This window comes from Balaenoptera musculus, chromosome 14 (assembly GCF_009873245.2).
Source record: "Balaenoptera musculus isolate JJ_BM4_2016_0621 chromosome 14, mBalMus1.pri.v3, whole genome shotgun sequence".
Lineage (NCBI taxonomy): Eukaryota > Metazoa > Chordata > Mammalia > Artiodactyla > Balaenopteridae > Balaenoptera > Balaenoptera musculus.
Window position 1 is genome coordinate 70,135,812 of NC_045798.1, and position 56,873 is coordinate 70,192,684.

The following is a 56,873-nucleotide window of genomic DNA, read 5'->3' on the forward strand; positions in this document are numbered from 1 at the left end:
GTCTCCTACCACTAAGATCTGACTAGACGCATTTTACCAGACAAGGTCAGTTCTTTCAACTGTCAGCTGTAGTTTTAGTTAACTGTAGGCTGCCTAAAATCCATGATACAATTTTCCAAACACAGTGTATTCCTTGGTCTGTGCCTCCTATGGGACAAAGGCTTCCTCTCCTGGACTGGGGTCAGGAAAGAGCTAAATCTAAACGTCCTAAAGTGTTAGGTTTCTCAGGGGTTTTCCCCCCGAATCTTACTGAGGTACAATTGAAATGTACCAAACCACACACATCTGGAGAGTACAATTTGATGCATCTTAACATATGCACACACCACAGTCAAGAAAATGAATCCTTCCATCAGCTTCAAAAGTTTCCTTTGAAAAAAAAAAAGTTTCCTTTGCCTTTTTGTAATCCTTCCCTGCCTCCACCCCCTCCCCCAGAGAACCAGTACTCTGCTTTCTGTTATCACAGATTAATTAACATTTTCTGAAATTAAATGGTATCATCCACTATGTCTTCTCCTTTTGCCTGGCTTCTTTCACTCAGCTAACTCATTTTCAGATTCTTCCTTGTGGTGAACATCAACTGTCCATTCCTTTTTATTGCTGAGTGTATGGATATACCACATTTGTTTATCCATTCAATATTTTTTTCTTTTTTTAATTTTTATTTTATTTTATTTTTTTATTTTTTAGGGGATATATATATATATATTTTAACATCTTTATTGGAGTATAATTGCTTTACAATGGTGTGTTAGTTTCTGCTTTATAACAAAGTGAGTCAGCTATACATATACATACATCCCCATATCTCCTCCCTCTTGCGTCTCCCTCCCACCCTCCCTATCCCACCCCTCTAGGTGGTCACAAAGCACCGAGCTGATCTCCCTGTGCTATGCGGCTGCTTCCCACTAGCTATCTATTTTACATTTGGTAGTATACATAAGTCCATGCCACTCTCTCACTTCATCCCAGCTTACCCTTCCCGCTCCCCGTGTCCTCAAGTCCATTCTCTACGTCTGCGTCTTTATTCCTGTCCTGCCCCTAGGTTCTTCAGAACCATTTATTTTTCTAGATTCCATATGTATGTGTTAGCATATGGTATTTGTTTTTCTCTTTCTGACTTACTTCACTCTGTATGACAGACTCTAGGTCCATCCACCTCACTGCAAATAACTCAATTTCGTTTCTTTTTATGGCTGAGTAATATTCCATTGTATATATGTGCCACATCTTCTTTATCCATTCATCTGCTGTTGGACACTTAGGTTGCTTCAATGTCTCAGCTATTGTAAATGGTGCTGCAATGAACATTGTGGTACATGACTCTTTTGAATTATGGATTTCTCAGGGTAAATGCCCAGTAGTGGGATTGCTGGGTCATATGGTAGTTCTATTTTTAGTTTTTTAAGGAACCTCCATACTGTTCTCCATAGTGGCTGTATCAATTTACATTCCCACCAACAGTGCAAGAGGGTGCCCTTTTCTCCACACCCTCCCCAGCATCTATTCTTGGTAGACTTTTTGATGATGGCCATTCTGATATCCATTCAATATTGATGGACATTTGGGTTGTTTCCAGTTTTGGACTATTACAAATAAACCTGATATGAACTTTCACGTACAGGTCTTTATGTGGGCATATGTTTTAATTTCTCTAGGGCATATAGCTAGGAATGGAATTGGCATATGGTAGGTGTTATGTTTAACTTTTTAAGAAACTGCTACATTGCTTTCCAAAGTCAGTGCACCAGTTTGCATTCCCATGAAAAATGTATGAGACTTCTAGTCGCTCTATAGCCTCATCCACACTTGGTACAGTTTTTAGAAGATTAGTCTTTCTAATGGGTGTGTAGTGGTCTTAAGTTACATTTCCCCAATGACTAATGATGTTAAGGATCTTTTTGTGTGAAGTGTTCAAAGCTTTTGCCCATTTTCTTACTGGGTTGTCCAATGTGTTTTTAATGAGTGTGTCTGGGAAAGGTTTGGCATTCAAATAATCCATTTCCTCATGTTGAACATTTTGGCTCAGAAAATGATAAGCTAACCACTTTGATCTCTACCAAACTTGAGGGGACTTATTCTTTCCTCTCTGTATAATAAGAATCTGTTCTGGACTGCTCAATCTGATCACCTAGTATGTTAGGTGTCCCCTATCTCTATAGTTATATCTTTCCTGCCAGGGCATGTGCTGCTTGTTACAATTTGGTGCCCTCTTTATTCACATACCTTGTGGTAGATATTAGTATTGGAGACATGAGCACTAGAATTAGTGCAGGGGCTGTTGAAAGCCTCCTTGCAATCAATGTAGAATGGAAGAAAGTTTTTTTGTGTGTGTTTTTGTTTTTATGGTTATCCTTCTAGGGAGAGAATGTCAACTTAAACAGAAAATTTTCTCTAACTGTATCAATTAGTAAATGAGATATTGCCAGTAGAAATCTAGGGGATACTTTTTAAATAACTCATATTTACCCTTAGACTTAGAATTATTTATTTAAAACGAGAGAGGCAAATTGAAAAACAATTAAGCTCTCGTTGCTCTCTCCCATCCTCAGGGTAGATTCTTTGGACTGTATAGACGGTGTTGTATCTCCTTACTCTAAATCTTGAATAGCTGTCTCTGAGCTGAGTGGTGTGCATACTTAGACTTTGAAATCTGTACTACCTGATAAAACAAAATACAGATTAAAATGATGGAGTCCCGGGCTTCCCTGGTGGCGCAGTGGTTGAGAATCTGCCTGCCAATGCAGGGGACATGGGTTCGAGCCCTGGTCTGGGAAGATCCCACATGCCACGGAGCAACTAGGCCCGTGAGCCACACCTACTGAGCCTGCGTGTCTGGAGCCTGTGCTCCGCAACAAGAGAGGCCGCGACAGTGAGAGGCCCGCGTACCGCGATGAAGAGTGGCCCCCGCTCGCCGTAACTAGAGAAAGCCCTCGCACAGAAACGAAGACCCAACACAGCCAAAAATAAATAAATAAATATATAGAGTGGCTAATAGAATTTCTAAAAAAAAAAAAAAAAAAAGATGGAGTCCTATCCAAAATAATAGCGGTGATCTATTTTTCACACTATTGCAGATGTGTGTATGGGGGGTGTTAAAGATTTGCTCTTAACATTTTAATAATGAAGAGGACTTCTGCTCTGCTCTCCCAGAGGCGGTGTATTTACTCTCTTTTACTTTCTTCATCCTCTCTTTTGTCTTTCCCCAGGCAAGAACAGTTATTTATTTAATTAGTGGGGAGAGCCTGACAATCCTAAAGCCAGGTGGGCTCAGCCTTTAGAATCCTTCCTGGACCGCCTCCCCCGAGGCATTGTGGGCTCACTGTGCTTCCAGGTTCTAATCAGTAAGTTGGCAGGTGTGTTTAGCCTCCCGCAGGCCCTAACAGGCCTCTGTTCCCTCAGAACCAGCTTCCTACCCTGTTCCTGGGTGGAAAAATCAGCGCGGCTGTTCACATTTGGTTGTTTATCTTCAATTCGTGGTGGGTAGGGCAATATGGGAGGTAGGGGAGGGACCTCAGAAAAAAGTTTTTTACTTCGAACCTAGTTTTACTGCTAATAAAATTTTGAATCAAAATGTCTTCCATCTCCTTGGGGCTGTGTTTGAGTTAGCAGAATGTGGAGGGGATTTGAGCTATGGCCTTTGAGATTCAAAAAAAGACCTTGCATTGACTTATGTGAATGTGTGGTTCCATTCTATTCCCTTCATGGAAGTATGGCCCAGTTCAGAGGTTCATGGCCAGCTCTGTTTTTTGCCCCACCCTCTCTGACATGCCTTCAAAACCAGACTCCCTCTTCTCTCCCCTAATACTTGAATATTGAGATACCTTGTAAAAAGTCTGGGTGTTACCCAAGCATTTGCTGAGACTTGTAAAAAACAAAGGAAAGCATAAGAAAAAAAAAAAAAACCAGTAAATTTTAAGGTAGAGAGGGATGATTCGAAAGCATTAAGTAGCTATAGTCTGATAACATGCTGTTAACTTGTGTATCTACCTCAGCAATTTTTCCTGAATAATGGATAAAGGCGACTCAGGAAAAGGGTGACTTACTGGAGCAGATATTTAATGCCAACAAATCTGGTTTCTTTCTAAAGCAGACGCCTTCTGCTTTTATTTACTGAGTTAAAAACACGTATCACATTTTTATGACGTGCATTTTTCTCCTCACACTGTATATTTTTTGTGTTTAGGATCATAACCACAGTGGTTTTGCCAACCACAGTACTTTTTAGGAGTTTAACCTCCATAATTGATAAAGGATTGCCATATTGCTTTTATATTGGGGGAGGGGAGGGAGTTATTAAATTAAAAAACGAAAACTTAAATGACCTGGTTGAAAAGCATGGGCTTTCAGATTCTATTATTTATTGAAATTTCCCTCAGATCTCAAAAAGCGGATCAATAACAACCTACAACTGACTTTATCCTTCTCAGGTTTAAACTTCCATGATTAGTGAGTCAGAGGCACAATCTGGATGAGGCTATTTGAGAACTCAGTGATTTTCAATCTTATTATAAATGTACTATCTGTAAAAATACGTGTAAAATCTTGGGTCTTCATATTCAAACCTTCGCTGAGAACAGTAGAATAACTCTGATATGTGAGATTTTAGAAGCCCGAGCCCTGACAGAAATTTTGGAGGCCTTTTTCAGCTCTAACATCCTAAGACAATTGCTCTGAACTTTGCAGACTGCAGCCTTTTCTCTTGAAACCTAGGAATAACTCTTCATATATTTCACTGGAATAAAAAGTTTGACTTAAATAGGGTACACAGTGAAGACTTTTGCTATCAAAACAGTTCAAAAATCTTCTTAGGTTTGTGAGCTTCAAACCTTGTCTCCCTTTATACCTTAGTAAAAATTCTATTAGTGGGATTCTGTTTGAACGGACACAGAAGAGATTCAACCCAATGTCCAGGAGGATATTCTTCCAACACTCAGCACTATAAACAAATGAATCTGTTGCCTATTTTATCTAAAATGTATGCTAGTAGCCTCTTCAATAATTGAGTCTCAATTTTTAGAACAATATTGAATTGAGCTTTAGGCAGAATATGCCACTGTTAACCTGTTATACTGTGTTTGCATGCTTGTAATAAAATCAGTTGACAAATGAGGATTATTGACAGCTCATATTGGACATTTATTGACCTTGAACTGAGGGCTAATCTGTTCAAGCTTTACATAGATCCTATTTGTTGATGCTTTTACAAAGCCTGAACCTCAGTGAGCAAGAATGATTTAACAGATATTTCAAATAATGTCAAATAAAATTCTGTCACCTATAATCCTTGTGCATTTTCTTTAAATTGTCTCTCTCTTTCTAAACTTGTATTTTTTTTAATATTCTGCACAATTAGCACTTTAAAATTTTTTAGCACTTGGGGTTGTGTTCTTTACAACCTCAAAGCATAAGCTTGAGCAACCTGAGAGGTAGACTCTGTCTAGGAAGATAGTTTGCTGAGATTAAAAACCACTGGTTTAGGAATTAAGAAGCCTGGCTCTGCCAAACAGCTCAATGACTGTGAACAAGTTATTTAATCTTTCTGATCGTTCATTTCCTCATCTGTAAAATGACCCAGTCATTTTAGTCTCTATGATCCTTTCCAATTCAGAATATTTGAATATATACTGTTTTTAAATACCGTGGCATTTCTCATAAAGCCCTTTCACGTACATGTCATTTCATCCTCAAAAGAATCATTAAATTCGATAAGGCTGGTCTTTGCAGAACAGATAGAGAAGTTGGGTAACATTTTAACTGTGGTAACGAAGATTGTGGGAAATTAGGTGATTGGCAAAGATTACCTATCTGATAAATGGCAGAACTGGAACAAGAACTCTGGTCTTTCGACTCCAGCAAATGCCTGTGTAGGCCACAAAAAGATGCAAGAGAAAGCATGACTGTTTGTTTGGAATCGTTAATTGTGTGCATGAATTTCTTCTCCTGGTGATATGCCCTTGAGCTACTACTTAAACCACACTAAACTCAAAGTAAGTAACAGAAATAAAAGTAACAAAATGACCAGTGCTTTACTGTGATATGAATATGGGGTAATTACGAGGGATTGAAAGATAACAGCTGAGCTCTGGGTGGGTAAATTTGAGGCTGCAATGTGGAGCAACGTTATGATTCAGTATGGCCACTCCTTACCAGAAATGTAGAGATAAGGTACAGGTGGTAGGGGAGCAAAGTCATGAGGAAACACAAGGAACTGGGAAATTCTCACAACTTAGCTAGGTAAAGTAGAAGAACACATAGACTAAAAATATTTGAAAAACAATGGCACACGAAAATCACAAGTATGTATCATGTTGGAATGAACTAAGACTAGGAAAGGATGTAAACTTGATGGTTAGATTGCAATAAAAAAATGTTTGTGACTGTAAAATCATATGCCAAAATGTGATAGGATTTAGGAAATGCGCACTGAAAAACTAAGGGGTAAAGGGAATGATGTATGGACCCTACTCCCAAATAGTTCAGAAAAAAAATGTATGGGTGTAGATCGAACCAGAAAACTTTCTGCTTTCTGTTGCTCTCTGACACAATTATTCCTGTGGGTGGAATAAAACTCCACCCAGTTCCATAAGGATACGGGAGATAGGCAAAGGTTATAGACGGAAGGTATTAGCGATGTTTACGTCCTGGTACGTGGCCCCATTCTTGAGAGGGATATGCTAAACTCCTGTCTTGCTCAAGGTTTCCCTGAAGATCAACTGAGCTAATGAAGGAGAAAGTACTTGATAATGACAATGGAATAATAAAAATGAAAGCGTTCCTGAACTGTGGCAATATAACTATAATGTATACACAGTTGTTACTATTAAGCTAAAAGAAAGCCAAGGTTAGCATTGGAAAAAAAATCATCAGATTGGTAGACTTGTTTTTTTATTACTATAAACGCATAATAGACAATGTAGTTGCCCTAATCCTGATAGACACAAATCCACTGCTCTTTTCTTTTCCCAATGACTCATGAAGCATATTAGTTTGCCAGGGTTGCTGTAACAAAGCATCACAAACTGGGTGGCTTACACAATAGAAATGTAATGTCTCACATTTCTTAAAGTTGGAAGCCCAAAATCAAAGTGTCAGCAGGGTTAGTTCCTTCTGTGAGGGAAGGATCTGTTCTAGGCCTTTCTCCTTGACTTGTGGATGCCTGTTTTCTCCTATGTCTCTTCACCTAGTATTTTTCTACAAGTGTCTGTGCCCAAATTCCCTCTTCTTATAAGGACACCAGTCATATTGGACTAAGGTCCACTCTAGTGACCTCATTTTAACTTGATCACTTCTGTAAAGACCTACTCTCCAAATAAGGCCACATCTGAGGTACTGGGGGTTTGGACTTCAACATATGAAATTTGGGGCAAAAGAATTCAACCCATAGCATGAAGAATGGTTTCTTTTGTGAATGTAGGTCCTTTTCTTAAAGACCGAATTCTTTGATGATCCTGTGCATTCAGTGAGAGATGGTTCTCCCTTCTTTACTTTCTTAGTTTCAAGGCATGTCTCATTTCCACTGCTGAATCTGTCTCATTGAAATGGGGAAGAAGAGATAGGCTTGCCCTCCACAATAGTGCAAAGGATTGGCAGTGAATTCAAAGACCTACCAGGTGGTATTCCAGGCATAGCCAATGGGGTGTTCCAGTCTTTCAGTATACAGATCTTTCCCCAAGAATTTAGTAATAATAGGTGAGAACCCACCTTACTACTTTCTGCAAGAATGTACAAAAAAATATTTTTATAATGAACACATCAGTGACAGAACACTTACAAATACCAGATATCAATACGTTCTGTCGGAGAGCACACTTTTTAAGACACATGAGGCATTGAAAAAGCCTTTTTTGTGTGTGTGGCCAGAATATCTATAAATCTGAGAATTATCCTATTCATTTATTTTTAACCATTAAACTAATTTTTTTTGCTGTTTTAATAAAAGCATTTCATCTAGAATATTCATTGCAGCAGCCAGCCTTTTCCCTTGTTCCCTGAGTGCACCCCCAAAGTTTAAAATATAGTCCTCATTTTCGTTTGTCATGTACTAACACGTGCTCTACACCTTAACTGCAGGCAATTACTGAAAATGTCCTTGATACAGTAAGACAAGTTGTACCTAATTCTCCTCTTCTGACTCTGCAGAGTTCAAAGATAAACTCTGGAAGTAAAAGGGGAAAAAAAAGGAAACCCCCAATCCTTTTTATGAAACCTTCCCTCAATTTTTATTCAAACAGTGACCAGTTGACTTCTCCTGCTACCAACAATTGCTAAATAGTGGTGAAAGCTGTGTAAGAAACTATCAGTGAAGCACACGTAAGAAGCTCTGAAATAATCCCTAGAAAAGACTGGAAAATGTGCTGTAGGCTTCGTGTGCAGCAGTGTGTGAGAGTAGAGGCCTGAAACTGAAATCCTCAGTTACCTTTTGCAGTAGCCCGATGTCCAGCCCATGCACTTGTTTATTTTTGAATGCCTTTCCACTGTGTAAGAGCTGAAAGTGTACCTGATGGGCTTAAACCAACAGTAAGCAATGGTGGTGACAATCACTGAACCCCAGCTGAGCTGAATTATTGGTACAACGAATATAATGAGAAGGAAAGAATCTAGCATTTCCTGAACCCTTACTAGGTGACGAGGTCAGCGCTTGGCCAACTTTAATGTGTGTATGAATCACCCAGGGCATCTTCTTAACAAACATATTCAGATTCAGCAGGTCTGGGGCAGGGCCTGAGATTCTGCATTTTTAACAAATTCTCGGTGACTACTAGCTTCTGGTCCCCAGACCACAGTTTGTGTAGCAAAAGCCTAGATCCTTCATATTTAATACAATAAATTTGAGAGATAGATATTATTATTTTTTAAAAAGCAGACGTTGAAGGAGAGATTAAAAAATTCATAAGTGAGAAAAACTGTAATTTGACGTATAGCAAAGTTCCTATTCTTTCCAGTACTCTAATAGCATCCGGTAAGAGCAACAAATGCTTTATTTTATTTTTAAAAGTTTGTGTCTCAAGTATGCCTGGTCACCTGTAACATTTGTCTAAATTTCCGATCCTCAGGCCCCACCCCAATCTATTAAATTGAAGTAGCTAGATGGCGTGCCTAGGAAACGGTATTTTAAACTGGTACCTAGCTGATTCTTGTGATCAGGAAAGTTTAGGAAACAATGATTACCTAGGTGATACTGTAGTTTTGGAACTGAAGTGAGGAACTTTGGTGTTCTAGCTTTATTCGAGAGTTTGAGCAGAACATTATCTGCTCAGAACCTTTAATGCATTTCAACTTCACTGAGAAGGGCTGCTGGGGCACCGGAATGAAACTTGTCAGTTTCATGACGTAAGGGATAGGTTTAAACCTGTATCTTATAACAGGGTGCTAAAGTATAGTATCTAATTATGCCACTCTTAATTGTAAGGTGAAAACAACAACAGCCACAAAGTTTTCTTTCCCTCTTTATCAGGTAAATGATCTTCGCTACCAATCCAGTTACAATCGGTATTCTAGAAGAGAAGCTCATCGGAATAATTTTTCCCATGTCCAAACTACATAATTAACTTTTTTAGTAGAAACTCTCAATGCGATTAAAGTAAGGTTGGTTATTTATCTCTGCTTTGAAAAGTTTACTTTGCACCAAGGAGATTACCCATAAATTTTTCACTATAGTTCTGAACAGGAAATGAAGGGCCAAAGTAGACTTTTTAAAGTAAACATTGAGTTACTTCTTTTAGATCACTGATATTTTTTTCTGGCTTTTAAAAAACACGCTTAATGTACTGCAATACTGTATGTGCTTAAAAGGCACTTTAGGATCTTGGTATAGTTAAGTTAATGTACTTAACAAATATAATTTATTAGCTTGATACATTCTGTTATTAATGGAACCTAATAACTTAATAACTGGAAGACCTTGAATTTTCTTATATATTTCTATATTTTTAAGAAAATCTAATTATATATGACCAATTTTCAAATGAAATATCACATTTCCTTTTAAAATTAACAGGATATTTCAAATATGTCAAAAGACTTGTATACTGAAATCTCACTATGACACAATTCACTAAGGGTGGAATTTGCTGCAGGGAAGTTCAACCCATATAAATATTAGTCATTTGGAGACGCTCAACTTGAACTTCAAACCTAGATTGGGCCAGTTAAGTAGCTTTTCTGAGCCTCCATTTCCTCATCTGTAAAATAGGGACATTTCCTTGCTGAGTTATGTATTAGACTAGCGGTAGATGAATGGGCAAGCATGTGGTAGGTGATTAACGAATGGTAATAATAAAACAGAGCATCATTGCTGAACTGCTGAAAGGACTTCTTTTTACTGATTATCACTTTTATAGTAATCTCAGAGAATGAATTCCATCATCACCGGTTTAGCAAAGTTCTTGCGTATGTACTTCCTCCATTGGATTACAGTGAAGTTACATGATATCTACATTTTACCTATTCAAATTCAACTACATGCACTTAACATGAAAGAGAAAACATGGAAAGAGGGGGAAAATCCCCCAATTTATAATTGTCTAGGCAATTCAACCCAATATTCTGCTCAATGAGCATAAATATTCTGGTGTAAATATAAGATGAGAAATGTGACTCTTTCTCTCCATTGGTCTTGCTTCCATTGGTTCATGCCTCTCAAAGCGTGAACACTTCACTGTCCAAAGTATAACTCTAGGAACTTGACATATACATTTCTGTACAAAATATTCCTAAAGTGCAGGCCAGCAACTGCACTTTATCTGCTGCTAACTGAAGAAAGAATGCTCTCTGTTTCAAAGCTGGAGGGAAAACTGGCTGTATTGGAACTATTGAGAAATACTGTGTCTCTCTTTGAAGTAACAACTTCCTGAGGAGCTTTCCAATGCAATGTTTAAAAATCTCTTATTTTGAAATAATTTTAGACACAGAAGTTACAAAAATAGTTCAGAAAGTTATTGTCTATCCTTCACCCAGTTTCTCTGTGTTAACAACTTTCATCACCGTAGTCTAATTATCAAAAGCAGGAGATAAAAGCCTCATACTACTGAAAATGGACACTGTTGTTCATGGTGTCCATAAATTGTTAATGTGGCTACATTGAGAACACAGGTTTTGCTTCCATCACTGTAATTTTATTGCAGTGGTGACAATGAGAACTGCAACATTTTTTTTTTTTTTTTTGGCTAGGCTCATGAGTAAAAATTGGATATAACAAGGCTTTTCAGTACTAGAAAAGATGAAGGAGTAAATAGCAATGTACTTGCTATATTTAACTTCTAGGGTCCTAAAGTAAATTGCTCGAGGAAATTGGATCCCAAAGATTACAGGTGGGGAATTTTGAAGTGTGTCCATATTCCACTGGAGATCAAAGAAGCCCAACTAAAAGAATTGTGGGCTGACTCACATGACAGCTTCTTCTTTGAAAGGGCTATTTTATCTTGAAGATTATGAGCTTGGAGGAACTAAGGTGACTGGCAGTGGAAAGAATCAGAACATGTGAAATTCCTTAAAAACTTATTGACTTAATTTTGTCTATGTTACACATAATTTAAAAAAAAAAAAAAAACCTTTACACTTTGTGCGGGAAAAAAAAAAATCAGGAGATAAACGTGTATAAAACTCTTAACCAAACTACAAAGCTTATTCGAACTTTGCCACATTTTCTCCAATGTCACTTTTCTGTCCCAGAATCTGATCCAGGCTCCTACCCTTCATTTATTTGTTCCATTTTCTTAGTCTCCTCCAAACTGTGACGATTCCTCATTTTTCTTACCTTTCATGACTTTCATCTGACTCCAGGAAGATAAAGAAAAGTAAATCAAGTCATTTTTAAGAATGTCTGAAGTAGGTATTGATTTCTTAGCTAAAAAATCTTGTGTAAATCCCAAACCAGGATATTTTCTACAGGGGATTATTTATCAGTTTGTTACTACACAAGTGAATGTACCAGGTGCCATTTACTGGAATGAATATAACTACCTGAGTGACAACAAAAGTAACAAACTGTTCTTGCTTTTGGATAGTGACTATTTTAGAGTCGGAGCCATTTCAGGCACTGGTGGAAGAATCTGTTGATGGGTCTCCATTTCTAACCCCTCAGATGGATTGGAGATTCAGCAATCTTGACTTCAGGTGCTCATTACCCTTGATTTCTCAATAATCTTTCTGGGGCTTCCCTGGTGGCACAGTGGTTAAGAATCCACCTGCCATAGCCTAAGAAGCACTTATGCCGAGTGCTCATTTAAATGGAGAAATATACATGTTAAGAAAGAAGCACACACGCAGCTGCTTAATCATTGTGGAGTCACTTATCTGACAATTTTAACCATTTGAAGTTTCAATAAATGCTGGAAAAGAAAAAAAAAGAAAAGAATCCACCTGCCAATGCAGGGGACATGGGTTCGATCCCTGGTCTGGGAAGATCCCACATGCCGCGGAGCAACTAAGCCCGCGAGCCACAACTACCGAGCCCGTGAGTGCGCCTAGAGCCCGTGCTCTGCAACAAGAGAAGCCACCGCAATGAAAAGCCCGTGCACCGCAAGGAAGAGCAGCCCCTGCTGGCTGCAGCTAGAGAAAGACCGCGCGCATCAACGAAGACCCAACGCAGCCAAAATTAAATAAAAATAAAATAAATAAATTTATTAAAAAAATAATCTTTCTGGCTTTATTTAAAAGAAAAATGAGATAAAATGTATAGATAAGTAAGAATCATCTCATGCAGAAACTTACTTAGCAGTGATCATTTTAACAGCAGTAATTATCTGTTTGGTGCCAGTATATGCAAAAATATCCTTCAATTATAAACATTAAATGGGCATGAGAGCATCTTTTAGGGAATCTAAAGTATGGTAATAGAAATGGAAAATAATGATTGAGACCTCAGAGGTTTAAAAATTTTGTAAACAGAATTCAAAGGATAGTAGTCATCGATCTATATATATATTAACTAATAAAAAGATAGATTTTTCATTGCACTTTTGAATATCAGTAGCAACATATAAGATTTTTTTCCTCAACCTTAGTGAGGTATAATTGCAAATAAAAGCTGTATATATTTAGGTTGTAAAACGTGATAATTTAATAAACACACACATTGTAAAATGATTACCACAACCAAGTTAATTAACACATCTATCACCTCACAGAGTTTGTGTATGTGTGTGTGTGTGTGTGTGTGTGTGTGTGTGTGTGTGATGAGTCTGGAGGACTTTCTGTTTTCAGTTTTTTGTTCTTTTATGTCTAAGATTTGAAAGAATATTGTGGTTTGTTTAGAGTCTGGTTTGTGATTACCTATTTTTTTAAGTAAACTTTTTATTTTAGAATACATTTTTTAAAAATTATTTGTTTATATAACATTTTATTTATTTATTTATTTATGGCTGTGTTGGGTCTTCATTTCTGTGCGAGGGCTTTCTCTAGTTGCGGCAAGTGGGGCCACTCTTCATCGCGGTGCGCGGGCCTCTCATTATCGCGGCCTCTCTTGTTGCGGAGCACAGGCTCCAGACGCGCAGGCTCAGTAGTTGTGGCTCACGGGCCCAGCTGCTCCGCGGCATGTGGGATCTTCCCAGACCAGGGCTCGAACCCGTGTCCCCTGCATTGGCAGGCAGATTCTCAACCACTGCGCCACCAGGGAAGCCCTAGAATACATTTTTGTTTACAGAAACATTGCAAAGATAATCAAGAGAGTTCTTATTACATAACCCTTGCCAGTTTCTGCTGTTGTTAACATCTAACCCTACCATGGTACTTTGCTTAAAACTAAGAAACAGAACATAGGCACATTTCTTAAACTTGAGATTTTATTTAGATTTCCCCAGTTTTCCCATTAATATCCTCTTTCTGTTCTGGAATTCAATCCAGGGGGCCACCTTGCATTTAGTTGTCACGTTTTCTTAGTCTTTGCCAACCGGTGACACTTCCTTTTATCTTGTCTTTAGTGATCTTGACACTTCTGATAGAAACTGGTTAACTGTTCTGTAAAACACCCCCCAGTTTGGGTTTGTCTGAGGTTTCCTTATGATTACATTGAGGTTACACATTTTTTGGCAAGAATTCCACAGAAGTGATGCCGTGCCTTTCTGAACGCATCCTATCAGGGATGTATGATCTCCACATGATAGTTTGGTTAAGTAGTGACTGCCAGGTGTCTCCACTGTAAGTTTACTATCCCTCCCTTTCCATCTTCTATTCTTTGGAAGCAAGTCACTGTCTAGCCCACCTGCAAGAGGGAGAAGAATAAGCTCCACCTCCTGGAGGGGGGCTTATCTCCATATATTATTTGGAATTCTTCTACAAGGAAGATTTGTCTACACAGGACTTCTAAAATCTAATGTTACTAAATTATCCAACTGATGTTGAAATAATGCTATTCATTTACTGCACACATGTTTTGGGTAGATACCAATAAAGTACAAGGCATGCTAGGCCCCTAACCTAATATATCCTAGTAGGAGAGAGAGGTTAAAAACAAGTAAACAGCAAATGAAAAAATTACACATCGGGATAAGTGTTATAAATGATACTCAGTATGTCGCGAGAGAATGTGGTAATTCTGAGGTACGTCACCTGAGAGAGTGCCGTTTGGAAAAGTCAGAGGTGTTGACATTTGAATTGAGAACTGGAGAAAGAGAACAAGCCAATTCTACAAAACCTTTCAAATGATAGGATGGCCTGGAGGCAGGAAATTGTCCTATGACGTTTCATTTCACGTGTCAACTTGATTGGGCCACAGGGTGCCTGGGTATTTGGTTAAATACTATTCTGAGTCTGCCTTTGAGGATGTGTCTGCATGAGATTTACATTCCAATGGGTAGACTGAGTAAACCAGATGTGGATGAGCCTTATCCAATCTGTTGAAGGCCTGAACAGAAGCAAAAGGCTGAATAAGAGAGAATTTGCTCTCTCTGTCTGACTGTGTTAGAGCTGGGACATTGGTCTTCTCTTGTTTTCAGACGAGGACTTGAACTGGAATTTACACCCTTGGCTCTCCCGGTTCTTGGGCCCTGGGGCTTAGACTGGAACCATATCATCAGTTCTCCTGGGTCTCCAGCTTGCTGACTTCAGACTAACATATGCCCCCAGAACAGAAAGGAGGCTGGGGTGGCCCAAGTACAAGAGAAAAACATAAACTGCTATGAGAAGAAGCAGGGGCAGGAAGGAAGAATGATAAACTGCTATGAAGCCTGCCCCAGTGCCGTCTTGAGGACCATGTGAGAAAGGGGTTTGAATTTTGCTCTAAAGGTTGTGGGAAGCCTTTCAAAGATTCTCAGCAGGAAACTTAAATTACATATTACATTATTTAAAGATCATTCTAGGGCCCACAGACGGTAAAGGCCAGACGCTCTGAGGCCAGCGCTGTAGGCTGAGCTGGAGATGTCTGTGTGTGGCCTGCTCTGTGTCAGCCTGGATGCAGAGAATTGAAGGGGTTCCAGAGAATGTCTGGAGGTAGAACTGACAGGTCCCCTGTATCATGGTGCTCTCTCAAGTGGTTTTTATTAATTTTAAAAAGATAAAGATAACATTCTTACAGAATTTTAGGAGGTTAGATTTGTCCTAGGGAAGGGTGGGATCAAATTCCTGAGGGAGAGCACAAAGATATACGTACAAGGATGTTCACTGCAGCAAAAAATCAGAAAGAAGTGTCCATAAATATGGAATTGGTAAAACAGAACATCCGTTAAAAAAGAACACAGTAGATTTTTGTGCATGGAAAAGAAATGATGTTCAAGAGATACTAAGTGAAAAAGCGTGGTACAGAAGAGTCTGCATAATACGATCCCACTGATGTGAATTAGAAGTGATTATCACTATGTCTACTCTATATTAAATATTATAAGAAAAAGTCTGATGAAGTGTATCAATATATGTTAACAATGGTTAACTCTGCTGACAGTGGTCACGTCACGGTGCAGTGGAGATTATGAGGGATTTTTACATTATGCCTTATACCTTTCTGTCTTACTAGAATATCTTAAAAAATGGATGAGAAAAAAAAATTTTTTTTTTATTTAGACGTGGAATTTTCCTTCCTTTCCATATAACATATCTAATTAAAATATTCATCTTGGTAGTTACCACAAAAAAGTAACATAGAAAATTTTATTTACATTTTGGGACCAAAATACAAATGAAGAGCAAGGTAATACCTTGCTCCTTTCCCTCCCACTTCCCGGAAAGAAAGAAAAAGCCCCAAAGAAACTGCTCATTACACCAAGGATCACAAAGGGTTAATTTGTAATTTAGTGATTTGTATGTAGTGTAGCACAGAAAAAAAAAAAATTGCACAAGTTTTCACAAATGAGACCGAAGGTTCAGCATCATCCTGTGTCTGCTCTGCAGCCATTTCACTAACCCAGGAGAGGCGGTCGTTTAGAAACTCAGTTTTTCCTCTTCCCTCTTCTCACCAAGTCACATCCCTGATGCAGACACTCTTGGAGGGGAAAGGGGAAAAAAATTTTTTTAAACCAGAGACACAAGCAGTACTTTTAGGATTAATAGGAACTTTAATGAAGTCTTTGAATCAACTTTAAGAAATAAGTCCTATAAATATAATTTTCCTTTATAAAGAGTATGGATTATACTCAAACCAGGAAAATGGAGAATATTATTAATTAAGTTGAAATTATTAATATTTCCAAAATGATGTTGAAAACATATTTATTCATTTCCTTCAAGTAACATCAAAAACAAATAGTGTACAAAGATTTTCCTATGTCATTTATTTAGGCAATGGTTTTTGGGGTTTAGTAAAGAAAGAGAAACAGAAGTTTATTTGTGAAATAAAACGAAAGCTTTCTTTTTAAGTTGTGCTTTATGAAAAGACTATTAATGCTTGGTTATCTCTGAGCACCAGATTATGGATTATTATGAATGACTACCATTTTCTTTTTACCTCCTTTCTATATTTTCCAAATTCTCCATAATAATCACAAATCACTTTTGCAATTAAAAAAATTGGTCCATTAAAGTTAGCTGTCTATAAATGTAACACAGTGTATCTGATCAATGTCAATCTGCTTACACTTTCTATATGGCATCAAGTAGTTCTCTTTTTCTCAATGACGGAAGTTTGCAGACTTTATTTACAAACTGGGACCAAATGACTTTTATCGTGATCCCATTGGTCCCTACCTCTCTCTATCCAAAATGACAAGGCAATATCTATTGAGCACACCCTGACAAGCAACTTTTTAAAGGTCATTACTAAAATGACTATGCAGGCCTTTCATCGAATTCTACAGAACCACAAAGAAAGGTCAAAGCAAAGAGAAGCTGACTGTTAGAAAAACTCCAGCCTCTTACACCTTCTCTTAGCCACAATCACATGGTATGCAGCAAATATTTTTAGGTTACACTGAGAAAGCTTGAAACTGCAGCTTTGGTGTGCAATGTGCAAAAAAAAAAAAAAGAGAGAGAGAGAAGACGGTTTTTTCATGACAATTGAAAATTTTATGCAAAGGGTGTGAGATCCTTGGATGAGCGTTATTTAGTAAATACTGCACGATATGCACATTGTACAACTGCGTAAAATAATTCTAGTTTGCTTTCAACCACCTGAAGCCTTTCTGTGCTTTCTGGTTTCAGCTTCTAAGCCGTGTAAATCATTTCTGACTCATTAGCCTTTCACCCTGGGGGCAACTCACAAGCTTCATAAAAAGTGTGAATATGCTTCTGAAATCTCTTTTCCAGCCAATGCATTCATTTGCTTTTTAGCCTCAGAATGTAAATCCCCATGGTGAAAAGCAACTGAATAATACTTGTCTCCCTCTCTTATATCTTCCCTTCTCTAAAACTGTCCTATTTATAATTAAAAGCACATAACCAAAGACCAATTCTACATTATTAGTTTACAGCTGGGGACCATAAGCTGAGGAGGGAGTTGGGAGCAGGATGATATAAACACTACGAGGCCAGAGTTCCTCAAGCTTGGCCCAACTGACACTTTAGACTGATAATTCTTTATTGTAAAGGGCTGTCCTGTGTATTGTAGCATGTTCAACAATATCCCTGGCCTCTACCCAATAGATGCCAGTAATCAGAGCTGCAACTCCCCAGATGTGAACACCAAGAGTGTCTCCAAAATATTGCCAAATATCTTCTAGGGGACAAAATCATGGTCCGCAACTGAGAACCACTGTACTAGATCAAAGACTACAGAAAGACTACAACAGGGCCTCTGTTCTCACCAATACAAATTGTTCCTTTGATCCCACGGCCAACCTCTATTTACCTAGCCACCACCAACATAAAATACAGATACCCATAAACGCCCTCACACTCTTCATCTCAAAGCCCTTGAAGAACGCCATCTAAAGTTCTTCTGCTGAACAATATGTGGCCAATTTGTCTAGGAGGAGATAAGCAGATGCTGGTAACTTTCCCAGGCTTCCCTGACATGGCCGGTCATGCTTGTCACTTTTTTTTTTTTTAATTTATTTATTTTTGGCTGTGTTGGGTCTTCGTTGCTGCGGGCGGGCTGTCTCTAGTTGTGGTGAGCAGGGGCTACTCTTAGTTGCAGTGCGTGGCCTTCTCATCGCGGTGGCTCCTCTTGTTGGGGAGCACAGGCTCTAGGCACGCGGGCTTCAGTAGTTGTGGCACACAGGCTCAGTAGTTGTGGCTCGTGGGCTCTAGAGCGCAGGCTCAGTAGTTGTGGTGCACGGGCTTAGTTGCTCCACGGCATGTGGGAATCTTCCCAGACCAGGGCTTGAACCCGTGTCCCCTGCATTGGCAGGCGGATTCTTAACCACTGCACCACCAGGGAAGTCCTGTTTGTCACTTTTCAGGTATGTAAGTTCATAACGTCTTGACTTCTGAAGCTCATGAATGCCCCCAGTTTCTTTATCCATTACCTACACTGCAAACCCATGCTCCCCCATGAATATTGTTTCAACCATAATTTCCTTTAATTAAATGTTTATTCTGCCTTGCAATTGTTCTTCTCATTTGGCACTTAAATACGCAATTATGATGCAGGCTCAAAATATTTATTTCCTGAAATTATCCTAGGTTTAGAGCCAATTAATTAAAACTGGGGGATGGGATTTATAGATTAAAAGAAAAACACTTTCCCTAATTCATCCCACTACAAAGCAACACATATTAGCTCAAATAAATTTTATTTTTATGCCTCCTAATATATCCAAGTTGTCGTGTTTTTTTTTTTAATGAGGCAGATGATTCAAAATTCTTTTACTGATAATGAATTGATATGAAACTGAATTTCAATTTACTTAGTTGCAACTTCACTTCTCACTTTAAACAACTCTTTCTCAGTGATTGTCAGTACACAAAAAGCCCCTTTGCTTATAAACAACGCAGCTCTAATACATAGCAGGGCCTTGCTTATTCTTACTTGATGCCACGCTTTTGCACATACATGAATAACACTAAAAATATATTTACGCACTTAGTGGAAACAGCCATACAAGAGTAACTGTAGGATTCCCTTTATATGAAATTCTAGAAAATGCAAACTACAATGTCTACCTGAAGATGGCAAGTTGGGTAGGGTTGGAAGAGAGATAATATAAACGGGCCAAGGAAGCACCAAGGAAAATGGGCAGAGGGAGTGGTTTCCTCTATGGAAGAAACATTTTTTTTTTTTAACATCTTTATTGGAGTATAATTGCTTTTAATTGCTGTATAACAAAGTGAATCAGCTATACGTATACTTACATCCCCACATTCCCTCCCTCTTGCGTCTCCCTCCCACCCTCCCTATCCCACCCCTCTAGGTGGTCACAAAGCACTGAGCTCATCTCCCTGTGCTATGCGGCAGCTTCCCACTAGCTATTTTACATTTGGTAGGGTATATATGTCAATGCCACTCTCTCACTTCATCCCAGCTTACCCTTCCCCCTCCCCATGTCCTTAAGTCCATTCTCTATGTCTCTGTCTTTATTCCTGTCCTGCCCCTAGGTTCTTCAGAACCTTTTTTTTTTTAGATTCCATATATATGTGTTAGCATATGGTATTTGTTTTTCTCTTTCTGACTTACTTCACTCTGTATGACGGATTCTAGGTCCATCCACCGCAGTACAAATAATTTAATTTTGTTTCTTTTTATGGCTGAGTAATATTCCATTGTATGTATGTGCCACATCTTCTTTATCCATTCATCTGTCGATAGACACTTAGGTTGTTTCCATGTCCTGGCTATTGTAAATAGTGCTGCAATGAACATTGTGGTACATGATTCTTTTTGAGTTATGGTTTTCTCAGGGTATATGCCCAGTAGTGGGATTGCTGGGTCATATGGTAGTTCTATTTTTAGTTTTTTAAGGAACCTCCATATTGTTCTCCATAGTGGCTGTATCAATTTACATTCCCACCAACAGTGTAGGAGGGTTCCCTTTTCTTGTGGAAGAAACATTCTTAATGAATTCTTCTCTATGGAAAACTCTGGAAAGTAGATTTACCATTACTAGATTCATAATCTTGAGTAAGCGTCTTAGTCTCTGCTGGCCTGTTTCATCTTTGGTAAAATAAGAATGATGATACCTACCCTCTAAGGCATATTGAATGACATAATCTGTTTTAAGCTCTTAGGACTGTGCCTGACATACAGGTGTTTTGTAAGTGTTCTTTTCTATGCCACTTCCCTCCTCTGTTCCCAGCACTGGCTAATAATTTGTGAGGTCCAGTGCAACATGGAAATGAGGGCTCCCTTGTTCAAAAATTATTAAGAATTTCAAGACAGCAACAGGAGAACATTAAATCAAGTGAGGGGCCCTTCTAAGTGCGGAACTCTGTGTTATTTCATAGGTTGTACACTCACAAAGCCAGCCTGGCTCGCTCCCCTATGGTTGCAAGGTTCCATTTGTCTATTCTTCTACTAAATTTAAAGTCACTCTTCAGTTTGACAATTGACAGGGAAATAAATTCAACTAAAGAGGGCTTGATTATGTGTGTTGTTTTTCAATGCTGGTTCACTTTTAGTCAAGCTGTTGAATGTTAGTGACACTAGGGCTCTTATAAAGGAACTGTTTTAATCTGCCATAGTACTTCCCTGGTTTGTATCATTCTCAACATGGAGGAATTGAAACAAAATACCTTAGTTGTCTACAAGTAATTGGACCCTTGATGATAGCCAAAGAGGCACTTAATTCAAAAGTACTTTATCTAGACTTATCAAATAGCAATTGCAAAGAAGGCAGGATAGCTTTAAATTGGTGTCTTAGATCCCATACTGGAGACTTTGAAGGAACTGGTCCAGATGTCTAAGTGTAAAATACCCAAAGAGGAAGACCTGGTCTCCAAACCACCGAGCCCCAGCTCTGCCTCTCATTCCTTCTTTATGGATGCATCAGCATGTCCTTTAATGGGTTTCTCAAAGTTTTCACAACCTATTTATGAAAGAATCCTGTAAAAAAATCAAAATAATTGTGTGAATATATATATATATTCATTCACACACACGCGCACAGTAATTTCCAAATTTTCTCTGTTGGAAGAAACACACACACACAGAGGCACAAAAGGCATCTCAACAGAAAGCAAAGAGAATGAACATTTATTGAGCACCTTCTAACCTTCCATGTCCCAGGTGTTTTATATTCATTGGAATATTAAAGCGTACGTTAGTTTTCATTCGTTCATTTAATCCCAGTACACTCAAGACCTTTTTTTTTTTTTTTAAACAGTGGAGAAACAGGCCCAGAGCAGTTATTTAACCTGCCCAAAGTCACAGTTAGCAAGTTGGAGGGTCTGGATTGAGAACTTTACCCGACTCCAAAGCTCATGTATCAAAATCCTATTCAGTTTAAATGATTAAAAATTCAGGGGTCCAATCTGTCACAGTATCTTTGAATCAAACACCAAACAAACAAAATGCAAACTTTAACATACTTGCTAATCATATTCGTTTACATGGTCGCCTTGCTGTCACCATAATTTCCATCCTTTCCCCCAACTCCATCAGCATAAATCATTCAGCGTCTAAGGGTTAGCAATTCTGCTAACAGTTGATCAGGAGAACAGGCTGGCTTCTAAGTAAAGATAAACAGTTAAAATTTGTGGTGTGGGACTCACCCCGAAGACCTTAAGAGAAAAATGAGCTGTTTGGTACGACAATCTCTCATTCACGGCTGGGCGGGAGGGAACCCCCACACGCTGGTCTGGAGGATTCCCAGCCGGCGCGTCCTTCGGAGCAGCCCGCGGGTCGGCGCAGACCGCGCAGGCGCCAGCCCGGAGCGGCTTCCCTGGAGACCGGGCGGAAGCGGTCGGAAGCTGCCCTGCGGTTGGCCGCTGGGGCGGGACGCAGAAGCAGGGGGTGGAGCCCGAGGAGGAAGGAGACCGCGACGAGGAAGAGGACGCGGCTCGGGTCATGGAGCAGGCCGAGGCGGGGGCAGCCGGCAGCTCGCCGGGTGCGCTGGGGTCTGAGGAGCCCGGCGGCCTCCCTTGGTGTAAATGAGCAGCGCGGGGCGGGCGGACTTCCGGGGCAGTGGCGGCGGCCGTTGGGGTGCGACTGTCCCGCCCGGCTCGGGTCCTTTCTTCTTCCCGGCTCCGCTGAGAGAGCTGCCCTTCGCTGCCCGGTGTTTTGAGGCCAAGATCCCGAGAGGGATTTTTTTGCCCAGTAGGAGTAGGGTGGGCGCGTCAGTTGGTTAATCGAGGGTGCATTTGTAATCCCTCAAACAGCCCAGTGAAAGCGGAAGAGTCCCCGGCCGCCTAAAGGTTGCAGAAGCGGGGGAACTTGTCGCCCGTTTGGCAAAGGTTGGGGCCCGGGCTCAGCTCAGACGGGAAGGGACGGCTCAGCTCGGAACCGGGGACGAGGCACGTCTGCAGTGGCCGCCTCTCCGGTGACCCACTTACAGCCTCTGGACCCTACTTTGCACCGCGCCAACCCCCGGGCCTGGGGCCAAGGCTCTCCTTCCCTGCCTCCTAGACCCCCGCCCCCCTTCTTAAAACCTTAAATTTTGGAATGATTTTAGATTTACAGAGATGCACAGATAGCTTTTCCTAACTTTAATATTTTACATCACCATGATACATTTGTCAAAACTAAGAAAGTAACATTGGCATACTATTAATGAAAGGACAGGCTTTATTCAGATTTTGCCAGTTTTTTTCCACTTAATTTTTTTCTGTTCCGGGCTCCAAACCAGAAAACCACATTGCATTTAGCCTGCCTTGTTTTTAACTGGTGTTAAGAGCTGGAATCTCCTCTGTCTTATCCCTCTGCCCCTTCCCTTAAGACATGAACTACTTTTTAAAATCCAGGAACTATTTACTCTGTCTTTCAATTTAGCAAGTATTTATTGGTAGTCTGTTATATGCCAGGCTCTGTTTTAGGTATTGGGTATTCAGCATTGAACCAGCTAATCTTGATCTCATATGGGAGCTAAATGTAGTCCGTTGGGACCCATAGGTTCTGTCTTGTGCTGCTTTGTATTTCAGATTATTTTTTTAATTTAAGGACATGCCACTTAGAATACTTTTTAAGTTGGTTGAAAGGTCAGTGTTTAAACTTTTCTGCCCCTTGCAACTTACTCTAAATTTTCCCATAAACTTCCAAGTCCTAGGATTACCTCTTGCAATCTTCCATTATTGATAAATTTTTTTCCTTAAATTTATTACTATTCTGAGAAAAATATAGTATACAAAGAAATAGTAACTAAACAGGACTGAAGACTCTACTGTGGGTGGAGCTTCTCTCATGTCTTTGTAATTTTTAGATGCTTTGACACATGTGATAAATCCAGGAAAAAAACTTTAAAAATCACTCTGCATTCTTCTTTCTCAGTTGCCATGTTTTAAGGGGCTGGCAGTTGCTCGGAGACGATAAGCAGCCTGAATGTATTTTTATATTTCTTTGCATATTGTGCCACAGTCCATGATCAAGTGGTGCCAGCAGGAAGTTCTTCATCTAGAGTCATAGTACACCTGGATCTGGATTGCTTTTATGCACAAGTAGAAATGATCTCAAATCCAGAGCTAAAGGGCAAACCTTTAGGTAATTCTGGAGTTTGATACTGTTTTCTTTGTATAATAGTATTCCTTATTTATTATGTTTATTATATTATGATTTATTAACCATATTAATAAATGTTGGAAGCAGTTCTATGATGCTTTATAGATAGTAATCTTTGCTTCACTACAGGTGTAAACTTTAATCAATGGTGAATGTGACACAAGTAGAATAGTTAACCAAACGGATGAACAGAGAGACCATGATAAACTTTTAGTCTTTTTCTCAATGTTTTAAATTTTACAACCATCTTATCTCAAGAACAATCTCTTTTATTAATTTTAATGGAAGTTGTCATTTATTCTCCCACTTTTGAAATTAACTCTTGAATTGTGTAACATTAGACAAAACAGTTGGATTTTGCACATAACCCAAAATGTTAAGGCATACAGTACAAGCTTTCCATAAAATCATAAGTATCTTTTAAAATAAAAGGCAAAGAAAAATTTTACATTGGGGATTTACTTACTATTATGTTGGCTTTTTTAAAAAAAACTTTCTTTTTTTATTATATCTTAAATTGGAAAAGTAATTTAAATTTCTAAAAACTTCTTTTATGCATGTAGTAAGGATTTATCTTTTAGTAAAATCATAAAGAGCAATTTTGGTTCACCTGCTGCTTCCCTCTGGTGTCTATTTTGGTTTTGCTAAGTCCCCAATTCAACTCAGCCTAGTTGATTTACTAAGGAACAGAGGGATGACTGATGACTAGTTTTTGGTATGCCAAGGTCAGTCTAGGATCTTTAAAATTAAGGCTGTCAAGGAGTTAGGATTAGGGGACCTCAATTTTCTTCTGAAGGCATTTCTAACTAGTAGCATGGTAACAAGATGTTCTGTAAGTAATGATTAGTAAAAAGGTATTGTGTAATGAAGATGCAGGAATGAATGATTACCAGGAAGTGAGGGATATAATGCTGAAAGTTTCTAGGAGAAAGCATCATAGTCTTTCATTTATACTCAGCAAATATATGACTACTTAACTTGGGCTGGTGACATAATGGTGAGTCCATTAATCCTGCATTAAAAGACTACTTTTTTAGTTAAGGAAGTTACTAATCTGATTTCTTACATAGTTCACTGGTGAATCATAAATTATTACTTTTGACCCAGTGATTCTATTTTTGGGCATAATCTGATATATCAAAAATATATGAAATAATGTTTCTTTGCCTTGTTTATAGTATCAACATTTTAGAAACAAAATGTCTTACATTAGGGGAATGGACATAACCTTTTTTTCCCCATCTACATATTTGTGTTTTACATATTTTAGATGAACGTTACTTCAGTAGTGGTAAACAAGTAGTCAACTTGTGTAAAGAGAAAAGCAAATAATTTTAGCAATTTTAAGCTACCGGAAAACTAGAATTTCTAAACAGTCTGTAGATGATCATAACTTAATCATTTTGATAAGGAGGGGGCTCATAATGCCACCTCTCTGTCTATAATCTTTTCTGCAGATTACTATGAAGAACAGTTCAATAATTAGAACACTGATTGGGGGAGATCCCTAGTAATTGCTGTAGGTTGGCACTTGTAACAGAACATTGCTTTATATTCATTGGAAAGTTACTCAGAAGACAAGTTAGGTTTTCTAGCAGCAACCGGTAGTTAATTGTACTCAGTTATTTTCATCTGCTTTATTTTTTGGTAAAACATGGCCTAGAGTTATATATAAAGTTATATAGAGTTAATTCAATATAACTTAATTTGGTTTTGTATTGTTTGAAAAAAATCCTCGAAGGATTTTATTTGTATCTTTTTGCAGAAGACTTCATAGAATTGCTGGTTTGTGGAAATTTTTGTTAAATTGTACTTCATAGAACTTTGATGAATGGAGGCTGTATTTTTTAACTGAGAGCTTTTTATTCTTTTCAAAACAGATGGTATTACAACTTACAATTATAATATGGAATAAGTAAAATATATTTTAACTTTAATTTTTAATCCTGCTCAATTTTCTCATAAAATACTTATTTCTTATAGGGGTTCAGCAGAAATATTTGGTGGTTACCTGCAACTATGAAGCTAGGAAACTTGGAGTTAAGAAACTTATGAATGTCAGAGATGCAAAAGAAAAGTGTCCACAGCTAGTATTAGTTAACGGAGAAGACTTGACTCGTTACAGAGAGATGTCATATAAGGTTACAGGTACAGATTATGGGCAATATACTTTCAGCATTAATTTTTATATAGGATGCCTGTTAACTACATGAATCTTTTAATAAATGAAAATGCATAAGTCAGTTTCCTTTTATTTTGGGGCTTTCCCATTTTGAAAAAATTTATACGAGAATGACAATATATTATGAGTAATGGTGACAAAAGTGTATAGTTGGAAGGAATTTGAACTCTGTCATGCTGATGTTTACATAAATATGAGAAAATGTAAAACAAATTTTAAAGTGAGAAAATGGGAGAAGATAAACGAAAAAGAACCAGGTATTTTTAATTATAAATTTAAATGCCAAATTTAAATGAACTATGAAGAAATATGCTGTACTCTAATGCACTAATGGTAGTTGAGAGAGGCTTTTGTAGTTTGATTAACATAATTAAAAACCAATTTGTTAGGAGGTATTAGCAAAGATGAGTTTATTTTTTTCTTAGATTTTATGTATAAAATATTTCAGTGTAGATAAACTGCCCCTTACTAAGGTTTGGGTTTGAATCTTGGTGTTTTAGTAAATTACAGGAAAAATGAAACCATGTGTTGTACTGGCATATGGCAAATATATACAGTTTTAAAATGTATAAGGATCAACTTTTTATTTATCTTGTTTGCTATTGTTTTTGTTTACTTGTTCTTTGGTTATTTGTAGCAGTTTTCAGATGAAAGCATTAAATATAATATCCAAGACCTCTTACGAAGAAAAAGAAACTTAAGAAAAATGGACAAAGGATATGAATAGGCAATTAACAAAAAGAGCAAATTCAACAATGTGGAAAAAGAATGCTCAAATTCATTAGTACTAAAAATAAGAATGTGAGAAAAAGTAGAAACAAAGTATTACAGCCTTTTCAAGAAAGCAATCTAGAAACATTTTTTGAAATTAAAGATACCTATTATGTTCTTTAACCCAATAATATCACTGCTGGGGATTTATCTAATAGAACTAAAATAATGTATATGTACAAGAATGTCTCTTGTAGCATGGTTCATAATTGCTAAAAATATGGAATGAAAATAATTGCTCATCAGGATGAGAATGGCTAAATAAACTAAGACTTCTCTATGATAGAATATTATATGGCCATTAAAAAGAATGCATTGGTGCTGTACTGTTTGACTCATAGAGATATGTCTTGTTGAGTAAAAGGCAAGATGCAAAAACCAGTATCAGGTTTTTCCATATGTGTAAAACAATGACCCAAACCCCTTCCGCCACATGTGTGTATATGTCTATGTGTGAATAGACAATGTGCACAATTATGTGTGTGTATCTGATTACTCAGAAGTTAATTTTTACTGTACATAGAAGAGATGATATAATACAAACAGTGTGCATCTTGCCTTTGTTCTTGGTGATCTTTCATCTCATTCATATAGCTCTTCCTCATTCTTTTTAATGCCTGCACAGTATTCTGTTGTATTTTGTCCCAAACTTATTTAACCATTCCTTTACTGATACGAAGACAGTATGTCCCACTTTATGCCCATTGTCCCTACATAATTATTAATAGCACCTCCTTTAATTATTAATAGCACCTCCTTTTATTCAAAAGATATCTTGTAAATTATGTGGTTTCCCTGATAGTGAGGGATTATTTCTCTGTTACCAACTTTTTGCTCTTCCAAATATCTGCTTCAGTAGACATTTTCATACAGAAATTTTCACATACTTTCATGAAGATATCCTTAAAGTAAGTTCCTAAAGTTTAATTGCTAGATCAAAGATCATTTGCATTAGAAATTTTGAATACTGCTATATGTTGCACTTGAGGTTGTCCCAACATATTGCTAATATGTATGACAGTATTAGATATTCATAAAGATTTTGCCTATAGGTAGAAAAAATAGTAAATCATTGTTTTGATTTGCATTTCTCTATAAGTAAGTGTGAGTATTTTTTCATGTATTTTTGGTCATTTATATATGTTTTCTGTGAATGGCCTTTTCACTTGGGCCCGTTTTTATTTAGATTGCTCCTGTCTTTTCTGATTGGTTTGTGTCATTGTTTGGGGAAGTTAAGGAAATTAACCCTTTGATGGCCATGTATTATAAATATATTTCCAATTTGTGTTTCATCTTTTTTACTTTTCTAATTTGTGTTTTGGCTGACATTATGGTGTCAGACTTATCAGTCTTTCTCTTATGATTTCTGTGCCACTGCAACTCTTCACAGTGAAAATATCTACTGGAAATTCAATGAGTAAATCTCAGTTTTTATGCTGATTCTTAACTTATAAAGTAGTATCTTGAAAGAATTAATAATGCACTAATATAATAACAATAAATATTCTAAGCATGATTTATGCATCGATAGAATGTTATTTTGTTAATTTTTTTTCATGGTATTTTCTGAGTTGAAATAGGAACATAGCCTAATAGTCCTATACTGAATTTATTTCAGACTTATTTATGATGTATAACCTTATTGTTTATTTCATATTTTTATTCTACAGTATTACATTTTTGTCTAGATAGTTTTTTCTCTAATTATAACTCCTCTCTTTGGCCTTGTGTAATCATATGTTTAATAAATGCCTCTTGTTTATGGAGTTGACAAGTTGACAGCAAAAAAGAGGTTAACTTCAGGAATGGATAAGTGATTTATTCCTATGACCTAGTAATAGAACCAATACAATCAATCAATATTCAGCGATCCACCAGCTTTGTGCATGATTCTGTACTTAACTTGCTTTTCTCCTTAGCACTTAACTTGTTCTTTGTTTTTTATATAGTATTGTTTTGATAAACTTTTATTTTCTATCTGTTACTGCTGGATATCAGGTATATACTTTTGGGGAAGAAAAGCAGAAATTGATGAGGGAAATTCAAAGAATCCTTTTATATGGTCAGACACATTGTCAGGTTTTCCTCAGAGTAGATATCTGGTTTTCTCTAGGTAGGTTGAAAGTGATTTTTGGTGGTCACCAGATCACACTGTTATCTTTATTAATTGTTTTCTCCTGCTGTTATCAGTGTTGGCATCAATAAAACAGAGCTTTCATATTATAGGACTTTAAGAACCTATGCATTCTTATATAATAAGAGGCTAATAATTTGTTTTCTGCCATCCAGCTGGTATCATAGGTGATTCAGAGAGAAGTGAAAATTCTTCTTAATGATTTCAAATTATTAGTTTTAATCCTAAAAATGAGAATCGATAAGTCTTTTTGAACTTATTTCAAATCTTGGTTCAGCTCAATTTAGTAAACATTTGAGTTACGGACTAGGCATTGTGCTAGAGGCTGGACATTCAAATACATGTAAGTCATGGTCCATCTCTGCCCTTAAGGAATGTGTTGGAGGGTAACTAATCAAAAAATATTGCATTGTAGTATATTTTGAAAATTAAGTAACTTTTCTCTTTGGATTAGTATTAACTGGAAATTTTAAATTTTATTTTGTTTTGCCTTTTAAAAATTCTTACGAAAAACATAGCTAGAATATATTATTACTTGTTTTTACTTTTCTAAGCAGACTGTAATTTATTTATTGACCTACTGCTTCAAGATCATAATTAACTATAAGCATTGATAATTAATGCACTGCAGATAGAGAAATTATAGGTATAGGAGATTGAGAAATTTATTGCTATGAGTATCTGCCCAGGAAATGTTATTTTTGGACTTATTTTGTTGGAAAATATTTCCTTTACTCAGAATGTGGTACAGAAAAAAAAATCCCAGTTAACTGAGGACTTTATTAAAGATATTATGGGACTGTGAATATATGTAAAACCTTTAACAACATATTTTGTTATTTTTTTAAGCATAAAAGAGTTAAATCTATTCTAGTTATAACTTCAGTTACATCTGTGCTCCAATGTTATTTTAATTTAGAGTTGTTGGAAGAATTTAGTCCAATTGTTGAGAGACTCGGGCTTGATGAAAATTTTGTGGATCTAACAGAAATGGTTGAGAAGAGACTAGAGCAGCTTCAAAGTGATGAACCCTCAGCACTGACTGTGTCGGGTCATGTATACGATAATCAGCGTAAGTGGGTTCTTATTCATTCTATTTAGTAACTAAAAGTATCTACATTTCTTAATGTTCAGTCAGTTCAGAGAGTAGATTATGTCTTTCTGAAAGTATTCTGGCTTTTGTTGGATATATTAGCCATATTTCAACAGTCTAAGGTGATTAAAATCAGGTATTGCTATTCCATATTAAATAGGCAGAAAATGGTATTTTGATGACATGTAGCTCAGTGCTTTGTGCACTTTTCATTTCTCTGACACAGTCCTGTATTACTGTTTTTATTTTATTTTTTTATTTTTTGGCTACGTTGCATCTTCGTTGCTGTGCACAGGCTTTCTCTAGTTGTGGTGAGCGGGGGCTACTCTTTGTTGCGGTGCGTGGGCTTCTCATTGTGGTGGCTTCTCTTGTTGCAGAGCACGGGCTCTAGGTGCACAGGCTTCAGTAGTTGTGGCACGTGGGCTCAGTAGTTGTGGCTTGCGGGCTCTAGAGTGCAGGCTCAGTAGTTGTGGCGCACGGGCTTAGTTGCTCTGTGGCCTGTGGAATCTTCCCGGACTGGGGATCGAACCTGTGTTCCCTGCATTGGCAGGCGGATTCTTAACCACTGTGCCATTAGGGAAGTCCCTGTGTTATCGCTTTTAAAGAGGATGACTCTTTAGATCATCCTTAAGTTACAGGAGTTGGCTTTTTAGAGTAATTTTTGATTTTGTTAAACCCATTTTTAAGCAGAATTTTATAGGTAGACTAAATTTGCCTTTGCTGCCTCTTTGCTTGTTCACTTCTATTCTCCCAAGGCACCAAGACCCTCCCAAGTTAGCCCTTGTGGAAGCTTGTCCAGGCCTACCTGCCATCTTCTGCAAGCTCATATTTAATCAGTTCAAATAATCTTTGCCAACTCTTAGCAAGAAAACAGAATGGTTCCTCTCCTTCGCGTATTAAAGTATGAATGACTGATGGTATTTCCAGGGGTATTTGCATTTGAAAATAAGCTGCAATCAACTCTACTGAATATCTAATTAGGCTTTCAAACATCTTGTGACTGCTGGTGACTTCCAAATCATACCACGTAGAAGGCAAGCTACTCTGCTTTTCTCTAAGACTTGTCCTGACATACTTGCTCATAGGTCTCAGCCAGCATGTGCTTTCTCTTATCCCCCTTTTTTGAGAGCTGGTGGATCAGTCTCCAGTCATTATCCACCTCCCGGATATTAAAGAAGAAAAGAAGTAGAGCTGCCATTCTGTCTTAGAAGAAGATATGAAGCTTTCATGTGTCTTTTGTACCTGTGCTCTTTTGTCACTTACAAGGTCTGGGTAGCAAGAAGGTTCCAAATGTGTTTCTGTGTAATTTTTAAAGCAAACTTAGATTCTCTTTGTTAGAACATATTACAGAGAGCTAGGTCTTATATCCTAAAATATCTAATTCTTCATGAATTCTTCTTTCTCCTCCACGTAAGATTGTGTTAAAAAATTTCTTTAAACCTACAGAAAAGTTGACAGAATGATACAATGAGAACAGTCATTATGCCCTTCCTTGTAGATACTCCCATTGTTATCATTTTGCCACATTTGCTTTATCTTGCTGTTTATTGATTGGTTGATAGATTGTTGAGCCACTATTATAGACATCATAACACTTGAAATGTAAATACTCCTGAGATTAAGGACTGTCTCATATAACTCTAATGTCATTTTCACACCTAAGAAAATTTGTTTCTATATAATTTCCCTATACTTTTAATAAAAGATCTCTTAAACTATATACAAATCCAAAATTGTTTTTAATAGCACATACCACTAGTGTGTAAAGTTTAGATTCAGATCTTTAAAGCTGTAATGTTAGCTTTATCATTAATGTAACACTTTTACTTTTATGCTTACTTCCAGATAAACATGAGTAAAAGTTCTACTAATGTCTGTCGGAATTTTTTATGAGAGATCAGTTTTCGTAATCTGTTAATCATTCAGCACTCCCAGTATGCATGTGCTATCACAGGCCTTGGAATTCACTTGTGGTAGTTACTTTACAGAATTCCTGTGAAGGACAAGAGAGATTAGTTAAGTGTGTAGCAGTATGGTGGTGGGGAAGGGGGGTTGGATATAGATTAAGCCCTTTATCTTTTTAAAACTCATTTGTTAAAAAGAAAATTAAAATTTGTGATGGTGACTTTTAACAACATTGGCTGTTTTTATAGCTATAAACCTGCATGACATCTTGCACATCAGACTACTTATTGGATCTCAGATTGCAGCTGAGATGCGGGAAGCCATGTATAATCAGTTGGGTCTCACAGGCTGTGCTGGAGTGGCTTCTAATAAACTATTGGCAAAATTAGTGTCTGGCATCTTTAAACCAAATCAGCAAACACTCTTACTACCTGAAAGTTCTCAAGATCTCATTCATAGTTTGAACCACATAAAGGAAATGCCTGGTAAGACAAATATATTTGAAAAATATATATTGGTTTTATTGTATTTCTTTAAGTTTAAAAATTACAGCTACGGGTAATTAATTCTTAGAACCTGTGTACTTGGCTCTTGGTGAAAACCAAAAAACCTGATGTTTTCTGGAGGGAATCTATATTAGGAATCTATATTTATGAAAGTATTTTCCTAGTTTTACCTACTTTTGTATAGTTTGAATATGATCATGAAAGTTATAACCTGGAAATGTATGGTCCTTTATCACAGCATTAATTTTTTTCCTGTGCTAAAGTATGACTGAGTTTTGGTGCAAGAACTTTGTCATAGGAGTTTCGCTAATGAGAAGATTTGTTTGCTTTCTGGCTCGAAGTTGTATTTGGGATGGTTACTACCTCCAGATATAAATGTGTGGTATTGTGTATAGAAATCAATCAAGTTAGCTAATAATTAGCAAATGGTAATGAATTTTAATTGCTGTAGTGACAGTCTTTCTTTATATGAATAATAACTATGATTCTTCAGTACTTCCACATTGTTATGTAACAGGTGGTAAAAATTTCATTTTATCAATATCAAGACAGCATTTATTGGTTGTCTCCTTATTCATTATATTATACTATGGTTGTTAGGTTTTCGAGGTGGTTCATAACTCAGAGGCCTTGAGCAGAACAATAACCTAATTTTTAATAAAGTTTGAGCTTAACAAAATACCAATTATGGTATCAAAACTTGTGGTTGATATCTTTATAATATTTTAATTAGCTAATTTTAAAGAGAAAAACTATTGTAACACCGTATGCATTTCTTTTTGCTTAGGTATTGGCTATAAAACTACCAAACGTCTGGAAGCACTGGGTATCAGTAGTGTGCATGATCTTCAAACCTTTTCATCCAAAATATTAGAAAAGGAATTAGGAATTTCAGTTGCTCAGCGTATCCAGAAGCTCAGTTTTGGAGAGGATAACTCTCCTGTGACACCCTCAGGACCACCTCAGGTACGTGACAATGATGTTTTATTTTAATTGAATACTGGTTGTCACATTATTTGAGATAAAGATTCCTAGTTTTACTACTTTGTTCTTACTATTTTAATTTGCGTTTTAGGTTAGTACATGATCCCTTTCCTATGAGAAGGCTATTTATTATAGTAGATTAATAAATATTCTTAAATTGAATCTAAGAATTAGTATTTAAGTCTCAAGTTAGCCACTTTGATTGAATACTACTTAATTTTAATAGCCTATATTGTATACAGGAGGCAAAATATTATAATTTTTTAAAAATCTTGTTTTCAGAGTAGTCTAATGGTTTAGGAGATGGAGAAAGGTATAATCACCCAGATAACATTGATTAATTTTTTTCCTGAGGGATAATAATATATACATTATCCCATTTAATCTTCACAATGAATCTTCCCAGTAGGTAGTACTATTGTTTGTTCATACCTTTTCCCCCTCCCTTACTCCCTCTTCCTCCCATTATTTTTTTAAGATGAAGATACTGTACTTTAGAAAGGTTAAATAACTTGCCCAAGGTTAAACTCAGATTCAAGTCCTAGGAGATTAAGAGCCTCACTGTAATCGTACAGTAAAGCTTGGCATTGGTACTAGAGCTTTGTAATTTTCTTGACTTCCAGTGCACTTTCTAGTGGAGTACAATAACTTGCAGATAAAAAGATTTAATGTAAAAGTGAACCAAATGGCTCAAACTAAGTACATGAGGTAAGTTAGTAAAGAATGTGTTGAATATTTATTTGACATATACACTGATAATTGGATATGTTTATTTGGGTTTATATTAATCCTTATTTGTGCTTCTTTGGTAGTCCTTTAGTGAGGAAGATTCATTTAAATGTTCATCAGAAGTTGAAGCTAAAAATAAGATTGAAGAACTACTTGCTAGTCTTTTGAACAGGTGATTTTTCCATTTTGCCGTATCATCTTATAGATTCTGTGTCTAGTACATGGAAAGAATACTTGATGTTCTATCTTGGAACTTACCAATTAACTGGAGACTAAACATGCAAAGATAGATCATTATAAAGTAACATGTTTGTAACTAAATTTAATTTACCTACTTCCATTGGTCTTAATTTTAGTAACATTGTGGTTTACTGTGGATCTTAAGCTGCTGATCATTAACCTAAGGGAGTTTTATGCGTATCTCTAGAATCGCTGCACCTATAAACTTCGTGATGATTGAGGATAGGAAATTGATGGAGAAAGCAGAAGAACCCTTTTATCTCCTGTGCCTCGGACCATGTGAAAGAAAATGGAGTCAGATGAAGGAATAGCTTAATGTGATTATGTGTGAGCAGTGAGAGTGATTGTGGTTATGTGCAGGGTTACTGGCCTATAAATACATGAAGACTGTCAATTGGGATTATGAGTATACAAATAGCATTGCATAAACTGAACAAGACATTTAGTTTTCTGATGCTCCTTTGCCATCATATATCTATTTCTCAATACTCCATTTCTTTTCCTCCCATTTCTTTGATTTCTCAAAGTGGGGTGTCAGGGGTCTAACAGTTTTGGGTAGGTGTGCTTCTGTAATGATGCTAGGATGGTTAATGTGACTAGAGAAGATGGTTTTTGGATGGCTGTAACTCTCAGAAAACTGATAAAGTGAAATTTCCTTCAACTTTGCTGTCACATGCATTGAAATCCCATGTCTTGAGCAGGGCCGTGCCGCTCATCATTTGCTGCATGCAGCTGGCTGGCTATATGACCCAGCTGCAGTGATATGACTCAGGCTGAGCCTGTGAGTATGCTAGTGAAACTGGGTTATCTGCTTTGTTTCAGCTAAGTATAAGACTACTGTGAAATGCCTGGTCACTGGAAAAAGTTGTTCAAATAGAGAAACCACAAGAAGTATACGTTTTATAGGTTCTCTTATTTGAAGCATCAACCCAGAAATGAGTCTAGATGCTCTAAACCTGTGAAATAACTATTAACCATTTCTCTTTGTCTCTGCTTGGCATTCCCTTTTCTACATAGTGGCCCCTTATATCAGTGACTGAGTTGTATAATGCCATCTAAGTAACTGGCAAAAAAAATAATTGCGTGTGTGTGAATGTTCTCAAGCATATGATGATTAATACTATAGATATGTAAGAGGTATAAAATCATACATCTAGGCACTGGTCCATTCATCCATTCTCTAGGCACTGGTCTTAAGATTGCTTAGAGTATAACCTTTTTCTAGTATGTCTTAATTAGTTATAGGAACCAAATTACACTCTTTGAGTTGCATATTAACTTAATAGAACTGGAAGATATTTAAACTAGTAACATGTTTACAGGAACCATTTAAGATATTATCTTAAAGCAGCAATCAAGAAGTTTTGTGGTAAGGCAATAAGAAAAAAATTGTTTACTACAAAAATCCAAATTTTCTAATTCAAAATCAATTTGAGTATGTTTAATAATACTTGTATTTTATGTTTGTGACGCATATAGAAAGAAAAATGTTATTCTTTGATGACATTTATTTTCTCTAGTAATTAGATTTTCTGCTTTATAAGAGGATTTTCCATGTCATTAAAAGTTTTGTTTTCAACACTAAAACCAAGATTATTTGGATGGAACACTTTTTAAGATGCATGGACAAGTACTTACCTTCCTAAATATAGTGTATAATTAATCTTTCACATTATTTCTCTAATGCCATATAATGGTGATATTACTGACTCCCTTGGATCTATTTGAGGAATGCTTTTTGACAGAAATAATCTCATTAAAATTTTTTTTCTTTTTGTAATCTTATTTTTTTTGTGTGTGTAAAAAAATTGTCATTTTTTATATATTTGCTTCTGTCAGTAAATGAGTCTCTGTTTCTTAAATTTCCTGCTGATTTTAATATGTTGCTTTTAGTTATGTTTTGGATTTGGATTGTAAAATGGCTTGTTATTATTATATCTTATCTCTGTTCTTTTTCTGATAGCACTCAATTCTGCATGAGACCTGAGAGCCTTATTTAAGTTTCAGAGCTTTATTATGTAGACTTTGTGAAGTTTGCTTGAACTATTCAGGGACCTTTATTGCCTACTGCCTAATTATCAACTGTATTTATAATTGTTACAGTTACTAAATCTGGCACATTTAGGTAAATGAGGTATATTGGACCATTAAAAAAACTTTAGATAATACTTTTTCTAATTCCTTGCTTCCTCTTTCTCTTTATTTTTAGAGTCTGCCAAGATGGAAGGAAGCCACATACAATAAGATTAATAATCCGTCGGTATTCATCTGAGAAGCACTATAACCGTGAGAGTCGTCAGTGCCCAATTCCATCCCACATAATTCAGAAGTTAGGGATAGGTAATGGACTAATTTTCTGATAATTTAATTGGCAGGTCGAACTCTTAAAAAAACAAACTTTGAGTTAGAAATATGATCCAAAGATGGGTAGTCTTCACAGGGAGTTAGTGAACTATTAAATACTTTTATTCTATATGAAATTTTCACTAGAAAACTTTGTTGTTTTTTAATAGATATTAAAAGTAAAGACTCAGGAATGCTTCCCAACTCCAGAGAAAACAAAACTATGGTACTTAATTATATAGCATGAGATAACTTCTTTATGGGCATTTAGATTGTTTCCAGTTTTTGACTGTTACAAAAAATGGTGCTGTGAACATTTGTGTGCAAGTCATTGGGCAAGTATATGCTTTTGTTCATCTTGGGTAGATTACAAGGAGTGGAATTCCTGGGTTGTATGGTAAAGTTGAACTCTAAACTGACAAATTTTTTTCCAAAGTGAGTATAACAATGTAGATTTTCACCAACAAAGTATAGAGGGCTCCAGTTTTTTCATATTCTCATTGACATTTAGTACTGTCATTTTCTTTTATTATACTCATTCTCATGACTGTGTAATGGTATTTCATTGTTTTGGTTTTTTCTTCTTATATGGATAATACTTTTGATATCATCTAAAATTTCCTGGCCTAACCCAAAGGTCATAGATATTTCCTCTTATGTTTTCTTTCAGAAATTTTATAGTTTTAAGATTTATACTTACATCCACTTTGAATTAATTTTTATGTGTTGTGTAAAGTAAGAGTCTTAGTTCCTTCTTTTCCCTGTGGGTATCCAGTTGTTCCACAGAATTTGTTGAAAAGAATGTTCTTTCCCCTTTGAATTGCCATAGCACCTTTGTCAAAAACTAATTGACCATAAATGTAAGGGTTTATTTTTGACCTTCTTATTCCATTGATCTATATGTTTATCCTTATACCAGTTCTACCCTGCCTTGATACTTTGTTGTAAGTTTTGAAATTAGGTAGTATAAGTTCTCTAGCTTTGTTCTTTTATGGATAAGAATTTGATTTCTTTATTTGCTATAAGTTTATTCTGATTTTCTGTTCATTTTGAGTCAATTTTGGTCATTTGTATCTTCTAGGAATGTATGCATTTCATCCAAGTTGTCTAATTTGTTGTCATGAAGTTGTTAATATTCCCTTATAATCCTAATTTTTGTAGGGTCTATAGTGATGTCCTCTCTTTCATTCTTGATTTTGGTAATTTGTGTATTCTTTTTTTTTTTTTCCCTTGGTCATTCTAGCAAAGGTTTATCGGTTTTGTTAATCTTTTCCAAGATTCAACTTTTGGTGTCATTGATTTCTCAATTGTCTTTCTACTTTCTATTTCATTTATTTCTGCTCTGATCTTTGTTATTTCCTTCTTTCTGCTTGCTTTAGGTTTAATTTGCCTTTCCACTCCTGGTTTCTTAAGATGGAAGCTTACATTATTTATTTTATACTTACTTTCTTTTCTAGTAATTCAAGTTTAAAGTTATACATTTCCTTCTAAGCAGTGCTTTAGCTGCATTCCATAAATTTTGTTGTGTTTCTTTTTTTTTTTTTTTTAATTAATTAATTTATTAATTTATTTTTGGCTGTGTTGGGTCTTCGTTTCTGTGCGAGGGCTTTCTCTAGTTGCAGCAAGCGGGGGCCACTGTTCATCGCGGTGCGTGGGCCTCTCACTATTGTGGCCTCTCTTGTTGCGGAGCACAGGCTCCAGACGCGCAGGCTCAGTAGTTGTGGCTCATGGGCGTAATTGCTCCGCGGCATGTGGGATCTTCCCAGACCAGGGCTCGAACCCGTGTCCCCTGCATTGGCAGGCAGATTCTCAACCACTGCGCCACCAGGGAAGCCCTGTTGTGTTTCTTTTTCATTATGGCTAAAATAGTTCTAATATCCATTGTGATTTCCTCCTTGACCCTTAACCTTATTTAGAAATTTGCTGTTTAATTTCCAAATATTTGATTATTTTTCAAATTTCTTTTTGTTGCTGATTTCCATTTTGATTTTAGTTGATTAGAGAACATACTTAAAGTAACTTCAGTCCTTTTACATATATTGTGCCTTATTTTGTTGCCTAGCATATGGTCTATCCTGGAGAATGTTCCATTTGCATTTGAAAAGAAGAGTTGAGCAACACTATCAAACCATTCTACTTAACTAAAATTTATGGACTACTTCTCCAAAATAGCATTTTTGAATGACAGTTTGTCTGGATATATAATCCTTTACTGGTTTCTTTCTGTACTTTGAATATAGTATTCCATTGCTTTCTGGTTTTCATTATTTTTGATGAGGAGGCAGCTGTTAATAGTTTAATCAGGAGAGATTCCTGTTAATAGTTCCAATCAAGAGAGAATAACCACACAGAAATTTGAACAGGTAAAGTTTCAAAGAATTACTAAATTATGATAGGGGAGTGACTATAAAGATATAAAGATTCTCTAAGAGGTCCCCGAGGGCTAAGGAAAAGTATCCAAGGAAGGGCAAACTTGGAAAAGAGAGTCCTCTTACCCCTCAAGGAGAAGGTATGGTTGCAGAACACTGAATGGTAGAGAAATCCTTTGAGTTACCTGGCCCAGAGCTGGTCCATAGTTATTGGGCAAAGAGAATACCACCCTCTGATCTGCAGATGAGCTGAGGCTGATTGGTGGGTGCACAGGGAGTGTTGGGATGTTGGGAGTTTGCTCACTGGCAGGGCAGCGCACGAGCTGGGGTACGCAGGTGTCCATGTTGGGAGGGCTTCTGTTAACAATCCTCCAGGATGTGGGCAAGCTGAGACTGGTAGGTGTTTGTGCTGAAGGAATCTTCATTCTCCTGCTAGTGCAAAGGTGGAGGGTATGGTGCCTGCATAGGAAGAGCTGGAGGAAGCAACCCTCTGTGGCATACGCAAGTCAAGCCTATTAGGTGGGTATGCAGGAAGAGTCAGGGTGCTGTTTATGGCACAGGCCTGGTATGTGCAGTGTTTGAGTTGCTAGTGCCATGGTAACATGGTCACTAGGCTTGGACTGGGGCTGGAGGTTGCTGAGGGACTGAGCGTTCCACACACATGTGGTCTGGTGAGCACTATTGGATATTTCCACACATATGTACCACACACAGACCATGTTACGGGAGCAAGAAAAGGTAAATGACAGTACATCGGAACCAGGAAGAGAAACACCCTGTCTCCTTTAATGGTCCTCCAGGTCTCTCTACTGACAAAACTTAACAGTTGAGTTCAATGTAAAAAAAATTTTAGAGTCCAATGCATTATCACATAGCAGTTACTGAAGGGTGATTTGTAGCTGAGAGGCAATAAATTGTTACCAGGCACAGTTGTATTGTTGTTCTCCTTTATGTGATGAGTTATTTACCTCTCTGTCTTTTTCAGCAGTTTGACTATGGTATATCTAAGTGGTTTGTGTGTGTGTGTGTGTGTGTGTGTGTGTGTGTGTGTGTATGTGTGTTTATCCTACTTGGGATTTATTGAGATTCTTAATTCTGTAGACTAAATTTTTAAATGAAATATGGGGAGTTTGGGGCTCTTATTTCTTCAAATATTCTTTCTTTCCTTCTTTTTCTTTCCTTTCCTTCTGGGACTCTCATTGCACATATGATGGTGTGCTTGATAATAATGTCCTATAGGTGTGTGCAATTCTATTCATTTTTCTTCAGACTTTTTTCTTCTTTATCAGATTAGATCATTTCTTTTGAGCTGTATTCAAGTTCTCTGATTCATCTGTCACCTCAAAACTGTTGTTACACATCTAGTGATTTTGTTGTTGTTGTTTTGGTTACTATACTTTATAACTCTGGAATTTCCATTTGTTTTGTTTTGTTTGTATGTTTGATTCTGTTTCTTTATTGAGACTCCCTCTTTTTTGGTAGTGGTTATCATATCTTACTTTAATTCCTTAAAATGATTTTCTTTAATTCTTTGAAAATATCTATAATAACAACTTCGAAGTCTTTGCTAAATTGAACTTAAAGTCAGTTTCTATTGACTGCTTTTTCCGCCTGAGTATGAATCACATTCCTGTTTTCTTTGTATGTACTGTAATATTTTGTTGAAAATTGGACTAGGTAATGTATTCTAGAAACTCTGGATTTGGATTTTTTTTCCCTGTGGGCTTTTTTTTCCTTTTCTTTCTTTGTAACCTGTCTGGACTTAAGCTGCAAAATCTACCTCCCCTGTGATGTGTTGCTCCTGATCTCTCTGCTTAACTTTTTTTCTTTTTTTAAATTTAAATTTAAATTTTTAATTTTGTCTTCTTAGGAGGTTACCCTGTGTCTGCATAGTTTGGTGGTTAGACAATAATTGGTCAAAGGTTTGCTCAAATACTACAGCCTGGAAGGCTTTCATTTTCTGTCAACAGACAAGTGCTTGGGTTGGAGAGCACTTTCAAAATTTAGGCCTTTTTCAAGTCTGCCTTGGCTTTTATTTTCGGCTAGTCCCTCTTGCATCTCCGCTGGTATGCTTGTTGCCATTCTGGTGAGAGACATGTGGAAAGCTTGGCTCCTCTCTGTGTGTGCAGCTCTCAGTCAGCTGGGGTTGTGAGGAGAGCTTATCTAGTCCCTCTGTGGTTCTCTCATTTCCAGATCTCCGGGTTAAATTTATGGCTGGTCCACTGATCTTTCACTCATCCCAACCACAGTTGCAACCCCAGGCTCAAGAGCTATGTGATTTCCTTTGTTTCCTACCAAGTTTGTTCATTTTTGTGGCAACACTGCTGGGTGTGGGCTTTTGCCCTCTACCTCAAATCAGGTCAGTCCTTTCTGGCAGCAAAGCTTCCGGCTTTCACAGCCAGCCTCATCCTGGTAAAACTACTATACAAACTGTACTGTGTAAATGGGGATACAAGCAACTCCAACCAATAAGGCTGCTGTCCCCACTTTATTACCTAAATTTAGCAGCTTTTCATAAATCAGTGCTTCTCACTTAATTTGCCTTTGGTTCATTCCAGAATCTCAGAATGATTATTTTTGACCATTTTGTTCAGTTTTATTTTAATTTTATGGGGAGATTTTCTGACCTCATCATTCTCCCATAACTAAAAGTTCCATATTTCAAATCTTCTGAAAACCTTAACTCATTTGGCAGTTGGTGTTAGTGTTGAGATGTCCCAGTTCAGTAAATAATGTCAAGATGTCCCAATGATATCTATTTAGGATTTTAACTTCTTAATCTAAGCAATATAAATTAGATTAAGCTCTTAATATTAATTATGATATAATGTGTTTAGATATTGTCTTCTTAAACATTTTATTTAGGAAATTATGATGTGATGACCCCAATGGTTGATGTACTTATGAAACTTTTTCGAAATATGGTGAATGTGAAGATGCCATTTCATCTTACCCTTTTAAGTGTGTGCTTCTGCAACCTTAAAGCCCTAAATACTGCTAAGAAAGGGACTATTGATTATTATTTAACACCATCATTATCAACAACTTCACGCTCTGGCAAGCACAGTTTTGTAAGTACACTGTTACTGGATTTGTATGGTTAAATTAGAGATATAAATTTGTGTTTAACTGATATAATTTAGAGATTCTTTTGGGTGATATGATTTGAATGACTGACTTGTAATAGTGCCTTTCATATTATGGTTTCTAGCCTTAAGTATATTGTACTGTGATCTAAGAATAAAACATAAACATCGCTGGATAAAAGAGAAAACCTTGATAGAGGTTCTCTGTTTTGGAACTGTTAAAACATTTTATAACAGTATATAGGAATATGATGATTAGCTCATATGAAAATATTTTCAAATACTGGAAATCTAATCTTGTTGTCAATTTATACATAAGCTACCAGCGACAGCCCCCCCCCCCAAATGTCTCTGTTCAAATATTTAAATTTTCTTGGTTTTGAAATTACATAAAATTCTGTTAGCAATATTGATAGAATATGACTCCTCATTTTACAATTGTAGAAATTAAGAGTGTGGCAATAGAGAGGCAGAGGCTAGTCATATTTTCACATGACTAAAAGAAAATGCAAACTTTTGTTTACTAAATGCTTTAAAAAATAATCATCTTTTACTAAATTGTTTATGCCTACAATTAACTCTTAATTTTATTTTATTTATTTATCTATAAATTTTATTTATTATTTATTTTTGGCTGCATTGGGTCTTCGTTGCTCCGCGCGGACTCTCTCTAGTTGTAGCGAGCGGGGGCTACTCTTCGTTGCGGTGCGTGGGCTTCTTATTGCAGTGGCTCCTCTTGTTGCAGAGCACGGACTCTAGGTGCGTGGGCTTCAGTAGTTGTGGCACATGGGCTCAGTAGTTGTGGCTCATGGGCTCTAGAGTGCAGGCTCAGTAGTTGTGGCACATGGGCTTAGTTGCTCCGCTGCAGTGGGATCTTCCTGGACCAGGGATCGAACCCATGTCCCCTGCATTGGCAGGCAGATTCTTAACCACTGCGCCACCAGGGAAGTCCAACTCTTAATTTTAAATGTTTTTATTATTTTCTTTAGTTTTATTGTTTAATCAGTCATTATAATTTTAGTAATATTTTCATTTACATTTAAGCTTATAATGAGAACAGAATAGTGTTATGGAAATACTGAATTAGTGCCCTTCAAATTACTTTTTTTCAGTGACCCTTTTTATTCTGTTTATTAACTGACATTTAAAAAGATGTTTACTTTTTACTTTTTAATTCGTCTGTAGAATGAGAATTAAAGGTTTTTCATTCACAGTAGTATTAGAGAGGCAAACATAAGTGAAAGTACCTTGTACATGTCTGGCTCACAGTTCGTGCTCAATAAAAACAATGACCCAAATCTCTTCTTTTACTTTTTGGAAGTTACTAATGTGTTGATGTTTCCTGAATTATATTTGACTATCTGTACATTTTTATGGTGCTTGAACTAGAGGGAAAATTAGGCAAATTAAAATAGAAGGTGTTTTAAAATTTTTATTTCATGTAAATATAGAATAATGCTACATCTTAATAATGATACTGGGTTTTTACCATAGAAGTATTTTTTTTTCTTTCTGTTAAATGTTACACTTCAAAATAGGGAATTTTAGAAAACCAGCCCTTGATGCTATCTGTGCATATACATATATTTTAGATACCCTTGGTATCATTTTATTTTTATAGGCCACCAGTCTTTTTATTCACAGAATTGGAAGTTTGAATACATGATTGTTTAGGTCCTTTCCAGGTTTCCAGTACATACCTACCTTCTGGCTCAGTGCTATCTAGGAAGGAAGCCATCTTCCTGGAATAGTGAGTAAAGATCCACACAGTTGTGTGACTAATTGTGGTGGATTGATCATTTCTAGTTGTTTGGAACTGGCCAAAAGGATTGAAGTTATGGAGTAGGATAGAAACATGTTGGTCGGATAATAGCTACAATTACACTTCAGCAGCATGAATGTTTAAAAGATATCAGTTATCTAAATTTTTCTGTTATCCTTGTATTCTAGAAAATGAAAGACACTCATATGGAGGATTTTTCTAAAGACAAGGAAACAAATTGGGATTTTCTACCAACTGGAAGAATTGAAAGTACAAGAACTGGGGAGTCTCCACCAGATACTACAAGTTTTTCTAAAGAAAAAGACAGTAACGAATTTCCACTCTCCTCACTTCCTGAGGGTATTGACCAAGAGGTCTTTAAGCAACTTCCAGTAGATATTCAAGAAGAAATCCTTTCTGGAAAATCTAGAGAAAAAGTTCAAGGGAAAGGAAGTTTGAGTTGTCCATTACATGCTTCTAGAGGAGTATTATCTTTCTTTTCTACAAAACAAATGCAAGATGGTTCCTTAAATCCTAGGGATCATTTATCCAATACCAAACAGATATCCTCTGTATCTCCCTGTGAACCAGGAACATCAGGCTTAAATAGCAGTAGTTCCTCTTATGTGTCTAACCAAAAGGATTATTCACATTATATAGACAGTAGCTTAAAAGATGAACTAATGAGTCAAGGACCTAAAGAGTCTCAAGGATTCCACTTTTCAAAAACAGACCCTGCTGTATCTGTTTTCCATTCATTTCCAAATTTGCAGAGAGAGCAACTTTTCTCCAAAACCTGCACTACAGACAGCCATAAACAACCGATGGCAACAGGCTTTATTCATGAAGGACTTACAGAAAATAGAGAGCAAGATTCTACCGAAGAGAAAGTTACTTTTCCTTCTGACATTGATCCTGAAGTTTTCTATGAACTACCAGAAGAGGTACAAAAAGAACTGTTGGCTGATTGGAAGAGAACAGGATCAGATTTCCACACTGTACACAAATAAGCATGCTCAGAAGAAAGGGAAAGACCATTGTTCTCAGATTAACAGTTTATTAAGCTCTTCTAAATTAAACACTAATACTTTCAATAATGTAGGAACACAACATAAAATGTTCCAGATAAAGCAAACAAAGTTATGGGAAGTAAATTCTGGCACAAAGCATAAAAATATTCATAACAGAAATAATGTAAAATATTACCTTCCTCTTATTTCTAAAGCTATTTTATATTGCTTTTCAATAAAAAGAATATCATGGTCAGCATTAGTACATTTTCCATTCATTGTGGAAACATTGGGAGGAAGATATATATGACTGTATATAAAAAATAGAGTGGCCAAATCATTGGTATGCTGTACCAAAGAGCAGGTTTTTTCTATGAATTATGGAGTTGCTCAAGAAATTCACCTCATTAGGAAATAGCTATAAGAAATTCTATTGCCAACTAACCTGCTAAAAATATATATGTCTTTGACTGAAGTACTATGTACCATTCGATAAGTTGATTTAAAAACAATACCAAAGCAGTGTATATTCAATTAATGGTTCTTTGTATACCTAGAACCTACCACAATGCCTGGCATACAGAGGGTGCTCAGTAAGTATTGAATGAATGAGTTGTGTGGCAGAGGCCCAGTGGGGAATTGGGCTGGGGAGTGTATTTGTTGTAAAGAACTAGAAGGAACTCTCCATACAAGTTGATTAAGGGAAGGATGACACTAGAAATTCAAAGTGATAGGTCTTTAAGAATGTCAGATAATGGAAGAAGTCCATTTCCTCTGGCCAGTCTGTAGGGTCTAAAAACAATGGATTAGGTGTGTTTTAATCTTCTCTACAATTTTGTAGATGAAGATTTGGAGATGAGATTAAGGATATCATACCCACAACAAATATACACAGTGACTAAATTGATGGGTATCCTATTTCTCCCATTGTTGTTGCGTTCCCCTTTTGCCTTCCAGATTAAGAATCAGATATAAGCTTGTGGACATTTTATAATTTGCAAGACATAGGGGATGTTTCTAGAAGACACCAAAGTGTGGGTCAGCACTGGTTTGGAGGAGGTCTGTTCTCAAGTTTATATCCTTTCCAGATATAAGAAAGAAAGGATGATAAAAATAAAGTGTACAAACATGAATAAAAGTTGTTTAAAAATATTTTCTTCCTGGTGAAGACTTTTAATTAGTTTTAGATTTCTTGACATCTGAAAATTCCCTAACTATCAAGGATTTTTAACAGGGAGTTTGGGGTTATCAAAAACAATAACTTGGATCAAGAATGTCAGAAATTATTTACCATGCAAATATTTAGTGCTTAGGATCAAAGACTAGAGAATTTTCTACATGCAATATTCTGGTAAGGTAGTTAAAATTCATGAAGGAGTATATTACTTTTTTAGATAATACATTTTTACAAAGTTTCTAATAATCCTTGTAATTTTTTCAGCCAGAAATCATTGGACAACTGGAAAGTTAGAAAAAAAAAAAAGGTTAAGAAAAGTAAAGTAAACAGTTTGGGACAGTTTAAAAAGAGAAAATAAAGTAGTAAAAAGTACACTTTCTTAAGTGAGAATGCAAGGGGTATATCACCGCTCTGCTATTTATTTATTCTGTGGCCTTAAGTTGGTCTTTCAACATCTTTGTGCCTCAGCATCTGACTTTTTAGGTTATCTTTTTATCTCTGTCTACTTTTAATAAAATAATCTTTTTTCTTTGGTGTTCTACAGGTTTACTGTAATGTTTGGAGATGTGAATTTCTTTTTATTTATTCTTGGTGTATGCTGGCTTTCTGTATCTTTCAATTCATTTTAGTTCTGTTAAATTTTTAGCCACTCTTCAAATATTGCTTCTCTATTCTTCTAGGACTCTGATTGCACAAATGATGGACTTTCTTACTCTATCATGTCCTTTAATCTTTCATATTTTTCATCATCTTGTTTATCTGTGCTGCATTTTGGTTAATTTCATCAGCTCTGTGTCTTATTTAGTAATTCATTTTTCAGCAATGTCTGATCGATTTAAAAACACTAATGATGGTTTTAATGTCAATAATCATATTCTTTATTTTATTCTTTTTCTAATCTTCCTGTTTATTCATTATAGTCTCTTGTAAGTCCATTTCTAATTTTAAAATTTTCATAAATATTTCATATTCTATTTCTGATTATTTCAGTATTTTAAGTCTTATAAGTCTAAATTTTTGTGTGTACCATTGTGTACTAAATATTGTTGTGTACTATTTTGGCTTGTTTTCTTTAGTGTGTGACTAAGCTAAATCTGTGGGAAAACAAAGGACCTAAATTGTGTATGCTTCCCTTCAGATGTGATTTTGCATTTGCTTCCAGTGAGGCAGTACCAAACCCATTGGCACCACTGTAGCCCCGGCAAGGTTCCTGACTGAATGCAGTTTGTCTTTGTCTTATTTTCAGCACCCAGACAAGTTTGTTTCTTGCCTGATGCTTCCTGCTCCTTTCCTGCTTGTGTTTCAACTCAATTTTTTTTTCCCCTGTGTGAGTGTAGAGGGATGGAACCTGGAAATTTCTCTTATATAGCACAACCCAGCAATGAATTAAATCGTTTGTTTTCTTCAGAAGCTAGTGTTTTGTATTGGGAGAACACTTAAGAGTATCTGTCCCACCATAGTGCAGAAGTGCAAGTCTGTTTGGATTTACTTTTTCCATCTTATTTTGTGCTTTCTATTTTTTTCTTTTTCTATGCTATGCTTCTGTCCCATCCTTATCCCTTTCCTGTCTTCCTTTTGGATTGGTTGAATTTTCTATTTTCCTTCTACTGATTTGAAATTTAAACATTCTAAGTTTTTGATTATCCTTAAAAATTTAACATACTTAACATCTAAAAATTGTATATATCTGTACCCTCTTTCCAAACGACACAAAGATGTTAAAATATATTAATTTTAATCAAATTCCTCTAGTTCTTTATATAACCTCCAAATTGGATATTGTTAGTATTTTATATAGTTAATGTTTGGGTGTGCTCACATTTTTATCTTGGGGGGGGGCTCACCTTTTTTTCTTGTATTGCAGATGTTTCTTCAAAGTAGAATTATTTTTACTTTCTGAAATTACGTCTTCAGAACTGTGGATTTAGAATTGACTTCTCTTGGGTTGTTTTAAAATATATTTACTTTTATCTTTGGAGCTCTGCAGTTTTTACTATATGTCAAAATATATATTTATTTTTATCATGCTTGGGATTTGGGTGCTTTCTGAATCTGCAGATTTTTGTCTTTCATCGAATCTGGATTAATATCAATATTTTAAAATTTCTATTGTGAAATATGTGTACAGAAAAGTACATAAATGAATGGACATGTTAATGGGTAATCATAAGTAAAAACTATGTAACTATCCAGGTCAAGAAATAAAATATATCAAGGAATCAGGAAGTTTGGGGTTTTTTTCCTTTTTTTAATTGAGATATAATTGATATATAACGTGTTTCATGTGTAAAACATATTGATTCAGTATTTGTATATATTGCAAAATGACCACCAAAATAAGTCTAGTTAACATCTGTCACCACACATAGTTAAAATTTTTTTTTCCTTGTGATGAGAACTTTTAAGATCTAAGGAAGTCAAGAGTTATTCTTGGAGTTTCATTACATGGGGAGGATTTAGTAAATTATTGGCCATGTGATTGAACTCCATCTCCAGCTTCCCTGTCCTACCCTCCCTGGATGTCAGGCTGGCTCAAAGTCTCAACATTCTAATCAAGTGGTTGCTCTTTCTGATGTGGGCTATCTCCATCCTAAGTCATCTTGTTGATATAAGCTATCTAGGGACCCACCACGAATCACCTCATTAGCATACATTGTCAGTGTCCATGATGAATAACAAAGACATTCCTATTTGGGAAATTCTAAAGGTTTTAGGAGCTCCATGCCAGGAACTCTGGACGAAGAGCAGAAAAATTCTTTATTCTACTGCAGAACTTTTTTTTTTTTTTATAAATTTATTTATTTATTTATTTTTGGCTGTGTTGGGTCTTTGTTTCTGTGTGAGGGCTTTCTCCAGTTGCGGCGAGCGGGGGCCACTCTTCATCGCGGTGCGTGGGCCTCTCACTGTCGCGGCCTCTCTTGTTGCGGAGCACAGGCTCCAGACGCGCAAGCTCAGTAGTTGTGGCTCACGGGCTTAGTTGCTCCACGGCATGTGGGATATTCCCAGACCAGGGCTCGAACCCGTGTCCCCTGCATTGGCAGGCAGATTCTCAACCACTGCGCCACCAGGGAAGCCCTGTAGAACATTTTGAAATAAGTTTTGAGATGTTTTTTGGCCCCAAATTTGCTGTAACTAAGTAAATATTCTGTGTGTACTTGAATATGTATTTTGCTGTTGGTGAAGTGTTGTATAAATTCCAATTAATTTAGTTAGTGTTCAAGTCTTTTTTTTTTACTTTTCTTATTCATTCATTCATTTATTTATTTATTTTAACATCTTTATTGGAGTATATTTGTTTTACAATGATGTGTTAGTTTCTGCTTTATAACAAAGTGAATCAGCTATACAGATACATATATCCCCATATTCCCTCCCTCTTGCATCTCCCTCCCACCCTACCTATCCCACCCCTCTAGGTGGACACAAAGAACCAAGCTGATCTCCCTGTGCTATGTGGCTGCTTCCCACTATCTTTTTTTTTTTTTCCTTATTAGTTATCCATTTTATACACATCAGTGTATACATGCCAATCCCAATCGCCCAATTCATCACACCACCACCCCCACCCCTCGTGGCTTTCCTCCCTTGGTGTCCATACGTTTGTTCTCTACATCTGTGTCTCTGTTTCTGCCCTGGAAACTGGAACTGGATCATCTGTACCATTTTTCTAGGTTCCACATATATGCATTAATATATGATATTTGTTTTTCTCTTTCTGACTTACTTCACTCTGTATGACAGTCTCTAGATGCATCCACGTCTCTACAAATGACCCAATTTCATTCCTTTTTATGGCCGAGTAATAATCCATTGTATATATGTACCACATCTTCTGTATCCATTCATCTGTCGATGGGCATTTAGGTTTCTTCTGTGTCCTGGATACAGTAAATAGTGCTGCAATGAACATTGGGGTGCATGTGTCTTTTTGAATTATGGTTTTCTCAGGGTATATGCCCAGTAGTGGGATTGCTGGGTCATATGGTAATTATATTTTGAGTTCTTTAAGAAACCTCCATATTGTTCTCCATAGTGGCTGTATCAATTTACATTCCTACCAAGAGTGCAAGAGGGTTCCCTTTTCTCCACACCCTCTCCAGCATTTGTTGTTTGTAGATTTTCTGATGATGCCCATTCTAATTGGTGTGAGATGATACCTCACTGCAGTTTTGATTTGCATTTCTCTAATAATTAGTGATGTTGAGCAGCTTTTCATGTGCTTCTTGGCCATCTGTATGTCTTCTTTGGAGAAATGTCTATTTAGGTGTTCTGCCCATTTTAGGATCTGGTTGTTTGTTTTTTTACTATTGAGCTGCATGAGCTGTTTATATATTTTGGAGATTAATCCTTTGTCCGATAATTCATTTGCAAATATTTTCTCCCATTCTGAGGGTTGTCTTTTCGTCTCGTTTATGGTTTCCTTTGCTATGCAAAAGCTTTGAAGTTTCACTAGGTCCCATTTGTTTATTTTTGTTTTTCTTTCCATTACTCTAGGAGGTGGATCAAAAAAGATCTTGCTGTGATTTCTGTCAAAGAGTGTTCTTCCTATGTTTTCCTCTAAAAGTTTTATAGTGTCCGGTCTTACAGTTAGGTCTCTAATCCATTTTGAGTTTATATTTGTGTATGTTGTTAGGGAGTGTTCTAATTTCATTCTTTTACATGTACCTGTCCAGTTTTCCCAGCACCACTTATTGAAGAGACTGTCTTTTTTCCATTGTATATCCTTTCCTCTTTTGTCATAGATTAGTTGACCATATGTGTGTGGATTTATCTCTGGGCTTTCTATCCTGTTCCATTGATCTATATTTCTGTTTTTGTGCCAGTACCATATTGTCTTGATTACTGTAGCTTTGTAATATAGTCTGAAGTCAGGGAGTCTGATTCCTCCAGCTCCATTTTCTTCCCTCAAGACTGCTTTGGCTATTCAGTGTCTTTTGTGTCTCCATACAGATTTTAAGATTTTTTTGTTCTAGTTTTGTAAAAATGCCATTGGTAATTTGATAGGGATTGCATTGAATCTGTAGATTGGGTAGTATAGTCATTTTCACAATATTGATTCTTCCAATCGAAGAACATGGTATATCTCTCTATCTGTTGGTATCATCTTTAATTTCTTTCATTAGTGTCTTAGAGTTTTCTGCATACAGGTCTTTTGTCTCCCTAGGTAGGTTTATTCCTAGGTATTTTATTCTTTTTGTTGCAGTGGTAAACGGGAGTGTTTCCTTAATTTCTCTTTCAGATTTTTCATCATTAGTGTATAGGAATGCAAGAGATTTCTGTGCATTAATTTTGTATCTTGCAACTTTAGCAAATTCATTGATTAGCTCTACTAGTTTTCTGGTGGCCTCTTTAGGATTCTCTATGTATAGTGTCATGTCATCTGCAAACAGTGACAGTTTTACTTTTTCTTTTCAAATTTGTATTCCTTTTATTTCTTTTTCTCTGATTGCCATGGCTAGGACTCCCAAAACTATGTTGAATAATAGTGGTGAGAGTGGACATCCTTGTCTTGTTCCTGATCTTAGAGGAAATGCTTTCAGTTTTTCACCATTGAGAATGATGTTTGCTGTGGGTTTGTCATATATGCCCTTTATTATGTTGAGGGAGGTTCCCTCTATTCCCACTTTCTGGAGAGTTTTTATCATAAATGGGTGTTGAATTTTGTCAAAAGCTTTTTCTGCATATATTGAGATGATCATATGGTTTTTCTTCTTTAATTTGTTAATATCATGTATCACACTGATTGATTTGCGTATATTGAAGAATCCTTGCATCTCTGGGTTAAATCCCACTTGATCATGGTGAATGATCCTTTTAATGTGTTGTTGGATTCTGTTTGCTAGTATTTTGTTGAGGATTTTTGCATCTATATTCATCAGTGATATTGGTCTGTAATTTTCTTTTTTTGTAGTATCATTGTCTGGTTTTGGTATCAGGGTGATGGTGGCCTCATAGAATGAGTTTGGGAGTTTTCCTTCCTTGCAATTTTTAGAAGAGTTTGAGAAGGATGGGTGTTAGCTCTTCTCTAAATGATTGATAGAATTCACCTGTGAAGCCATCTGGTCCTGGACTTTCGTTTTTTGGAAGATTTTTAATCACCATTTCAATTTCATTACTTGTGATTGGTGTGTTCATATTTTCTATTTCTTCCTGGTTCAGTCTTGGAAGTTTTTTTTTTTGTTTTTTTTTTAAATTTATTTTTGGCTGCGTTAGGTCTTTGTTTCTGTGCGAGGGCTTTCTCTAGTTGTGGCAAGCGGGGGCCACTCTTCATCGTGGTGTGTGGGCCTCTTACTGTCGCGGCCTCTCTTGTTGCGGAGCACAGGCTCCAGACGCGCAGGCTCAGTAGTTGTGGCACACGGGCCTAGTTGCTCCGCGGCATGTGGGATCTTCCCAGACCAGGGCTCAAACCCGTGTCCCCTGCATTGGCAGGCAGATTCTCAACCACTGCGCCACCAGGGAAGCCGAGTCTTGGAAGTTTATACCTTTCTAAGAATTTGTCTATTTCTTCCAGGTTGTCCATTTTATTGGCATAGAGTTGCTTGTAGTAGTCTCTTAGGATGCTTTGTATTTCTGCGGTGTCTGTTGTAACTTCTCCTTTTTCATTTCTAATTTTATTGATTTGAGTCCTCTCCCTCTTTTTCTTGATGAGTCTGGCTAATGGTTTATCAATTTTGTTTATCTTCTCAAAGAACCAGCTTTTACTTTTATTGATCTTTGCTATTGTTTTCTTTGTTTCTATTTCATTTATTTCTGCTCTGATATTTATGATTTCTTTCCTTCTGCTAACTTTGGGTTTTGTTTTTTCTTCTTTCTCTAGTTCCTTTAGGTGTAAGGTTAGATTGTTTATTTGAGATTTTTCTTGTTTCTTGAGGTAGGCTTGTATAGCTATAAACTTCCCTCTTAGAACTGCTTTTGCTGCATCCCATAGGTTTTGGATCGTTGTGTTTTCATTGTCATTTGTCTCTAGGTATTTTCTGATTTCCTCTTTGATTTCTTCAGTGATCTCTTGGTTATTTAGTAATGTATTGTTTAGCTTCCATGTGTTTGTGTTTTTTATGTTTTTTTCCCTGTAATTGATTTCTAATCTCATAGCGTTGTGGTCAGAAAAGATGCTTGATACGATTTCAATTTTCTTAAATTTACTGAGGCTTGATTTGTGACCCAAGATGTGATCTATCCTGGAGAATGTTCCATGCGCACTTGAGAAGGAAGTGTAATCTGCTGTTTTTGGATGGAATGTCCTATAAATATCAACTAAATCTCTCTGGTCTATTGTGTCAGTTAAAGCTTGTGTTTCCTTGTGAATTTTGTTTGGATTATCTGTCCATTGGTGTAAGTGAGGTCTTAAATTCCCCCACTATTAATGTGTTACTCTCACTTTCCTCTATTAGAGCTGTTAGCAGTTGCCTTATGTATAGAGATGCTCCTATGTTGGCTGCATATGTATTTATAATTGTTATATCTTCTTGCTGGATTGATCCCTTGATCATTATGTAGTGTCTTTCCTTGTCTCTTGCAACATTCTTTATTTTAAAGTCTATTTTATCTGATATGAGTATAGCTACTCCAGCTTTCTTTTGATTTCCATTTGCATGGAATATCTTTTTTCCATCCCCTCACTTTCAGTCTCTATGTGTCCCTAGGTCTGATGTGGGTCTCTTGTAGACGGCATATATAAAGGTGTTGTTTTTGTATCCATTCAGCCAGCCTTTGTCTTTTGGTTGGAGCATTTAATCCATTCACGTTTAAGGTAATTATCGATATGTATGTTCCTATGATTATTTTCTTAATTGTTTTGGGTTTGTTTTTTGTAGGTCCTTTTCTTCTCTAGTGTTTCCCACTTAGAAAAGTTGCTTTAGCATTTGTTGTAGAGCTGGTTTGGTGGTGCTGAATTCTCTTAGCTTTTGCTTGTCTGTAAAGCTTTTGATTTCTCCATGGAATCTGAATGAGATCCTTGCTGGGTAGGGTAATCTTGGTTGTAGGTTCTTCCCTTTCATCACTTTAAGTATATCATTCCACTCCCTTTTGGCTTGTAGAGTTTCTGCTGAGAAGTCAGCTGTTAACCTTATGGGAGTTCCCTTGTGTGTTATTTGTCATTTTTCCCTTGCTGCTTTCAATAATTTTTCTTTGTCTTTAATTTTTGCCAATTTGATTACTATGTGTCTCGGCGTGTTTCTCCTTGGGTTTGTCCTGTGTGGGACTCGCTGCGCTTCCTGGACTTGGGTGGCTATTTCCGTTCCCATGTTAGGGAAGTTTTCGACTATAATCTCTTCAAATATTTTCTCTGGTCCTTTCTCTCTCTCTTCTCCTTCTGGGACCCCTATAATGTGAATGTTGTTGCGTTTAATGTTGTCCCAGTGGTCTCTTAGGCTGTCTTCGTTTCTTTTCATTCTTTTTTCTTTATTCTGTTCCACAGCAGTGAATTCCACCATTCTGTCTTCCAGGTCACTTATCTGTTCTTCTGCCTCAGTTATTCTGTTATTGATTCCTTCTAGTGTATTTTTCATTTCAGTTATTGTATTGTTCATCTCTGTTTGTTTGTTCTTTAATTCTTCCAGATCTTTGTTAAACATTTCTTACATCTTCTTGGTCTTTGCCTCCATTCTTTTTCTGAGGCCCTGGATCATCTTCACTATCATTATTCTGAATTATTTTTCTGGAAGATTGCCTATCGCCACATCATTTAGTTGCTTTTCTGGGGTTTTATCTTGTTCCTTCATCTGGTACATAGCCCTCTGCCTTTTCATCTTGTCTATCTTTCTGTGAATGTGGTTTTTGTTCCACAGCCTGCAGGATTGTAGTTCTTCTTGCTTCTGCTGTCTGCCCTCTGGTGGATGAGGCTATCTAAGAGGCTTGTGCAAGTTTCCTGATGGGAGGGACTGGTGGTGGGTGGAGCTGGCTGTTGCTCTGGTGGGCAGAGCTCAGTAAAACTTTAATCCTCTTGTCTGCTGATGGGTGGGGCTGGTTTCCCTCCCTGTTGGTGGTTTGCCCTGAGGCGACCCAACACTGGAGCCTACCTGTGCTCTTTGATGGGGTCAGTGGCAGACTCTGGGAGGGCTCTCACTAAGGAATACTTCCCAGAACTTCTGCTGCCAGTGTCCTTGTCCCTTGGTGAGCCACAGCTGCCCCCCACCTCTGAAGGAGACCCTCCAACACTAGCAGGTAGGTCTGGTTCAGTCTCCTATGGGGTCACTGCTCCTTCTCCTGGGTCCCGATGCACACACTACTCTGTGTGTGCCCTCCAGGAGTGGAGTCTCTGTTTCCTCCAGTCTTGCCGAAGTCCTGCAATCAAATCCCGCTAGCCTTCAAAGTCTGATTCTCTAGGAATTCCTCTTCCCGTTGCCAGACCCGCAGTTTGGGAAGCCTGACGTGTGGCTCAGAACCTTCACTCCAGTGGTGGACTTATGTGGTATAAGTGTTTCTAGTTTGTGAGTCACCCACCCAGCAGTTATGGGATTTGATTTTACTGTGATAATGCCCTCTTACCGTCTCATTGTGGCTTCTCCTTTGTCTTTCTTTTCATGTGGGGTATCTTTTTTGGTGAGTTCCAGTGTCTTCCTGTCGATGATTGTTCAGCTGTTAGTTGTGATTCCAGTGTTCTCGAAAGAGGGAGTGAGAGCATATCCTTCTACTCCGCCATCTTGAACCAATCTCCCTCAAGTCTTTCGTATCCTTACTTTTTTTTTTTTTTTGTATATTGAGAGGATTATTCAAATCTCCAGCTAAAATTGTAGACTTATCTTTTCTCCTTGAAGTTTTATCAATTTTTGCTTCATGTATTGGTATTTCAAAGATTCATTAATATTCAAGACTATTACATTTTGATTAATTGACCCCTTTATCACTTTGAAATGAACTTTATCCCTGATAAATTCTTTGCTCTGAATACCAGTTTCTTGATGATATCCATTATAGCTTTTTTTGGATTAATGTTAGGCTAGTGTCTTTTTTTTTTTTTTTTTTTTGGTTGCACTGGGTGTTAGTTGTAGCAGGCAGGCTCCTTAGTTGCGGCTCACTGGTTCCTTAGTTGCAGCACATGTGCTCCTTAGTTGCAGCCAGCAGGCTCCTTTGTTGTGGCTCGCAGGCTCCATAGTTGCGTATTTGTTGTGGCATGTGAACTCTTAGTTGCAGCATACATGTGGGATCTAGTTCCCTGACCAGGGGGTCTAACCCATGTCCCCTGCCTTGGAGGTGGATTCTTAACCACTGCGCCACCAGGGAAGTCCCTAGGCTAGTGTCTTTTTGCATCCTACCTATTTGTGTCTTTATATATAAATTGAGGGTGTTTTTATGGTACAAAAGAGATAGTTGGGTCTTGCTTTTTCATTCAATCTGATATATCTTCCTTTTAAATGAGGTTTCTAGACCATTTATATTTAACATGATTACTGATATGGTTTTGTTTCAATCTACCAGTCTCCTATTTATTTTCTATTTTCCCCCCCATGTGTTCTTTGTTCCCTTTTTTCTCTCTTCACCTTTCTTGGCATTGAGTGTTTTTAAAAATCATTCTTTGTTTTATCTCTTTTATTAGTTTATTAACCATAACCCTTTGTTTTGCTATTTTAGTGGTTGCTCTAGGATTGCTATTATACATCTCTAACTTATCACAGTCAGCCTTCAAACTAT

The 56,873-nt window shown here is 36.9% G+C and overlaps 1 protein-coding gene and 1 non-coding gene across 7 annotated transcripts; both read left to right on the forward strand.

Moving 5' to 3' along the window:
• The first annotated feature begins 11,017 nt into the window (after positions 1-11,017).
• LOC118880463 lies at positions 11,018-11,152 on the forward strand. Its single transcript, XR_005016326.1, has one exon. It is a non-coding gene; the product is annotated as a small nucleolar RNA SNORA1 (small nucleolar RNA).
• Positions 11,153-22,249: 11,097 nt separating this feature from the next.
• Positions 22,250-48,464, forward strand: POLI (DNA polymerase iota). Of its 6 annotated transcripts, none has more exons than XM_036823274.1 (10): positions 22,250-22,388; positions 23,813-23,935; positions 25,937-26,101; positions 29,960-30,112; positions 32,287-32,523; positions 33,332-33,510; positions 34,341-34,429; positions 36,707-36,837; positions 42,075-42,280; positions 44,246-48,464. In XM_036823274.1, the coding sequence occupies exons 1-10, from the start codon at positions 22,310-22,312 to the stop codon at positions 45,065-45,067; spliced, it is 2,184 nt and encodes a 727-aa protein (XP_036679169.1). In that variant the 5' UTR covers positions 22,250-22,309; the 3' UTR covers positions 45,068-48,464. The 6 variants fall into 6 exon arrangements, with proteins under 6 accessions (XP_036679169.1, XP_036679170.1, XP_036679165.1 ...); XM_036823275.1 differs by having other exon boundaries at positions 22,263-22,349; XM_036823273.1 differs by having other exon boundaries at positions 22,284-22,388; positions 23,726-23,935.
• Positions 48,465-56,873: the final 8,409 nt, after the last annotated feature.

What these genes read in the sequence shown, in the direction of transcription:
- POLI (XM_036823274.1), top strand. Translation starts at nt 22,310, where the DNA reads ATGGAGCAGGCCGAGGCGGGGGCAGCCGGCAGCTCGCCGGGTGCGCTG. An exon ending in GCCCGGCGGCCTCCCTTGGT is followed by an intron (nt 22,389 to 23,812) that starts GTAAATGAGCAG and finishes ATTGTGCCACAG; the next exon opens with TCCATGATCAAGTGGTGCCA. An exon ending in GCTCTGGCAAGCACAGTTTT is followed by an intron (nt 42,281 to 44,245) that starts GTAAGTACACTG and finishes CTTGTATTCTAG; the next exon opens with AAAATGAAAGACACTCATAT.